Here is a 68828-nt window from a genome sequence, read left to right on the forward strand (position 1 = left end):
ATTCCAGCACCTGAAGCGAGGGCTCCTCCTTAGAGATTTTAGAAGCTCTGTTGTATTGCATTTGCTTGGGAGAAGGACTAATAAGTGACTTTCTTATATACGGTCGATAAAGAAAAGCCTTTCAAGCAACTAATTAAATATTTCTAAATTGGACAGTCCGGTCTATAAAAGCATTATCATCTTGAGATGAAACAGGGACCTACCCATCTATTCATGTATGGATGTATAGACATTAGGGGAGAAGGGGGTAAGTTGTGCCCGTGGGTAAGATGAGTCACACCTCGTACCTAGGCAACCATACACAAAAGTAATCATGTGATCACAGATTTATGAAAAATAATTCATTTCCTTGAATCTGTGATGGAGGAGAGCACATGGAAAAAGCTATTCAGATTTTTGCTATATCAAGTGATTTCATCATGCTAAAGATGTCATGATTATTGTATCTAAATGGAAGTAGATAGGTTTGAGGCTGGTACAGTATGAGGTCATAACTGTGTGCCTGATTAGCTATGTGACACAGTTTTGTCAAAGGGGCAGTTGTGGGGTAAAATGTGTCATTAGCCCTGGGGCAAGTGGAGCCAATGTCTCAGCTTATCCCGATGTAATTACATTTACATTCTAGTAAAATGTAGTTCATTTAAACATAACAGAGCAGATATCATTATGTCAGGAGACAACAAACACAAAACAAACGGGTTCAGCCACCTTGGAGGATCTAAAAAGAGCAGCAGAGGAAGTGTCAGCAGGAAAGTCGATTTGATCAGTGGCAAGAGAACAGAAGATTGACAGGATGAGACTGGAGAGATATATTGAGAAAATCGACAAAGGTGAAGTACCAAGAGCAAGTTACGTCAGACACACACACACGTCACACACACACATTGGGCTGAACTAAATTGTGCAGAGTTGTGCTGAAGTAAACATCAGTTATGTTGTTAGACTGTGACAGAAGACAAAGACAGAATGGGGAGACAGATTGTCTGCCCCTGCATGCTGGTAAGTTCTTAGGAAAAAAAATGTTTTAAGTTGTGTAATATTTTACATCCATAGGACTCAACTTGCCCTGTCCAAAAGACCATTTTTTAATGTGTCATATACTCTTAAAACTGTATTAGTTACAGAAATTATTTGAATTTCCATGGACTCCCAAACCATTTCAGCCCACAGGTGGCAACTGCACTTGCAAAGGTAGCGGTCATTTCTCATCAGTGAATATTTTTCTACATGCTTTAAATGTTCTTATTGTGATGACATAATGGAAAACAACCAAATAAATAATTGAAAGAAAACAAGTCATGTCTGCACTTACTTCCTGTGTCACATGATGATGTCATCTTCCTGTTGGAGCTTCTTGGAGGCATGGCAGAAGTAAATCTCCCAATAAAAAGTAATTTTCATATAACCATGATAGTTTAATTGTTAACATGTCTGGGTGGCAGCTTTATACAGGATGAATGAAACGAAATGAATGAAAACAATGATGATGATTTGCAAAAGAAGTAAAAGAAAAATATTAAATTTTTATGATATGCAATCATTGGGCTTTACCACGGTCAAATTTAGACAAGTGAGTAACCATTCAACTGATGATATTAAATCAACTTGAATAACTATAATAACTTTCCTTCAATGAGTTGTAATATTCTCAATTCTCTCTCAGGTACACATCAGGGTTTTAGATGTTCTCAGTGCTGGTGAGTCACCTGTAGTTGCCTTGAACATTACAGCGGTGCCTGTCTGAGCAGAACGCACATGACTGTGACAGTGATGGCTCTGATGCTCAAGTGGTGTGTGATTTTAAACGCTTTCCATCAAGACGGCTCCAAGGAGAGTTATTTCTCAGATGATGGTCCTCAACTATCTCTCAATACCAGTGAACCAGAGACCTCAGAGTGTTTCCCCCGAGCCACACGTCATCAGTTCTGTTGAGCCTTTTTGTCTTTCAGAGAAAAGCCTAAATGTGCCTTTGACTTTTGGTAAAGCTCTTTTGGGACATTTTAGTGTTGTGTTGTAATGTTGACACTTTTTGTGATGTGTCTTACAATTTCAAGACAAATGTTGGTTGTTCAAGACAGTAAAACTTCAGGACTAAAGGCATTTCGCAGATATTTTTCATTTATTCATGAAGAAAATAAGATACAGGATTCTTCTGATGTCAATGAATGTTCTTATACTTTTATACTCAATGCACTTTGCCTGAATAAACATTGATCTGTTAAAAGCAATGAAATTGAATGGCATTTTTTCCTATAATGCATTTTTACATTATAGAAGTACTTACAACGTGCGTATCCACTGGCAGCTATAGCTGCCGTGTTTAAACAAGATTTTCATGGAAAAAAGCAAACACTGGGTGAAAATAAATGTAGATGTTTATATTATACTGCCAACATGGCTATATACATGACATCTTTGTGAAAATTGGGGGGGCCACAAATAGGTTTAGTATATATAGCAAATATTGCTCGAAATAATATTAAATATTGTGCTGTACTTGCACAGAATGTACAAAAGTGGGTCATTTTATGCATCTGGACTTGACAATAAATTTTACATCCAAACACAATTAAAAACAGACCTTATTGTTTAGCATGTTGACTAAAATATGTATAAGACAGCAACTCTTCAGAGTGTGCACCTTTTAAAGTACACAAGCAGACATGATACATGTCATGAACACACTTACACAGAGGTAGTACTCCTGACTGAGGTGCTGCAGCCCTCTGTGTGTGGTGGGTGTTCCCTGCATGGCAGGTTTAACACAGGCAGTCATTACACTACAGCGGCCCACTGCCCCTTAGAGGCTAAAACCAACGTCTACACCCAAACATAGGAAATGGTCAAAGAAAACTCAAATAAGGAAAAAAGCACAGAAAACTTTATTATTTACAACTCATTTATAATGCTGGATCTGATCCATCAACAACTTAGATTCGTACATTCTTACAGTACTTACATTCTCTTGATGTTTTAATACATCAGCCACTAAAATCTGCTTCTCTTTTTTAAGTATAAAAAAAAATATCATACATCTCCATATCAGACTTTTTTAACATTTGTCATTTGATGTGAAACCTCAATCTGGACTTCCTGTCAGCATCCTGTTGAAGTACAGGACTGCAGGCTCTTCAGTGAGGTTTTGGATGCTGTAGGCGTGTCCTGTGTAACAGAACAACACAGTAAGGAACAACAGAATAACATAACATGAAGACGCTGTATAACAGAGAGCATTATTACTTTTCATGGAGATACACTACCAGTCAAAAGTTTGGACACACCTGATTGAATGTATGTTTTTCATTATCTTAAAGCCATTTTGATCTAAAGGCTTATGCTTAAATGCTTGAAATTTGTTTCTTAGTCAATAATAGTTTTGATGTCTTAACTATTAGTTTAAAATGTGAAAAATAGTAAAAAAAATAAAGAAAAATGTGTGTGACCAAACTTCTGACTGGTACTGTGTATCCGAGGCTATACAAGTATGACTAAAATGACTGTCCAGGTGACTCTTATTTTGCCGAATATTGTGATCACAACTGATTAAGTACTACTGATCATCTGGAGAATAAAATTATTTTATTACACCATTCTTACTGGAACAACATATTGACTATTTTCAACTTTCACTTTGTCTACTTTTTAGTGCAGTAACCCTCTCACAGCAGCAGCTAACATCTCAAAATCAGCAAGGTTACTTCCAATTTTGCAGCGGTCCTTATTCACACATTCACATCAACCTACACTTAATCTTTGGGTTGTTTCGGTCTAATTTATGGGGAAAACAGAGCATTGCCTTTTTGCACTCATGCTTGATTTTGTGATGATTTTGAGGTGATTTAATACATTGGTCATTTTACTTCGAAGAGCACCAACAACCCCAAACACTGACTGTTTTGTACTTTACGCCATCAAAACCATAACTTGTAACTAGATTAATTCTAAAGCATAGATGATTATTTTTTTGCTATTTAACATCATCATCATGGCATCAACATCATCCATGGCAGGGCTCTAAAACACAACAATTATGGCTGCAACTGCGACCTAAATTTGAACTGTGCAAGCTTGAAATCAAATTTGGGAGCACTGGTGTGAGTGCAGGTAACTGTCTTGGTGAGTCTTTAGTGCCATTAATGAAAACCCCTCTGTCTACATCAGTAAAATTCTTCTGATGCCCTTACCAATTCACAGAGAGAGAGGCTACTCGCCATGGAAACAGTCATAAACATTAATGTCATAATAAATGTGTGGGGCCAGTGATGAATTCAAGAAGTCACAGGTTTCCAGAACTCAGAAAAAAAAGTTAGTGTGTAATTTTTGCTGGGTGCTCCTAAATTTTGGTGGGGAGCATCAACGAAATTACTTCAATGCTGCCTTATTATACAGTTATTGATCGTGGAAACTAAAATAGAGATATACAATTTAATGCTGTGCTAAATATATCATATGCTTACCATATGGCACCATGAAGGATTGTCCTGGGTTGAAATGGGACTCCTTGCCATTGATGGTCATACTCACACAGCTTGTGAGGACGTTAAAAACCTTCAAAACAGAACAAGCAAAAAAAAAAAAAAAGGTCAGCATAATGGAGCATATATGAGTAGACAGTGAGTACAAAAGAGGAAAACAGTTTACTCACTGTTGTGGCATTGTGATCCACCCAAAGAGGCTTCTTCATGTAGGAGCCCAGCAGGATCTTGCCATTACAGAAGGAACCACAGTGCAGATCCATGTGGAAGCCCATCGCTCTGCCCTGGTAGAAGTACCAGTTAAAACGGTCTGGAGTCATCTCACTTCCATCTAATAGAAGTCAAGGAAAAGTCAAAATTACTTCATGGTAGGCCTGGGGCAATAATTTAATATTATTTATCTTTCAGTAGAGTTATATGGCGATGAAATAATATGGAGTTATAGTGATAAACAATTCTGTTGACTAAATTAATGATAAAAAGCGAATAGTAATTAAAAAATCTCATGAAATGAGATCTGGTTCAATATATTATTTGAAAATGACAGTTGTATAGTACTTTAGATTACCATTTTCATTATTAGTCAGTTTAGTGATTTAACATGTCATTTTGCATGTTATCACATATCATTACTGTATATATCGATATTGAAATACTTTATGATTATCATGATGCTAATTTTGTACATATCGCCCAACCCTACGTGATGGTTCATGTCAGATGTCACATTCAATGGCCGCCTAAGTCACCTGTTCTCACTCTCTCACACAGTTTAACAAGGGAACAAAGACCGTTTTCCAGCCCAAAAAAAATATTAACAATGATAACCTTTATCATACCAATTGGCCAAATGGGGTGTGGCAGTGGGTTTGGCCTCTAACTAAAAGGCATAGACTATAGCTTCTGAACTGATTCACATACCATCAAACTTTGTGTGACTATCAGCGGACATAAGAACGTGGCCCAATCAAACAAAATGGGGGCGCTGGAAAGCTCACATGGTGCTGATTGGCCATGTGGTGTTGAGATAATTGACTAAAATACTTAAAGGTGACATGAATTTGAACAGGCATATCTCATGTCCCATTTCAAGTATAGTCATGAAAATGTGTGCATCTCCTGAAGTGAAGTGTTAACGGGGCATGGGAGACGTTATTAACTTTTGGTGAAAATCCGACATGTGGAACTGGCATATCTTGAATTGCATAGCGTAGACAGAGGTATGCACTCTACTGAGTGGCATCTAGTCTCTTTTGTTTTGGTAGTTACCTCTATCTGTAAAGTTACCTGAATCTATAAATTATTTAAAAGAGGCTAAATGAAGTGTGCTTAGACTCTATATTTTAGCAGATATATTTTCTTACTGTCGATCATGACAGGCCACAAACTCTTGAACCACTCCGTTAGGTTGGCCTTATCCTTAACCTGCAAGACCAGCGGTCTGAGAGGAGGACCACACAGTTCTGATTCAGACAGCACAGGATGGACGTCTCTGGAGGACGGGAGAGCTGAACAGACAAATAGTAAAGATAGTAAGGAAGAGTTAAATTACACATGAGAAACGTATTAGGATGTCTCAGAGAATAAACCATGTATACAAATTGAACAAACTTTACTCAAAGCAAATCTTTATATATATATATATATATATATTTTTTTTTTTTTTTTAGGCTAGGGCATGGTTCATGAATATACAGAATGTTTAAAACATACTCAAGTCCTCATTTTCCTCATAATGGTCCGGCTTAATCATGGAGGATGGCCCACTTCTGAGGCTTTTTAACCTGCCAAAAAGCAAAAAAAAAGAAAATATCAAAACACAATTCATTTTGAAAAGGAAAAAGGTTAAAAGGCCAATTTGCATCTAGAACGATAACTATAAAGATAACAACAAACAGTAATGATACTTTCTTGCTCAAGCATTCACACGACAACAATAGTTTTATTTTGCCGCACGACTTTTCAGACCAAAATAAAGGATAATTCCTGACTTGCTTTTACTTTACTCACTCTCTAAAGTAACTAAATGACTTATTGTTGTAAGATTTGAATTCATGAATTGCTGCAAAGGAGAAAGGAGCCGGGAGAATCAAGTGTTCGGTTACGGGAGTTGTCTTGCTTTGAAGTGTTTTCAAGTATTTGCATGGCAATTTGATGGTCGCCTTTCTCTCCTGCAAGACGGTCTATCTAAGCAAAGATAAGTTCCTCAGCAAACAAAGCCGTCACTGCAGTGAGCTACCGAATTCTCCGTCTCCCCCCCCTTCTTTCTTAGAACTTGGCTTTGGCTGAAAATGTTTTATCGTTGTCTCAGCAGTCCAAATAAAAAAACGCTCTGAGATCGATCAAAAAATATAGTTATCGTTTTGGATGTTTTTATAGTTACCGTTGTAGTGGGAACACAGACATTTCATCTACTTAGAAAGATTTAAATCTTTTTATAGTTACATTTATAGTTTTGTTCTAGATGTGATTGGGCCTTGAGAGTGGCAACATTCAGCCTGTTTCTTACGTGCTATCTGAGTGACTGTCCTGTAGGATCTCATGGTTCGAAGGCCAGCTCCGCCTCTTCCTAGATTCTGCACCATACATCGCGACCGTGGCAGTGTCAGTCTTGTTGAGTTTGATGCGCTCAGTGGCAGGAACTTGTACAGGCTCCTCAGCAGGACACCCAGTGACATTGCTGCTCTGAGTAGTCTGCTCCTCCTGGACAGAGAACAACATTTTACGGCTGCTCTTCTGACGTGTGTCTCTGCTGTTGGCCACAGCGGGGGTCTCTGCGCCTGAGGTGAAAATGTCCTTAAACATGGCCAAAGAGCGCTTGACCGTCTTTGGAGCTGAAAGTGGTTTCTGTTTCGGTAGGGGCTCAGGAGCTCCCCCCTGTGGCTTTGGCGAGACCGCCACATTGCCGTTTTTGGGGGTTCCGAGTGCGGGGGATTTCCGTCGTTTAGGCTGCATTGCCCTTCCCTTGTGACTTTTGGGGCTCTTGGGATTGGGGTTTTGAGGTTGTGAGGAGATGCTCTCCACATCCTCAGAGATTTCATTAACCTTCCACCAGCTACTGGTAGGTTTCCTCCTCCGTCTCTCTGGTACTGGCGTCTTGACATGCTCTTTGGGGAGAGTTCTTTGGGGAGAGATAGGGGCTGGTGTGCTGGGCATTTTTTCATTTGGGGTATGATGGTATATTCTGTCAAAAATCCTTTCCCCTGTAAAATATCACACATGGAGCATCTTAATATGTTGTAAACATTACTGTTGCATCTTTATAAATTTATCTGTAGACGTTTACAACACAGTGAGACTATTTGTACCTAGCTAAAAAGATAAAACAGATTACAACTATAACTTGAAAATGAATTAAATTATTTTATAAAAGATTAACTCTGAGCCCATCTGTGGAAACAAACCCCTGACCTTACCTGCAGCGAGGCTGTGCTCTCTGTGCGGGAGGGCCACAGAGCTGAGCAGTCCAGGGTCCAGGTCCTGATCTGGAAGCTGGTGCTGCTCCTCCTGATCATCATTAAATTCTTTGTCTGTCGGTGCAGACTCGTGCGGTGTTTCTCTCTTCTTAGTTCTCTTTTTGGTCAGTCTGGCCTTCTTTTTCTCGGTCTTTTGCAGTGCAATCTCACTGGGTGACGGCGCAGACTGCTTCTGATTTCTCTCCTCTAAATCTCCTTCCTTTATGGGCAAAGGTTCTGTTGCTTTGGGCTTTTTGTGGTTCTGTTTTGACTTCTTGACCACAGGTGGGTCAGTAACCTTTGTTTCCTCTGTGCAGTTCAGCCACCACTCTCCAGGCTTGTTCCTTTTCCTTCTCCCAAGCACCTGGTTGTCTTCACATGAGCTTCCCTCACCAGCACTTGAGGGTTTGGTCTGCTTAGCCTCTCCATTTGCTGGATCCTTTGATATCACTTTTCTTTTCGCTTCTGGTTTTATGATTTCTTTGGCTAGGGGAAAACAGGCAAAAAAAAGACCCTTTTATCATTTGAGATGCTTAAGGAGAATACCACTGAAATCTGCTTTGAGACTTTGAACATTCATTACCTTCCCTGATAGCCAAATTTCCAATGTGAATGAACAGAATTTTTGGTGGATATAAGCACTTTATTTGGCCCAAAGTTGTTACAATAAAATAAAGCTCATTTGACTTTAAAAACTCAAATAATCTATGATTACATAAAGTCACTCTCCAATTCACTGTCAGTGGAGCTCATCAAGGCTGTGAATCTTCTGGTTTCTACCTTCTACCTTATATAGTTGTTTACGTTCACAAATATTGATCTAGCAGTCCTAGGCCACAGAAACAGTATATGTTAATGTTCACAAATATTGATCTAGCAGTTCTAGGCCACAGAAACAGTATATGTTAATGTTCACAAATATTGATCTATCAGTCCTAGGCCACAGAAACTGTACATGAATATTCCTTTTAATGACCAATGTTTATAAATAGCCAAAAGATTCAGTGTTAACACATAGGAAGAGATTTAAATGGTAGCAGGACCTTACCTAGACCAAAATTCTGCTCTGCTTGTTGTCCTGGAGAATGTGGGTCTACAGCACCTCCATGCTCTTCACTGCTCTGCTCCTGGTTTTGCTCCTTTAGAGTCTCCACAGACAGAGTCTCTTTTACTGCATCAGACACCTGAATCCTTTCTCTGGTCCCCTTTAACGACTTAACTCTGCTCTTCTTAGCATTTTCTTTACCGTTTTTTATAGACTCTGATCTCCTCATCTCAGAAGACTTTGGAGCTTTCTTTTCCTTTTTCAGAGTGGATTTTCCTTTAACAGATTCACTGGTGGCACTGTCTTTAGGTTGGTCCTCTGCCTTGTCGGCAGCTTTGCTTTCTTTAGATGGCATCTTGCTACGCCCTGCCTTCTCTGGTTGGCTGTCCTTTGTCCCCTTGTCGACTGATCTTTCTTCATCAGTGCTGGAAGTTTTGCTCTGCTTCTGTCTGGATATACTCTTGCTGTGGCCTTTTTTACTTGGGATGGAAAACCAAAGAGGAGCGTCATCCTCCAGAATCAGGAAGTCATCTTCTGGCTCAGGAGGAGTGGGTTCTTTTACCAGAGACAGTGACTTCATGGGGCTTAAAAGAAGAGCGATGAATGGATTATTCACTGTTCTATGTTGAGTGCTAAAGTAATTCAGAAATGCACCAAGGGTAAGAAGCCTGTATTATGTAAAGCTGTTACAATTATGGCCATTTTTCATCAGGAAGACAAGGCAGCATCAAATTAATAAGTGGTACTGTTATTTCAACTCACCATGCACGTTTGGGCTGCCCAACATCTCTAAGCTTCTGTAGAAACGCAGTCATGTTTTTTCCCACACTGGTGCACATCTCCACCGGCAGCTGCCTGTTCGTACTTTCTGACTTTTTCTCATGAGCTGAGTGTTGAGGCTCCTGTGTAACTGCTGGCACTGGTGCGTCTGTACTCCCCTGCCTGGTAATAAGCAATACGCAAAAACAACACAAATGACTGAATAAAGTTCCGCTATAGCACAGGAAAATTAAACAATATATCGTTGCATTAAATGTACATCAAAGCGTGAAAAAGTGTTTGCAATATTATATTTTCATTATAATTAACTTCTTTGTCTAGCTTTATTACATGGAACAGAAATGTGTCTTTCATATCTTTCATGTCACCTCAATGAAAGCACAAAATAAATACAATAACTATGTATATAAAACATGGATCAATTCTTACTTTGGTGTTTTTTGGGGGGCCACCAGGGCAGGTGTTTGACATTTGTTGGGTGTTTTCTCTGTGACTGGGTCAGTCTTTTTGCTGCAGAGGATAGTCAATGTAGAGCAAATGAATACACTTGGAGCATAAACATTATCCACTCCTGAAAATGAACGAACTATTGTGTTGATTAAGTTTTAAAAAGCCTCACCATGACAATGCCTCCTTCTTTGTGTGAGTAGAAGTCTTGGATTTGCCTAAAGCAAACTTGTTCGGTGGAGACTCCAACTCAGCATCACCACTCCTAGAGAAAAGGAGAAATATTAAAGAAACATGTGCTGTAGGTTAACTAGTGAAAACACACTGACTTGCAATCTCAATGTCGACTTTTACATACACTTTCCTAACCCAAACAGCACTACAGACAAAAAGTATACACAAAAGTTATTTCAGAATACTTATTTTCTACTTGAAAGGCATAATTATATAATGCTCCTTACTCCTGTGTGATTTGCCCATTACACTGGGGTTTCTGGATAGGAAGAGGCACCATCTTCAGCTCTTCCTGTACATCATCATCACAGGCAAAAAGAATTGGGGACACAGTTCTGTCTTTTTCATAGTCTTGCTCCTCCACATCCATATTCCCCTCAATGGGGCTGGATGTCTTCATTGGTCGATGCTCTTTAAACGGGCTGTCCATATCTACCGTGAGGAAAAGCGGCATTCATCAACAGGCAAAATACAACTGTACTCAAGACAGGGCAAGGTAACAAGTACTTTAATTTAATATGGATTTATAAATTAATCCTTCATAATGCAATTAGAGCCCAAGTAGATTCTCAGTATCATGCATGTGCGAGTTTCTTACCAATGTCAAGTTTTGGACTCGCTGACTTCATTGCTGGTTGTATGGTATCTTCTGTAGGAACCTAAAGGGTAAAAAAAACACCTCATGTATGGCTCAGGACAGCTTAAAAGTAGAAAATCAAACAAAAATTCACAGCAGTAAAAAGCAAGGTGTAGAACTACTGTCTAGCATTGAACAGCAGAGAATCAACAACAAACCTACGCAAATCTAATTTACAAGACATTAACACTTCTGGCTCAAACTGACTGAAGTGAAAGTTAAAGGAAACTCGCAAAATTTAAGGGACGTGTGAATACAGTGCAAATTTCTCAGCATCATTCACATTTTTGCCTCATACAGCAGGTTTGTTTTACTGGCCCTACAACCCTGATGATTGGCTGGCTCTGCCTAAAGTTCAACCAACATAATTTCTGCATGTTAAATCAGCCATCAGGGACTTGTGGCCACTACTTCAAACTGCTTCTAACATTTTTTATTTGTGACACTCTGATAAGTTTGTTTTGGCCTTTATGTCAAGGGAGGAGCATCACCATATATTTTCTACAATTTACTCATAATATCAGCAACAGTCACAGTACTGATTGTACATTACCATTTGACATCTTGGTTGTTTTTCACTCTGATGATCTTCCTGTGTGACTGGTGAAGCCTCACTCTCCATCTCTTTTTTCTCTGTATTAGAGAAGGTTTTGTGCAGTGGAGACATGGGGAGTAAGTCACCATCCGAGGCTGAATCTGCAAAGAATGCCAACGTATAGGTTAACAGATAATGACATCAGGGCAGAATATATGCACTAGAAATTGTCTAAATCATAGGAACTCAACTTAATCACATACTTACCCAAGTCATCAAACATCCTATCAACGTCTTGCAGAGTCACCTTTCCTGTCCATTCTTTAGATGAACTGAAACACAAGTGTCAGGTCAAAATGTTGGTTGACAAACTTCATCATTCCCAGACAAAAGTTGTGAGGCTCAAAGCCAACTTGGGGAACAAGGGGAACACCGCTCCATTTAAGCCATTGTTGTGGTCTACCACATTAACAAATGAATTGTAAGAAATGGTGGAAGGGACTGGGAGAGCAACACCCATGCAAATGAATTGGGGAGAAGGATACATGTAAGCACTAGAACAGACTGAAGCTCATTTAGGTAGAAAAATAAAACATTCTGTGCATTCACAAAATCAGTCCGTAATTCATTATCTATGCAGTTACAAAGACTTCACACCTGCTGACATCCCTATAAAATATATATCCCTATATAATAATTTCTTAAATTGCATGGCATTCCCCTAGAAATCATTTTGAAATATTTGGCAAGTATACCTTTGCTTGTTTTGGACGTAGTGGAGCTTCCTCTGCGGTCTCCTCTGTGAACAGGCAAGAGGTATAGTAGTGTTAGTCCTGTGTCTTTGTGGAAAGCATCTATTTAGCAAAGTTACTTTGCTGAGGAAAGAACACTAGATTAAGCTTTCTGTTTTAGGCTAGATATTCCCTCAGCCCTCCCTGATCAGGAACACATATGAAAGACCAAACAAAAAGCAGGAAATCGGTAATTAATATAGGCCTAAGTAGTTTGTCCAAAATCTGAAATCCTGATAAAAAAAAATTAAAAAAAATAATAAAACCACACGCCTGTGCCATGTGTTCCGTCCAATTTTACACTGTATTAAACGTTTAACAGGAGGCTGAGTTGCACACTGAGAGGAAAATCCCCATCAGATGCCTAGGTTACAATAGCTAAACACAAGTTTGGGTGGGCGTCGAAAGTGAGGCTGAACACGACTGCTGACTCCCAGCTTTGTTGTCATTCTTATCTCCCCTCTCTTCTGTTTACCTTCGCCATGCTGTCTGAAGAACTAACGTTAGCTAATGGAAAATGAGTGGACTGCCCGTTCTTCTTTATTGTTATTAGGTAATTAATTCACCATTTCTAAATGGTGCTGTAGATGTTGGTTCAAGGACTGAAGGGACACGGTGGGCTAGAAGAGAATGGATAATAAACTGCGTTGAGGCCGACAACATTCATAACAGACACGGTGGTGATCCCTCTGGCTTACAACTGCGTACAGCACGGCGTGGGCGACCTAGGTAACGATACGGTTGCGAGACGTATTTTACTACCAACTTAAATTAAAAGACATTCACTTACCAGACTAGGGTATTTGGTTTCCATTCCCTTTTAAACTTTTTGTTTTCTAAATAGCCCGCGCACACCCGCGACCGCAACTTTCTTCTTCTTCTTCTACGTCGTCTTGGTTTGGCACAGACTGAACAGGCTGGCGCGGTGCTGCCCCCTGCAGGTTAAATGTAACGTAAGGCCGCGGTTTGGAAACATTTCCATTTCAATGAGCCCCCATTTGATTGTTTCCCTAGGAACCTCAAGTATATGGAAGACCAGATTAGTCATAATTAAATAAATAAATATGTGTCAGTAAAATAAATACTGACATAAATAAATACAGAAACATACGGAAGCCGAGAACGGCCGTGCTTACAATTATTTTTTTAATGCCGTTATCTCGAGATAACGAGATAATCAACCCGTTATCACGAGAAAACAAAATGTCGTTTCCTTCTATTACTTATAGAGATCAGGAGTGCCATGCCAGCATGCATAGGGCGTTTTGACAACTGAAGCAACCGATTTTTAAGCTGGAAATGTAACTACAGCAAACAAAACTACACATTTATGCTTCCTGTTCAGTTATGAATCCTCCCCGACAGTCATGACAGTGATCTTGATCACACTGTTTATTGCCTATTTTGGTCTTGGCCTTGACTTGGTCTCAATGCCCTTTGGACCTGGTCTTGACTTGAACTCAACTGGACCTGGTCTTGGAATTGACTCGGACTTGATTAAGGTGGTCTTGACTACAGCGCTAAATTTGAATGCCCTGTTCTTTTCCACAGCTGTAGGTCCCATCGCTGACATCCTGCAGCAGGCCCTCCTGCCTGTGGTCAGCCTCTCCAACTGCACCAAGCCTGACTGGTGGGGAAGCCTGGTCACCAAGAACAGGATCTGTGCTGGAGGACATGGACAGCTGGCTAGCTGCAACGTGACATGTAATATAGAAATGGAGAGATTTCAGTTCTAAAACTCGAACCGGGAGTTAATTTACGGTGGTACTATCACTCTATCACTAGTGTATGCTAAAGTGCCAACCTACCAGGAACACATGCATGATTTGAGTGTCTATATGTATATCTAGAGGCACTAGTTTCAGTCATATTCCCTGACCAGCAGTTCTCAGGTGAGTTGGTGCCCTTGCAACATGCAAATGACGAGAGTAGCCTATTAGCACCAAAATCATCTCTGTGCCTCCGGTAGATAGCTCTGTCTGGTGCACATGCTAATGCTTTAACATACAGTATGTTAAGTAATTAGGTGACCGCATTATCCTAAAAGTGAGGAAATGAGAACCTGTGTCAGCTCTAACGCTGGCAAATTTTAATGGCACACATATAAACCTGCCAGGCTTGTTTAGGGGATTGGTGAAATAGGCCTAAAATTCTATTAATAGAATGCACTTTCAATGGCAGAAGATCTTGATTTGTCTACATACTGAAGTTAGCAGAGTTAGCTAAATTGATGAAGATTGAGATTTTGTTTTTCTAAGTTACAAACCTACAGGCCATACCATAACAAGACTAAGCGTGTAACAGCCCCGTGACGCTGAATTTTGTGGAAGCGTCTGCTGAGATTTTACTAAAGCAGAGGGAAAATCACTGGTGTAAACACCTACTCAATTAAAAAGAAAAGTAGCTCATTTAAAATATACTGAAAGTAAAAGTTACTTTTTAATAATATATGGGAAGTGTTGTAGGGCAATGTAAAGTATGTGAGTATTTTTTCATTATTCTCCTATAGCCAGTGTGGTTACATTGATTTTGGTCCTGCTTGCCAATCCCATCCCTGTTGTAAGTAATACTTCCCTTCTCCACAGCTTCAAAATGTTGCTTGTGCATCTTGGACCTAAAGTTTGTGATACAACAAGCAACATTTTGGAGAAGATGACAAGGCAACATGTCAGTCAACAGGAATTGAAGTCAGACTTGCAGCATAATGCCATAGCATTAGAAGCTGCCATGTAGACAATGTGAGAGTGTTTATCCATCTACTTGGGCTGTGTAATCCTGCAATGTTGACCAAAATGTTACACAGTGTGCGTATCACGGATATAAAAGTGCTGATACACCTGGCAGTTTTTTAGGGCAATGCAGGCTACACTCCCAATACCAACTAACCAAGTCAAAACACAGGATTAACATCTATTCAAGTGTTGCCTTGCACAAAGACTTTCCTGTGTGATTAAAAAAAAAATGTAAAGGCAACTTATTGATCAATCTTGATCATCATATTCGCCCAGACATTTATTTCTCCTGGTGTGAGAAGATAACGACTGAATTTTAATTTTTGGGTGAACTATTCCTTTAAGCTAGTCTGTCACGGTTGAGAAGAAAATAGAGCAACAGTTAAGATGAACCTTCTGTTTTCTTTCCATTTGAAGATTGTGGAGGTTTGATCTGGAGAGTTTTGATAAAAGTGTCCAGCCTCTCCTCAAGCTGGTAAGACCAATACAAGGAAAAGAACCGGATGCCCACGGTGAAATATGGTGGAGGATCTTTGATGCTTTGGGCTGTTTTACTGCTAGTGGTCCAGATCTTGTTAAGATCGATCTCATAATGAATTCCACTAAGTATCAGGATATTTTAGCCCAAAACCTGGTTGCCTCTGCCAGGAGGTTGAGACTTGGCCGTGGAAGGACCTTTCAACCAGACAACGACCCCAGACATACATCAAACTCATCACAGAAATGGTTGCAGGAACACAAAATCAATCTTGTCTCCAGAACCCTATTGAAAGAGGGCAGTCCACAAGCACAAACCTAAGAATATCAAGGATCTTGAAATGTTCTGCATGGAGGCGCAGTCCCTCCCAAAGTGTTCTCCAACCTTGTCAGACATTACAGTAAGCGGCTATTGTACTAAACCATAAAACATTTTGTGTTTGAAGAACGTATTGTGTTAAAATAAAAGTGTACAACTCTCCCACATGTTTGAGCCCAAAATATGACCCATTGCATGTGTTGCATGCATGCTAACGTCTAGTGAGTGAAATAGGTAAATTAAACTATTAATTTTGCTGTGAACCCCTTGTAATTCCCTTAAGGACCCGTGAAGGTCCTCAGACCCAACTTTGACCCACACTGCGTTAAAATCTCCAACTGTTACTTCTGTGATTCATAGAGAGTTCTTGCTTGTTCTTACTGCACAGCTTCTACTTCCCACACTTCCTATCAAGATATTTCCCATCTAAGACTTTTGAAGTATCAAACTAATCTGAATATACATATACCCCTACCAAGTGGAATTTTAAAGTACTCACTCTCCAGCTGGTCACATTGTGAACAACTCATGTTGCTGAACTTTCAAAACATTTGATATCATGCATGATGTATACTTTATTTCAGAGAAAATATGTCAGAGGACTACCATCAGCATTGGAATATAAGTTGGCATTTGAGACAAAACAAACTTGAAACCCAGGGAATTGTAAACAAAAATAATAATAATACCGATAAGGTGGATTATGACGGTGTGTCTTGATTCTTCAAAATACACACCTTGCTGTGTTGTAACTGTCTCCTTATCTGTGCCTTGAGAGGGCTCTTAGCAATCAATATGTTAGAAAAGAGCCATAAAAAGTTCATAGATCAGAGTCAGCCAAAGGTGAAATGCATATTCCTGATGAAATGATGTATTGACTGTCACACAAGGAGTGCATTTGATTCACATTTGATGTGTCAAAACATACAAAATCAAACACTTTCAACTCAAAGTTATCAACAAAGAAACTGCATCAAAAACTAGAAGGGCACTCGAAGAGCGCAGACCTCCGCCAAGGTACGTGCTGTTATTGCTTGTTCGTGAGTCGGATCCGGATCCGCTCCAAAATTTAATAGGTTCTTCCTTGGCCCATGCTACACCCTTCCACGAAGTTTCATGAAAATCGGGCCAGTAGTTTTTCCCTAATCCTGCTAACGGACAAACAAACAGACAAACAAACAAATGGCACCGAAAACATAACCTCCTTGGCGGAGGTAATAACAATAACACAATTTCCCAATATATATTAGGATTTTGAACATGAGGTATCACTTGTCTTGAGCAAAACGTTTAGCGAAATATCTTTTTCTGCTTCTCAGCAATCTCCGTCGGTGACATGGCCTCAGGGCCGGCGTCTTCATAAAGTGGCTGTTTGATGTGCCTCCAAACCACCAAAACAATCCGCATGACAAACAGCGCACAGGCCAAAGCCAACAGCACAGCTAAGGGATGAAAGAACAGTAAGTACAACTTTTAAACAGATGGCTGTGCTCATCAAGTGTTTCTAAATGCAGTTTTACATACAGACTATAGCATTATAACATTTCCTCATCCAGCAGAGGTGGAAAGGTGATGAAACATTTTGCTCAAGTGGAAACACTGTTACCTCTGTTAACTTTACGTGTCTTGGAAATTACTGAAGTAAAAGTAAGAATCACGAAAACGTCACCAAAAAGTAGTACAAGCGCTTCCTGATTTACATTAAGATTTTGTTCATGTTACAATCTTCTTTTACTTTCCACCTCTGTAATCCTTCAGTGCATCAGTGAAATGAAGAAGTGGCATTTGTGAAATTATCATGAAATTCATGTATTTTTGTTGTCAGTGTCTTACCAATGAAGATGCCATTCCGGCTGGGTGCTGCAGCATCATAGTTTTTGTCCAGGTTTCCAGTCAGAGCCCAGATCACAACGGGGTAGATGGTGAGGATGTACCGCACATGCTTTTCAAGGACAAAGTTTTCCAGGATAAACCTGCGAAAGACCAAAAACACACACATTGCTTTGGAAATTCCCCCGATGGATGCCTGAGTTATGGCATGTTGCTTTTTTCACAAATGTTTTCCAGTGTGAGGAGCATTCTCCTTCGATGCACTTACCACACAAGCAACACAGCAGTCAAGATAGAGAGCGAGATGGTGGCAGCGTCCGTTGGAGAGATGTTTGCATCATAAGTCAGTACAATGGTCAGGTTAATTAGAGTTGCAATCGTTGTCCATGTTGCGTATATGGACACACCATTCTGAACCTGCAAATATATTAAAGAGTATGTGAGTATAATACACTCACACAAATACAGAAGTCTTCTTTGGCTGAACAGTGGATTTTTGTTGTTGTTCCTGAGTTAAAATCTTATCTGTCACAAAATTAGTAAAACAGATTAATGTAAGATGGTACCTGGAAGTGTATAAACCTTTACTAATGTTAATATGGGTGTCATACTAACCAACACACGGAGGAGCCACAAGTCCACTTTGTGGTATTTCTTGAGCCAGGCACCATAAATATGGAGTCCATGGCAGGTGTAGCATATCATGGTATAGTTTGTACAGATGACCAGAAGAAGAAAAACCAGTGCAGCAATCATCAACCTTTAGTAGGTGGGGGGGCAGCAGAAAAAACACATATTTCATCATGTTGTTGTAAATACTTTCTATGGTATGACCTTATGTGCCATATATTATGTTACAGCTTACATTATGTTGTAAATACATGTAGTGGCAGAAACCTTTGCTCCAAGTTTAACTTACAAAGCATCAACTTGTATCAGAAGTGAGCCATTTAAAGGCTTCCTTTAAAAACACTTACCCTCTGTCCCAAAGAATCAGCCAGCCAATATTGAAACACATATTGATGCACCAACTAATAAAGAATCCATAAGGCAGCACTGAGGGGCTGCAGTAAACAAAGCCATAGCCGTTCCTAGAAGCAAAACAAGAACACTGAATTATATGTTTATTCAGTGTAACAAATATACTGGGCAGACCTGGGTCAATTTAGGCAACCACAGGAAAGTATTTGACAGTTTATTTACTATACTATTTTGGTGAACTATGAACTGCTGACCCTCAATTTTGATTTGATTGCAGTGATTTGATAGCTGACAGTTTTCCTCATGCATCAAAGCCCACACATCTGGTATTCCAAGCAGGTTTAAAAAAAAAATAAAAAATACTAATTAAGTATTTGCATATCCTATTTGACCCAGGTCTGGTCTTTGGAAAAAGTTAAGATTTGTATTAATGTTTTAATAGAGAGAATATAAAAAGTAGGCCCTAACTTTCTGCAAAGACTAGTGAGGATGTAGATAATCATTGAAATCAGCCAGGTGTAAATGACGGCCCAGATGTTGAAGGTCCATCCTGAAGGTGTGACCTGGGTGTCAAACACAGCGGACACGTTGGCTGTGGTGGTCAAATAGGGACCTGGGCAGGGAAATTAAAACAATGAATGAAGACATGAACAGAACTGTAGTGAGAGGGATGTGACCTGTTAAACTACCATTCGTGATTTCTCAGTAATCCTACAGTACTCGTTCAAAATGCTGCATATTGAAAGAGAGACAATTAAAAAAAAAAACTTACCAATTCCAACAACAGCCAGCCCATTGAACACCAAGCTTATTGCAAAGAGGAGAATAGACACTACTATCGCAGCAAGACGTCCAGAATCGTGTTCTCCCATTGTGGTCAACTATGAGAAAAGAAACCTTCAGCTTATTCAAAAATAGAGTACTTGTTAATATTTATGCAGAGAACGTTGAGATACTTTGTCAAAGCACTGACACTAAAGAATTGATAGATATGGCACATCTTCATTATCAGATACTGTTTTGTTAGATTTGGTACATCTAAAATAGCACCAGTGGCTTATCGTGAGTGAGCAGGTTAGGGTTAGTGTCTTGCTCAAGGAAATGTTGAAGTCACACAGATATTAAGGATAAGGATAAGGATGTTTTATTGTCATTCCAGAACATGTTGTACATGAAAGCGAATGAAATGAGGTACTCAGGTCCCAGTTCAGGTAATAGCAATAATAAAATCAAGAAGAAAGCACACAATAAAAACACCATTATAAAAATAAATAAATAAATATATAAATATAGGTATAAATGTAAAGTGAGCAAAGTGTGAGGATAGGAATAAGACTGTAAAAATCTGAAAAATAAACAAGGTGCCAAGTGGGCCCAAATTGCAACATGCCCTGATATGAAACAGCAGAAAATTGTTTAGTGAGAAGCAGCAATTGTTCAGTGTGATTTGCAGGATTTTCAGTCTTAAAGTGCAGAATTTCTCAGTCTCAAATTGCAGCAATGCCCTGATATGGAGTAATAGTAATAATAGCAGCAACTATTCAGATCAGTGTGATGCAGAAATAGTAATAATAAAAGTAATTGATGGAAACACAGAGACTCTTGCAGGGAATTAACCTAAGACAGCAGGTTATGGGACGGTCTCTGTAACCACTAAGCCACTCTGCCATCCCAAGTTTGATTTAAAAGAAATTAATTGTGAATGTTGTCATGGAAGTGACTCAGAAAGTTGGGATCAACAGCAGGGTGGCGTAGCTGACCCTGACCTCTGACCTCTGACCTCCCTGTGGAAGGGGGCCAGAGATAATAAAGTATCACATTATCATTATACGTCTGCCACAAGGAATATTGATCCAAATTATGCCTTTTTCTTGATAAATCAGCATCTTTCTCATAACCTTTACTGATGTGTTTTACCATAAAAACATGATCAGAAGTTAGTTATCTTTTGTGTATCAGATAAACCACTGCAGAGTGTTGATGTGAACGAGGAAGTCCTTTCTGTTATTCTAATACTGTGATTGAAATGCTTCAGATATATGATGTGAAAAGTAAACTATTTTCAGAATTTTAATAAAATTCTAGGCTGAAATAGACAAATGACAAGATTTATCAAGCTTTTAAGCAATGTGTAATTTCAGAGAGGCACATGTGCCATCACTGCATGTTGTGTTTTCTTGTGCATAATTAAGCTGACTGGCTGCATGACTTAGATAACAACAAGTGCCACATGATCAAGACTGGTAACACGATGAAGACAAATAAGACATACCTTTCCTTGCCCCTCCCTATGTAAGCCGAGTCAGTATGGAGAACAAGAGAGACTGTGCAGGGGATGGGTGACTGCTTAACTTATAGAACAGCTGGTTGTGCAAGAGGAAGGTTTATGACCACCTAACCCATCACGTGCATCTCTTATCTGGCATACACTTCTGCCTCAGTGCAATATATCATAAAAGGATAACATGTTTTCCCCCCCACACCTAATTATGAAAGGCATTCTTTGCTTGAGAATCAATGACATTGTACTGTACATATTTTGAATATTTATATATATTTATATGTATTTTGAAAAATACACCGCTCACCCAGTATCAGACTTGGCTGAGGTGCTGGAGCTACAGGATATCAAACTGAATGTATGTTTGTATTAAAACCTATAAATACGTTAAACATAACCAATACCATGACTGCTGGTGTTGTCAAGCACATCACATAATGTCAACAGATAGTGTTAAATAAAGTTACATTTATATTAAAATATAGAGTGACATGAGTAGATTAATATGGGACTACAGGTGTAATCTGATAGTCTAGGTATAGCTGTGCTATAACATTTCTCTGCTTGTTTCCTAATCTGAAAGTGAGAAACAACAGAAGGAAGGTGGAATAGACACAAGGTCTAGAAAAAGTAGATTTTATCCCAACCTGGCAATTTGAATCGTATCAGTTGAAAGTGGAATAATTAGTTGTAGCTGAACTTAGTATGTAGGCTGCTTACTTTTTTACCACCATTATGATCCTTTCTTGTCATTGTGCGGTTATTACTGTGCACACTGGATCCTAAGTGGGATACCAAGGTGATGACCATAAAGAGCAGGGCCTCCATTCCTATTACTCTGTCACTCTTGACCTCAGAGGACAGCTCATTTTATGTTAATGCCCTTTTGTACCTGGTCTATCTGTTCTCATAACTAGTATCTATTCTCTAATATAGAAGACAAAAAAAAACAGAAAATACATACAATTTAAGAACAAAATATTTATTTTTAACAGTAAGGGGAACACATGGACATGAGTCAAATTACATAACCAACAACAAATTAAATTTACATTTTCTGCATGTGTGTGCTGGTTGGCATGGGATGTCAGTGAACTCAGCATTGAGTTCATATAGAGAGAAAACATCACCCAACAGCATTTGAATAGTGCACATTATTAACTCATTTATCAGTGTTGTCAGTGTATATACAATGCATTGACTGCTAAGTATATAATATATATATTTGGGAAGTTTCATCATGTGTGAGCATTGTCTCCAAGGCCATAGTCATCAACTGCAACAAAATAAAAAGCATTTATAAATACCTCTCATACAGAATAAATCGCTGATTATAACACCATGCTGTATCAATAAGGAGAACTTTGGAGTGAAATAGAGTAAAAATACAGAAACAATATCCTCAGCGAAATATCTTTTTCTGCCTCTCAGCAATCTCCATGGGTGACATGGCCTCTGGGCTGACGTCCTTGTATAGTGGCTGTTTGATGTGCTTCCAAACCACCAAAACAGGCCTTGGGACAAACAAGGCACAGGCTAAAGCCAACAGTGCAACTGTTGCAGAAGGGAAGTAGCAGAGCAAAGCATTAGTATACATACTGTATTTGTAGACAAGCAGACAAATATGCAAATATGATGTTAAAAGAGCCAAAAAGTTGATAAAGCCAGGTATAATGTCAGGAACACATAATATTTAATGTCCAAGTGATTTAATTCAATATGCTTAATAAGTCTTTTTTTTCAGTTCCTCACCAGTGAAGATGTCATTGCGGCTGGGTGCTGCAGCATTATAGTTTTTTGTCAGGATCCCAGATAGAGCCCAGATCACAACGGGGTAGATGGTGAGGATGTACCGCACATGCTTGTCGAGGATCGTGTTTTCCAGGATAAACCTGTGAGAGATCCGACACATTTGCTTCAGAAATACCCAGAGGTTTTCTCACAAATTTGCTGAATATGTGAATACGTGTTTCTCCTCTGCCCTACGCTTACCACACAAGCAGCACAACAGTCAAAATAGAGAGTGAGATGGTGGCAGAGTCCGCTGGAGACATGTTTGCATCATTGGTCAGCACAACAGTCAGGTTAAGTAGAGTTGCAATCGTTGTCCATGTTGCGTATATGGCCACACCATTCTGAACCTGCAATAGAGACGATTTAAAACGCTCAAATGCGCAGCCGTGTTTATGAGAATAAAGTTGGCACAAAGGAGGGTGTTGGGAGGCACCAGTTAGTACATAATGCTGATACACCTGTCATACTAACCAACACACGGAGGAGCCACAGGTCTACTTTGTGGTATTTGTTGAGCCAGGGTCCATAATTATGTAATCCATGGCAAGAGAAGCATATCATGACATAGTTGGTGAAGGCAATCAGAAAAAGGAAAACCACAGCAGCAATCATCAACCTGTGATGGGGATACAAAATAGCATAAAGAACATTTTATTACAATAATCATGCACATAACTGCACATTTTGGTTTGTAAGATTGTGGTGAATAAAGTTAGGCCACTCTGTCTCAAAGAAAAGTCCAGCAATTGTGAAATATTTTATTGCAGCAACCAGGTTATTTTTTTATAGTATTAATATCTGCTTGTGTTATACACCTGATTGTTGTGTGAATTTCCTACCAACATGGTGTTTTGCCATGAACACAGCCCCATAAATGTGGCTGTTATTTGATTATAGCCTGTCATTTGCCTATCTCGATGACCAGAATACTTTGAACAGCTCACCTTCTGTCCCAGAGAAACAACCATCCAACATTGAAGCCCTGATTCAAGCACCATGCCACAAAAAATCCATGTGGCAAAACAGGAGGGCTGCAGTAAACATAGCCATAGGCGTTTCTAGAAAGAAAAAAATACCACAAGGAGGAAATACACTTCACTCAGCATACCAAACACAGTCTAGAAGACAAAAAGAATCTGTAACATCAATGCAGCAGTAGGTTACACTCCTGTTTTTCAGAGGGGAGAAACTCTTTTAGGCAGGTTCTTACTTTCTACAGAGACCGATGAGGATGTAGACAAACATTACAATCAGCCAGATGTAAATGACTGACCAAATGGAAAAGGCCCACTTTGATGGAGTGATCTGGGTGTCAAATGCATCTGAAACATTGCCGGTGCTCTCCAAAAATGGATCTGGGGGACAAAATCCAAAGACCAAAGAACTGTATTTCACAGAATGAATCCAGACATACTATGAAAAGCAATTTTCTAGGAATGGCATGGCCAGTGGCACAGAAACTATACCATGTATTATACCATGTGTATTACAAATTACTGCATATAAAAAGGGACAGAACTTGGACTTACATGTTCCAGGTCCCGCCAGAGCACCGAACACCAGAGTAATGACAAAGCAGAGCACTGACAACACTATGCCAATCAACTGGCTAATACAGTGTTCTCCCATTGTGGTTAAGTCAGCTTATCTAAAAACAGAAATGATGACTTAAAACACTTCATCATAATAAAAAAAAATGCAACAATTAACTAATTTGTGCATCAGTTTTGGAAATGTTTTTAAAAATGTATAATTTCATTAAGACACAGTCCACATGTGCCACTGTGCATTGATCCTACACCTTAACTATGAAGTGGTACCAAAAGTAACAGGATAAAATAAATGTTTGGCATACCTTTTGTTGTGCTTTCTTAGGTAGAGGCAGTGAGCAGTAAAGAGCAACAGAAGGAGGGTGGGCTTTTTACTTCATACAAACAGCTGGTTGTGTAAGAGCCATATGCTTTATGACCTTTCAGCACATGTACATCCTATAACAGGGTATCAAAGTTTAGAGTTTCTCTGCATATATAATTAAAGATATCTCTGCCCTTTGTCTTCAAATTATGAACTTGGTGAATAGAGAAGAAAAAAATACATTATAAATCTGCTATCAGTGACTACTGCTGCTGTAGGCTATAACATCATACATTTACAACGTAAACAATTAAGGTAGACTTTGTCCCAACTGGCCTGTTTGATAATAGGCCTTTTTCAGTTGAACAGTCAAAAGGGGGCAGCAGGGTTTACTCACTACTTATGTGCCTGAATGTTTGACTTTCAACAACTTTGTTCTTGAGCATGTTTGAGTTGTTGGCTTGGCACAATCCTTTCGCCACCATTTAAAAAAGTCATGACCAAATGAACATATTTTTTTACTTCTAATGTCAGAGTTCATTTTGTGTTTGTGTGGATAGATAGATAGATAGATAGATAGATAGATAGACTATATAAATAGATAGATAAAAACTTCAACTTCAATGAATTCAATCATTCCATACAAATTCAGAAAACAGAATTTAAATTCAGTTGTCTGGTGGAACAAATCTCATCACTTTCAATCTAAGTCATTTACAAAAACACAAGATCTTTTGTCAAGACTTTAGAAACCTTTTCAAGTCATCAAAGTACACGTCAAAGTCAAGTCCCAAGTCACCAGAGCCCAAGTCAAGTCTCAAGTATTCTCTTCATGCACCAAGTCTCAAGCAATTAAAATTGTGACTTGAGTCTGACTCAATTTTAAGTCATGTGACTCAAGTCCCCACCTCAGATAGATAGATAGATAGATAGATAGATCGATCGATAGATAGATAGATAGATAGATAGATAGATAGATAGACTGACTGAGATGAATGTATGAACTCTGCTGTAATATGTCACATGACCACTAGAGTGCAGCAGAGTAAAACTGAGCTACTTTTGGAAACGTAAAGGAGGGCCAGCTGAATACAGATCCAGCATCGTGGGCATTATTAGCCTACAGCTACCAGACTGGTAAGTTGTTTTTAATTTACCCGTAGGCATGTAGGTAGCACTGAGTATGCTTTCGCTGTAGTCAGTGGTCAAATGTTATAACAAGGTCGTTACCATTAGACAAAAACTGCCTCAAGGGCCCCACACAAGACAAGAATAGGCTACAACCAATATAAACTTATTTTCCATCTATTTAAAAGAAGTTTACTTATTGTATAAACACCTCTCTTTCTGTTACAATAAATTATTTCAACCTTTTTTAGTGAATAATATTTTTATTATAAAGGATGGAAATGTTTAACACAAACAGTCATGAAAGAACACTGAGCAAAATATTCAATAATGGGGCACCAACAGTAAGTAGAGATTACATAGGCCTATTAGGAATCAATAAGCAGAGATCACAAAGAAGGCGTAGGACAGGATGGGTTGAAATGGAAGGGGGAACAAGGCAACAATTGTCACGGTAATAACTATCAACAATAATAACCACAAAAAGTAGGCCTATTCATCATAATAACTGTTATTTCAACCTTGCTTGTCAGCTACAACCCTTGCCATGGAACAGCAGCGCTTGATGCAGTCTCCAACCCCAGAAACTCGAGTTAAAATCGGCTATGAACAGGAACACATGATCAATAACATAATTTGGCTTTTAGATAATTATATACAGTCTTTTTTTTTTTTAATGTCCATTGGCTGTTACCAAAATCGGGGCTCCGGCCGGTCCATCATCCCACCGTGGCGCTGTGCTTGCGGGCAGTACCGGCGTGTGTGAGCGCTGTCCCCGGTGGCTTCGCAGATGGGACAGGTGTAGCTCCAGAGGACGGGGCAGATCACCTTCCCGTCTTCTGACTTCAGCTTGTGTGACCGGTAGACCCCCACAGATTCCCCGTTCTGCTTGCAGAAGCGGCAGTAGTCCGAGGAAGTCCCACTGCAGCAGGCGGTGTCCGAAAGGCTGCTGGCGGAGCTCAGGTTGATGCTCTCTGTGGAGTTTTTACAGGCCTTCTCCTTCTGCGGGGTACAGGCTTGGTTTTGGCCCCGTGGCGCTTTCGGTCCGTTCTGGGGAGCACCGGTGGCCCTGGTCTCCATCTCACGCAGTTGCTCCAGCAGTTTGCCCAGGTTCATGTAGTCATGCCACATGTCAAAGTCGTCCCCGCCAGGGAGGAGGGGGGTCCGGCCCTGTCTCTGCATGGTCGTCATTCTTGGAGTTTTGTTGTGTAGTGATTTGTGCGGCCATGTGCTGCAGCCCATTTTTATAGATGTCTGAGAAATGGCCCTATGTTCCTCAAGTGCAACAATGTGTGGATCTTCAGGTCAGTAATCAACTTTCTGAGAAAAGGCCTCGATCCTCTATCCACCTGCAGATTGGATCTTCTTTCATCTCAGTCTCACAGGTTAAATCTATTAATGGGCCCAGTTGTAATTTTCAGGTTGCTGTTAGACATTGACATAATTTGATGGAGATAAAGATAATGTCATATATTTTTATTTGCTTTCATTGCATCAAATACAGACACTGAGACAAACACCATGTAAATTCATAGATGAGTGACAACACAGCACAACAAACAATGCATTGCAGTAGCCTACAGTTTGAACATGGACATGTCTGTTCCCCCTCAAGCAGCAGGTGTGCTCTTTTATTATCATCATGAGCAGTGTGTGTAGGAAATTTAAGTTATCACTAATATTATGACAAATAGTTTTAAATAGATATTGGCATAATAATACTAATATACAAACCAAAACACCTCACAACTGAATAGTAGAGGAGCAACTTTATCATTATCCATTATCTGGAAGCACAAAAATGATCAGGTTGCACACCTAAGTTCTTTTGAGATGTTTTGCTGTGTTTTTAGAAGAAGTGTGCAAACACCATTTTTATTATTTCCCATTTTTCCAGATGGAACTTCTAAGTTGTTAGTTTGTCTTATTAGTAATTTACACAAGACAGTGTAATGAATTAAAAGTGATGTCCAAAGTGTGTGTGTGTGTGTGTGTGTGTGTGTGTGTGTATTTGATTGCAATGTTGCAATGTCACAAAGCTCTGGTTACACATTTCTTTATTCTAGTAGATCTTTACTTATTGTACGTACATTTTTGTTTTTATTTCACACTTGCTTTGGCAGTGTTTCCCATGCAAATAAAGCCCCTTTGAATTTAATTGAGAGAGAGAGAGAGAGAGAGAGAGAGAGAGAGAGAGCGAGCGTGTGCGTGCGCATGTGTAGGCTATTTGGCTGAAACCATGGCTTAATGCGTGGTTGCATCTATGTCTGCTCGGTCTGTGTTGTGTGTATTGTATGTTTGTGAGGCTCCACCGCCCCAGACGTCCACCTAATGATCCCTGGCGCCAGGACGACCCTCCAGTTATCTTTAAACTGAGCCATTGTTTCATGTCCAAAGCCTGGACCTTTGGCATGAAGACGCACACCTGTGCAATTGATTCTGCTCATGTGTTGAACTGAAAGGCAGTCCGATGTAAACATTTAGAAAACCAACTCCTGCGGCACACGAACTCCTGAGATTTGTTTGAGCATATTTGCTTTAGCACTCCTTGAAGTTTTCGTCGCCGTAATGACCTTTTGATAGTGTGTTGTTCTGACTACGTTGTGCAGCTACCTTTCCCTTGTGCAAGCGTGCCATTTATGTAACTGCGTGGTGTGCGCATTTCCACTGCAGTTGAAATTACAGTAGTAATCACTGATTTGCGTTAAAACTGAACACTTGGTCTGTACTCACCATTACTGTACAATGCTGTTGTTAATCAAATATGCATTTGTTTGTTTGTTGTGCATGACATTAGTGTGTCGTGTGTTTACCAGTTTTGCAATGCAAAACCGTCGTCGTGGGTGGGGTGGAACGGGGTGGGTAGGGGGGGAGGGGGTAAGTAAGAGAGGGGCGCTTAGTCTCACGCATGCGCAATACTATACCGGCGGCAGCTGTAGAAGCGGTGGCCTAGCGAATAAGGGGATTATAGAGCCCAATTTGACAGGTCAGAGAATAATTAAATTCATTTCGTAGTCTCTGCGTAGTATTGCTATATATTCCTGAGCTCGTCAAATTCTCAATGTCAGCATCGCTTGCATAATATTCGTCAGGGTGTGGTGTTGTCGCTTGAGCTAACGTTAACGTTACATTTCAGAGCTAATGCAGCTAGCGTAAGATAGCCGCTATTAGCCAGATAGCGCTTTCGGCACTAAACAGGCTGTGCTAACAACGGCTCTGACATTAGCTGTGTAGCTCACTATAGCCTTGTTGCTATCGTAAACCAGCAGTTTATTCATCCAGTATTGTTTAGTGAATCGACGGGGGAAGCGACACTCCTGGTTGTTAGCTATTTATGGCATTGGTAGTTTAGGAATCTTGAAGTGTCAACTAGTTTAAGACAAGACAAACAAAGCTATCAAGCTAGTATCCTTAGATGCCCCCATTGCTCCCTACAAGCAATGGACTGTGATGAATGGTACCCCATTTAGCTACCCTGCAGTGTTTTCAAATGTGAAGTATAACGTTGGATAGTAACGTAGTGATTGTCTTGAAAAGAATCCCTATAATCTACACCTGCATAAAAGTGGTTAAGATATTCTACGTACAGCTAATTTAGTTCGTGTGAAGGTACATAATGTTATGCCTAATGTAAACAAAAGAATTTACCCATTACCCAGGCTTGACAAACGTATTACACTGTCGACACCTTGGTATAGCTGTGTCATACCATTGGTGTTTTCACACAACCCTTACCCAAATATTACTTAACTCATGTGATATATTTCTATATCTTTTCAGGCTACACAATGAGTCAGGGTAAGGACAATGCACGGCTCAAGAGCTACAAGAACAAGTCTCTCAACACAGATGAGATGAGGAGGAGGAGGGAAGAGGAAGGCCTACAGCTCCGCAAACAGAAGAAGGATGAACAGGTGAGCCAAGCATGGAGGGAGTGCTATGGGGCTTGTTTAGCAGTGGTTGATTGTTGATGATTTAGCTTTAATATATATTATTTGTACAGGGAGAAATCCCTGAAGGTAAAATGTAGGAATTGTGACCATTGGTGATGCCATAAGACAAATGACCAAATATGTTTTGTTTTGTTTTTTAAATAGACAATATTATTCTCTTCTGTTCCAGCTGTTTAAGAGGAGGAATGTTGCCACAGTGGAGGAGGATGGAGCCCTGGAGGATGATGGGATGGCTGACAGCGGCTATCTGGAGTCCCAAGCTAACAACATGGATCCACTCACGGTGAGAAAGATGGACATTAATCAACACATGGATAGAGATACTAAAATAAAGAATCCTACTCTCTGTATACACTCAGTGCCATTATACACAAGTCAGGTGTGAAGGTATTCATTGTATACTCAGGCTTTTCTTTCTTATGCATTCCCATCGCCCTCTTCATTTCAACAAATTTCTCAATTTTTGTCTCTCCCCTCACTGTTTATTTTTGTCTCTCGGTCTCCATCTCTGTCTGTCCTGTAGGGTGGGGTGATATCTGAGGACATGACTCAAATGATCTTCTCCAGTTCTCCTGAGCAGCAGCTGATTGGTACTCAGCGCTTCAGGAAACTTCTGTCTAAAGGTAAGCGTGCTGTAGCTGTATATCATACCTTGTATAGCCTACATATTTCACCCTTGGTTCTTTACAGTGGAACCTGCCTGTGCACTTAATTCAGCAAGGTATGCCTTGTCTCACACAGAACCCAACCCACCTATTGATGAAGTCATTGCCACTCAAGGGGTGGTGGAGCGCTTTGTTGAGTTCCTGAAGAGGAGGGAAAACTGCACATTGCAGGTACATTTCCTCAGTGATATTGTCAGTTATGTGCTGATATTGAAAAATACCACATGGTTTTTATACTGGTAATAAACACCAACATCCAGACTAGATGTTTCCAGAATATGAGGCCATTTATAAACCCCAGTAACAATTTGACCTAGACTTGCATCTTATGCTGTGTTCAGACAGCAGGCAGATCAGATTTGTTTTTCAAATCTGATCTTTAATGCTGACTGTCTACCTTGTAATTTACAAGTGACCAGACCAGATTTGTGTGCTTGGACAGTATAATCAGTTGCTGCCAGTACAACATTCATTGTCATTGTAACAATGCAGTTGTGCACACGCTGACCAAGGGTGCGTTTTCTGTCCAACAACTTTGGATGGTAACACAGAAGTCTCTTTGTTGCTTATTCTGACTGTTTTTATGATGGTATTTTCTTGTTGTGGTGCAGTGAGAGGAGGTTTGAAACCTCTTAATTTGTCCAGACACGAGTATTCTCTTCCTGGCCCTCCCTGTTTGTTGTTCTCTGCTCTTCATGTCGCAACGTTTAACGTCAAATACATGTTGCATAGGGAGTGAGGATGAAAGAACGCACTTCAAATCCAGCCTGAGTGGCCAAACTGAGTTGGATATTCAGAGATGCACATTTCAGACCACCTACAGATGTAGTTTAAATCTCATGTTATGTTTTGTTTTTGCTCTTCAGACTTTATTTTTCTAAAGGGTTTTCTAAAGGTTTTGACTGATATTGCAGCTTGTTAAATATCTTGTCATTGGGTTTCAGTTTCGCAAACGTGGTCAAATTTAGGTTGTGATGCAAAACATGAGAGCAGCTGGTGCAGAGAGAACATTTGTGCAGTAGCAGAGGATAAGCTGAAGTTCGAACCCAACAGTTCCAAGAGAATTATATTCTTTAAATATGCAAAATGTAAACATTTTGTTTGATAATTGTTGTTTTAGTTCGAGGCTGCATGGGTGCTGACCAACATCGCATCGGGTACATCCCACCAGACGCGTGTGGTAATCCAGGCGGGGGCTGTGCCCATTTTCATAGAGATGCTCAGCTCTGATTTCGAAGACGTACAGGAACAAGTAAGGAGGATGCTGACTGACCTGTGATTTTCTGCTCTGGCTGTGCTCACCCATTTGTCTTGTCATCAGAAGTGACTGAACACTTTTCTAATAATGTTCCTTGTTGTTACTCCCCCGGGCCGTTACTGTAAATAAGAACATATTCTAAGTTAACCTGCCTGATTTAATGAGGTTAAATAAAACAGAAGTGGTGATTTATAAACACTTTAGGAAGGTGCATACATTTAATTAGAATACATGCAAGTCTATTATCCTATACTAACTAATTTCATTAAACATTTTAATGTTTAATGTTTACTGTTGTATGACCTGGATTTGCTATCGCCCCTCAGGCAGTGTGGGCCTTGGGAAACATAGCAGGAGATAGCACAGAATGCAGAGACTACGTAGTGGACTGCAACATCCTGCCCTCGCTGGTGCAGTAAGTGGCAACTCCACACATCATTGTCATTACATTTTCTCTTTTACTGATGCTTGAAAATACCAAGAGCAGACCAGTGAATTTGCTTTATAGCTTGGAGATCCTGCATCCTTGGTAAAACGTGTGCTGCTCCTCTCGCAGGTTATTGGCCAAACAGAATCGTCTGACAATGATGAGGAATGCTGTGTGGGCACTCTCAAATCTGTGCAGAGGCAAGAACCCACCTCCAGACTTCACCAAGGTAATTGGCCAAGATAAATATATTGCTGTGGCAACAATGCAGCTATCACATTACCAAGGTACATCGTATCTCATATCTCAAGGTCACAGCAGGCTGTGTAATGTTGTTAATATAAAAACTGGGAAACGCAGTTGCTCCCACTAAACTTAATCAAGCAAATGGCATGCATGCTCCTTCTCTAACCCTCTCACCCGCTTTTATTGTCCCATTCCCTACAGGTGTCCCCATGTCTCAGTGTGCTCTCCTGGCTGCTGTTTGTCAATGACACCGACATCCTGGCTGATGCATGCTGGGCGCTTTCCTACCTGTCTGATGGCCCCAATGACAAAATCCAGGCTGTCATCGACTCTGGAGTCTGCCGCAGGCTGGTGGAATTACTGCTGTAAGGCCTTATACACAGACACCATCACTTGTATGATATGAGAGCTCATAGAACTCTATCATTAATTACTGGAGAGACATATAAACTTTGTTGTCAGTTGTGTATTGGGCTTTTTTTTCGAGAGAGATGAACTTCTGAGTGATCACACAATACGATTTTGTGTTGTCCTAGGCACTCTGATTATAAGGTGGTATCCCCTGCACTGCGGGCTGTTGGGAACATAGTCACTGGAGATGACCTACAGACACAGGTAACAGCAGCGTGTACACACAGAAAGTAATGCTATATTAAAATTCTTGGAGTGTAATGTTGCTTTATCTAATAAAGAGTGATGCACCAATATATCAGTAGACAGTTTGTATCAGCTGGCTTAATGGCTTACAGTACTCTGTAATTTGAACACCCTGCCTCACGTTCCCACTGTTTATACACACACATTCACAAGTGGGAGTTGACCGCTGCAAGAACAGTCCTTTACTGTTGGCCACTCCGCTGTGACACTGGAGGAGTTGGCAATTAAGTCTCTTGCTCAAGCGCACATTGACAGTCGTTGTTGAGAGAGGAGAGAGTGTTTCTCATGCACTTTGCACACCCAGTTTTTTCCAGCCAGTCCAGGGATTCAAACCAATGACCCTCCAGTCACCAACCTGCTCCCATAGCCTACAGACTACTGCTGGTGATGGCCTATTGAAAACCACTGGTTTCGATAATGGATGTTGACACGCCAGTTTTTAGCATATGTGAAAGAAAAGTAACTGTTTTCTAGATGATGTTACAAGTGCCTGGCAAAGAAAAATGCTGAAATAAAATTCCAAATGTCAAAGCATTCCATTCATGTCATTAATTGGTGGGTATGTGTGTGTCTCAACATTAAGTATTTCAATAAGAATGCATCAGCTACATGTCAGTGGGCTATTTCTGACTTTGGTTGTGCTTTGTTGTATTGTCCAGGTGATCCTGAACTGTTCAGCCCTGCAGTCCCTGCTCCACCTCCTCAGCAGCCCCAAGGAGTCCATCAAGAAGGAAGCCTGCTGGACCATCTCCAACATCACTGCAGGGAACCGTGCACAAATACAGGTGTGTGTGCAGGCATGCTACAACTTAGCGTGCAGATTGGTTACCCATAGATTTGGTAAAGGTGACATGAACATTGCATTTCCACACTCAGACTTTCTTCCTCTTGGTAGATGGTGATCGATGCAGAACTGCTGCCTCCTCTCATCACCATCCTGCAAGTAGCAGAGTTCCGCACACGGAAGGAGGCAGCCTGGGCCATTACCAACGCCACCTCAGGGGGCTCTGCAGAGCAGATCAGGTCAGACCGCTAATGCACTGTTCATTCCCAAGGCACAGCCTGAGTCCAGTTAGCATTACTATATCTGTGGTCTCTCTACTATTCCATTGTAGTTTGTTGCTGCCATATGGATGATGTTTTTGGGTATAACAGTCGTAAGAGCCAGTAGGCTCACTCCACCAATCAGATGTAATATAACACTGACATTCAGGCTGTAGTCAGCTCCTCCAATCAGAAGTAATGTATTAACACAAAAGTAAATTCCCGCTCATTTGTCTTGGGCGGACAGTAAAAGTTATATCCTGGATTGTGTGTGTGTGTGTGTGTGTGTGTGTGTGTGTGTGTGTGTACTGCCCCCTGCAGGCACCTGGTGGAGCTGGGCTGTATAAAGCCTCTGTGTGACCTGCTCACACTTATGGACTCCAAAATCGTGCAGGTGGCTCTGAACGGCCTGGAGAACATCCTGCGTCTGGGAGAACTGGAGGCCAAGAGGGGAGGAGGCATCAACCCCTACTGTGCACTCATCGAGGAGGCTTACGGTAGGCATACACACACATACACACACATTTTTAATTGGACAGCTAGCAGTACAACATCAATTGTTGGACACATCCCCATCTGACGTGCTTTTTTCCTTTATCCCACAAAATTTGGAAGACAATCCCCCACAAACAGTTTGTCCACAGTATTCAAATAGGTTTGCAAATGCATATGCCAATTTTTGCAACGGTACACTCCTTTCAAAGTCGATTTGATCTCCGCTTACCTGAATCAGGCAGATGCATCCACCTAAGCAAGTGCTTGATGAGCAGTTTGCAGTCACAGTTCTGTTTTCCCAGCTTCTAGGTTTTGCATCAGTGGGCGATACTATAGGCCAGATCCCCATCTTGTCATTAAATAGTTGTGGATGCCAAGCTTTCAGGGCTGTGAAAAGGCCAAAACAGTTACAGATATTAAGCACTGGTCCCAACTGGGTTCAGCTGCTTGTCTGATAATGGATGTAGAGGTTCAACTTGGGACTTGCACTGTATTGGTAATCATGCATCACACAAAATATGTAATGCAGGTTACATAAACAAACAAGAGATACATGGTTTTAAAACCGCTTTGACATTGTTGATCAGTGGTTTGTTTGCGGTTATACTGACAAAAATTGACGGGCTGATTGGAAATCCTGAAATTTCATCAGAGCAAAAGTGTATCCGATAATGGACCTTGTGATGTTAACTTGACCAGAAGCCACAGTTTGACAAAAGTAATGCTGCCTAATCATAGCTTTGCTCTGACTTGGTTGCCGTATTCATCCCTCTTTCCCAGGTCTGGACAAGCTGGAGTTCCTGCAGGGCCATGAGAACCAGGAAATCTACCAGAAAGCCTTTGACTTGATTGAGCGCTACTTCAGCCCTGAAGATGAGGACCCGTCCCTGGCTCCAGCTGTCGACCTGCAGCAGCAGCAGTTCCTCTTCCAGCAGTGTGAGGCCCCAATGGAGGGCTTCCAGCTATAATGCTAACCCCCCCTCCATGCTCCACCTTCATCCTCACCTCAGCCCCCCTCTGTCTCTCTCTCTCTCACTCTCTGCCCACTACCACGACCAAGGGCAACAACAACCCTAGGTTCCCTTCCCTCCCTTCCCATTATCAGAGAGATTGATTTAATCATTATCATGATTATTAAAAATGTAATATTACAGGAGCACATGTGTGTGCGTACGTCCAATGCGGGTCGAGTTCTGCAGTCTTGTCAGCCAGTTTGTGAAGGTTTCACTCTCATTATTCTGTCTTGCGCTGAGCTCACCTCTGCGCTTAATGCCTCAGCAGCACAATCCCCGATCCCCATCCTCACCCCACCCACCTGCTCAAGCCCCAGTATCTCCCACTGCTCCCCAGAAGGTACCCAGCAGAGTGCGCCCCTGTAACACCATCCCCGTGTTACCCCAGACAAGCCGTCTACTTTTTGGACTTCCTTCTTCAGCTCATCCCTTACTAAAGGCCCACCTTCCTCTCCACATTCCCATATGATTGACGACCGCATCTCTCCGAGTGAATGGGAGTTAGTAGGACTGCGCTGCTTGTCTGATTGAACTGCATTAATGACTCTTGAGACAGACAAACATGGACGTGATTTTACCCCCACATCCCTAGAGAAGAATGATTTAACCTAAACACTGGACTGACCGTGAGACTTTGACCACATGATTGACTGTGGTCATTGGACTGAACCGCCCACAGTGGCGCGATGTGGCCAGTCCCAACCCAAGGACTTAACTGACCTCTACTGAAGGCACTTAAACAACTCAAAAATGGAGGTGACTTCCCTTACCTCTTCTCTCCGGCCATTGGTTGGTTGCCGTGGTGAGGCGACCATAGATGGACAAATTAGGAACTTGACTGTGTTGGCGAGGGGTGGAGCTTGTTAATGACAAACTAGGCTGCTTGCGTACCCTCTTGGATCCCATATCATGCATTCCTGCCACCAGTAATGGGACTCTCCAACCACACAGGCTCCATCCCTAAGAGTTTGGGCTGCCTCCTGCCTCTGGTGTGATGTGCATAACCCCATGGAACCATGGGAATTGGAGTCTTCCCTCGCACTGAGACAATTGGACAGACTTAGACGACACAAAATGGACTATTTAACCCTGGAGTCTGTCCAGAAGCAGACCAGTGGGAATTTTTATTATCTTAGCATAATTCCATTTCATTCGCAGCACTTTAGTTCAGGAATGACACCTGCTCATTGAGAATATACAGTAGTTTTTACGCTCACTATTTGATTGGTTGATGATGTTGATGACACGGCTCTTCCCTCCTCAGGAAGTGAGGTGTAAAGAGGTGTGGTCTGTATCCTCAGTCCCCTTCCGGTATGACAAGGATTACAATGTACCTCACTGTTTACCCTTCCCGCAACGGGACTAGCATATTGTGGACTGAAACTGTTAACACACTAATTATAATCAGTAGATCATGCTGCCTCATCAAAGCTATGAGAACTTTATCCTGACTAAGTAAGTTCCACCAGTCAGACTCTGGAAAATTGGCTATTGGCAATGAGCAATCAAACATTGGCTTCCCAATGTATGTTCAGGTTATATTTTGTAGTTTGATCATGCCAAATCATTGACACATACAAACCAATTTTGGGGTCAGGAGTGTTGAAAACAATGTTCTTTTTTAAACCATTTTAAGTTTGTATTTGGGGGTAGAATCTGTCATTTTGCTGATGGTGCCATAATCCTTATTCAGAAATCCTGCCGGGTAATTTCAACAAAAAAAATCCAGATTAAACTTGAAAATACTGGTGATTACATTAGTTAACAAAACTGAATGTTTGTTTACCAAGTCCTCTTTACATTTCTTACTTTTGTCAAAATCTCTGCAAGAGATGACCAGCTCTTCATGTTCATTACTGCTATTGTATTGAGTTTGTGTAACTGTCCTCTGTTATGCCATTTGCATAAATGCTGTTTCATGAACTACTGTGTTAGTGAATCAGTTTCATTGTGGTCACTATGCATGATAGTATCAATGATCAACACAATGCTTATTTTTGGTAAATATTTTCTTTGATCAAAGTACTGCTATGTGATAGCAGAGTAGTAGTTTCACCTCCCGTGTGTCCAGTATTTAGTTTGCCATGTGGCATGCTTTGGCACACTGTATGTTTAGTGGAAAATGTGAGCAAGTTTAGCATTTCAAAAACACCACAATGCACTACACACCGAACACACAAGAGGGGAAAATGCTACAAATGTTCTCACTGCTCACTGTGAAAAAAAAAAAAGGATTCCTTTAAGATAGATTTTATTGAGTTTAGAGTTATGGTTTATGAGAAAATTGGTTATTGACAAATGGAAAGTTACAAGGAGCAGTTATTTTATTGGTGTATTTTTTTTTTTTTATTCTTATTGATTTTACAGCACCTAGCTGCACAGACATGGCGATTACATCAGCCATGAACAAACAAAACCTAATGATGTGAGGATGAGCTTGCAAGGACAGGACCAAGCACTGCACAACAGGATCATGTCCGATCCACTTCTTGACGTTCTCGCATGAAAACTGTATAGATTGGCTAAAAACTATTTAGGGCCCAACTGTCCTCACAAAACTGTGAGCACAACTGTCACATACACATAGTTTTAAAAACAACACAGAGAGACACTTAAGGCATTTATGTTGGAGAGCCTGAGAGAGAAAAAGATATGGATTGAAAGGTTACTGGTTACGGTACAAAACTAGGTGCTGTTGTAGGTCTGTGGGTCTGTCCAAGAGCACAAGTCTCAAAACGGTGCAGTTGAGTTCTCATCTAAAAATCATTACCATTTTTTTTTATTTGTACTGAATACCAAGAATTTCAGTTACAAAAAGCCATGATCACTTAAAACTTGAATTACACCAAAAGGCTGAAAAGTCATTCTGAAGTTTTCCTTTCCCCTCTGACCCTCTTAACTAAATGCCACTACATATGTACACAGACCTATCAAGAGTTTATTCAAAGCGGAGCACAGTTACTGCCTTATGGAGACACACAATTTGTCTGCGTTGCATCCTCAAAACAAGTGCCGGTTTTTGACCTTATTACATTCACTCAAAAGGACACAAAATCTTGAATTGTGTTGGAAATGATCAAAAAAATCCATGATAGGTGTGCCTTAACCTCAAGAATTATACTCAATGCCATTCTCGGTTGCAGGAGCTGCTGCTATGCTACTAGATATCCAGTGTAGTGATATCTTGTGATAGCTCTACCTGTCCACAGAGGGTGGGAGTGGAGGGTGGGGCTCTAACGTTGTGACACCAAGGACGGGGGACACTAATGTCCCCGTTTTTGGGGAACATGACATGGTTGTGTGGCGATTGGCCGTCCCCCATCACTGAGCCTTCTCAGACATGGCGGCAGCTGCTTCCCTCTCTCTCTGGAATTCCTCCTTCCATCTGGCTTTCTTCTCCATGTTCTGGCTGGTTAGAGACTCCTGCCTGCCTGCAGCCTGGAGCCAAAGTGGGAGAAATTACAGGTGAGATGTGCATCTGACAAAAATGTTCCAGAAAACACTGCTGAAACCATTAGCGATTTAATATATAATTCAAGAAACGTGATTGCTAATAATTCCGGTAGGTTCACTGTGCTGTGTTCAGACATTATCAGGCAATGCACATACATACATTTTAAAACAATAAGGATTTTACCTAATATTAACCCTGCAAATACTTACATTTACAACTTTAACATTTAGTTCTTGGCTCTGTAGACCAAAACGATGTATTCCCATGAGACAACTGCGATAACCACCCAAATTGAGATAATCACCCAAAATTTCCCCCCTTGTCAACCAACACTGGAGAATACTGATGTATGCACACAAAATGTTCACATTCACCGTCTACTGGGACTCACCCGTTTGCCCAGGAAGACCATCAACAGACAGGCTGCTATTGTTGTCACCATCATCCCATAGCAGGCTTTCACTCTGACTCTGTTTCTAGCAGCATCAAGCATTTCAAACCTGCAGCACAGACACGTGTACAAATGTTAGCAGACCAAATACATTGAAAACCAGTATTCTTATTAATACAGTTGGTAATAACAGTTGGTAATGCCAGTAGTGCTCCAATCTCTGTTGGCCTTTTCTATCTTCTGTCTCTTATGTCTAAATTTAAAATCATCAACAATACAATTAAGTCATCTGAGGCTCATTATTTTAAGTCATTTTGAGTATGGGAGGTAGAGGGTCTGTAGTCTGTATGCGTGACAATCAGGTCTTTTATCAAGACAGCAGATTAGTTCTGTGATCTCCTCCCTGATGCCAGGAACCAGACTAATTACCTCCAGCTACAAACACAGACCTTGTTTGAATTACGGCTGTCCTGAAAGACCAGCTACACCCAGTGACACCACTCAACCAATTAGCTGGCTCTGTGCTTATGATGTAACTGAACTAAATCATGCAGAGTGCCAATCAGACGCAAATGTGCAGGGAGAGTCTGCTATAAACAGGAAGTGTCTACTTACGACACAAGCTCTGGTATCTGGTCTGCCGTCTTGAAGCGTCCAGACCACAGCAAAATCCTCTTGTCCATCTCTGAAGGCCTGTAGCCTGGGACTTTGAACCCAAGACGAGGTGCTGCTGTACGGAAAACACACATGTAGGGGAAAACAAAACAAAGTCTAAATCCACTATTCCAATAAAAACAAAAAGTAAATCCACATCCCTAACAAAGAACGGAGACTGAAGAGACGTTCAATTTCACACGCTCTGGTCATTAGCTTGGTCACCCCACTGTGACCCCACTTCCCGTGTCCCTCCCTCCTTAGGGACATTTAGGTGAACTTTCACCCAGTTACTATGGCAACAACAAGCACCCCTTGATGTGCGAAATCCTCTGCAGAGAAAGGCAAAAACATGCTCTGACGATCAGTACTGAGGAGACGTGTTTTATTTCTCTGACCCGACTGAAAAAACACTTTCACCAGTTAAGTTGTTTATAGTCAAAACAAACATTTAGATGTGACAGTAATTTCACACCAGTGGGTATGGGCCATTCCCCATGTCAGTACAAATCTAATCAATAGCAAGAAAGTAATTTCTAAGTTTACATACAAATAATAGTGGCACTGTATTCCCAGACGTATAGGGAGCAGAGGTACCCTAGATTAGAAGTGAAAGCAGCAAAGAAGTTCTGTGATTGAACTGGATCAGTGTGATTAGGTCTCTCACCAGGGGACAACAGGACGTCCCAGGGTGAGGTGTGGTGTACGTGTGAGAGACAAAGATAGAGACAGAATCAGTCTGTCTGTGATCCAAACCCCTACCTTGTGCTGGGGCTGGAGGCTGAGGCTCGGCTTTTCCCTCCTGCAGTTTATTGCACATCGTCCTGCGACTCCCTGTCTCCATAACCTGCCTGCGCCACAGACCTGTGGAGAGAGCAAACACAAAAAAAACAAGGAAGTGTTGGATCAGTACATGCAACTTGAGCAGAATCTCAAATTTCATGATTCATGTCAAAATCTCACAACTACAACAACCATGTGCACTTTTATTGCCAATGAAACGTTAACATGCTGAAATATTTGGGTATTCTTCTTTACACAATTTATTTTTCACAAACTACCTTCATGACTTAGCAGCAATCAAAAAGATAATAACCATGAAGACACCATCATAAAAACAGATGGGCATGGCCAATGGGCTGCCAACTTTCAGGGTAAGACAAAGGTACACCAGGTTTACAGTGGTTATATTAACGTTGAATAAAAAGTTATCTTAGGTTAAAGTGCTTCAGTAAAGCATTCTAAAATGTGATTATCATACAATCAAAACTGAACATCAATTTCAAATTTCACAACACGGGAAGTGCCAATCAGTAATCACCTGGCATGACACACCCCTCCCTGGGCTTAACAACTTTATTACAGGTCAGTGAAGCGATCTGAATTACTGTAGAATCATTTAATCTAACTAGTTAACTTACAAACAGTCAAACAACACAAGAGGGTACAACAGCCAGATGTATTTGGTCGCCTGTAAATCACTCCACCTGACAAACTATTGTCCCACCTGGAAACGGTACAGTTAGCAAGTGGTGGTGGAGTACACATTGTGCCAGCTAGTTATAAATCCAAAAACAACACAGAAATTGCAAAGTTAACGCTACGAACCTATGAAGTTGCCAGTGGCAAAGCGAGATTTGATGAAATTCATGTTCGTGGTGATTTAAATAAGAATCAACCGGTGTATTACGCCATGAAATCGTGCCGAAAAGCTGTAATTTCCCTGTCAGCTGTTGAAAGTCAAGTAGCTACAAGCTACGCTGCACGTCTGTTGGTCTGGGCTGTTTCCAAATACCGAGCTGGAACCAGGACCCCGTCACATAAGTACAGGAGGCTGTGCCGTCTGCCTGATCAAAATGCATGCAGGCAACCCATGAGCCAGCCTCATCAGTTGGTACAACTTAAGTCTCTTTATCGCACATCAACAACAGAGACAGTAGCTAACATATAGCTATAGGAAACCGCCTGTACATATTTACTGGCCTGACAATTTACCTGTCACAGGTAGCTGCTCGGCCTTTAAGGGATAGTTTACTCAAATACAGACACCTTTTTTGCTGTAAATATTTCTGAGACAAACATATTAGATATAGCATTGAATGCGATAAATATAACGTTTAATTCTATAGAGGCCGCAATTATTATTTATCCAGACAGAGAAGCATTACATTCAGGCAGTCTCTCGAACAGTTATTTGTCGTTGAGAGGGTGGAGAGGACCTTGCTCTCCACTATGGCGGCGCCCGGTGGAACTTTAAACTGTGAGGACTTTTCAATGTTTCAGGTAATTGCACTGCGGTATTAATTCGTCTGAGTGACTGTGTCATGAAATGGCATGCATCCGAATCTAAACGTCTCGGGATTCAGCAGGTCGTGTCGTTTATTTGTCGTGTAATCAGCTGAATGAGTGACCCCCTTCTGTCTACAAATGCTCCCAGTCTGGACTAAGAGTTCAAGGTGCTATCGTTAGGTTGGATAACTAGTAGTCACAAGACAGGGAAGCTTGGTTGTTGTCACTTTCCATTGAACAGTTACAGCGTAATAGGTTTCCAGATAAAAAAAACAACTGACAATCTGATGCCTAATTCGTTGAAGTTGGTTTCATAAAATGGTTTTATAAACTACTTTGCCTTACACAATACAGTCTGCAGTGGTCTGAGCTCACTTCAGTGGGCTCAGGTTTACCTCTGCCCGAGGTTAATTAGCTTTAACAGTGTAACTAGTGGCACACGGTGTCATCACATGTGAAAACTAATATGATTTTAAATCGAGCAGAAAGCTAACTCTGGAAAAACTTGCATGTGCATCTTGTGTTCACAGAAAAACAGCTACACATTTGAATCAAGTTCAAGTGTGTTTATTTGTCAGCATACACAGGGTAAACAAGGGTGCAATGAAATGCTTGTATGCTGGGTCCTCTCAGTTAAAAAAAATAAAAATAGGAATATATATTTCACAAACATGGATAAAGAATTAAAAGAAAGAATCCAATTAAAATAGAGAAACAAAAGTTAAGAGCAAAATAAAAAAAACATAAGAACGTAATTATGTTTAAGTTCCTTAGTGGAAAAGGGAATAATGTAGTGCAAGTTATGGCGAGTGCAGTGACGTGACATAAAGTGTCATGGTGTTTGTAAAGTGTTTGAGTGTCCATAGTAAACAATTATTGCTGCCAAGAGTGAAGGTGTCAAATCCCTGCTCAGCGAAAACTGCATCTCTCTGGGCCTTCAAAACATCACTTTGATTTGATTCTGAAAGTTAATTCAGTTTGTTGATTTGTTTACTGGAGCTGCAGCTGCTGACTGTGTGTGTGTGTGTGTGTGTGTGTGTGTGTGTGTGTGTGTGTGTGTGTGTGTGTGTGTGTGTGTGTGTGTTCCTCAGGAGGTGCTGAAGGTGATGCGAACCATAGACGACCGCATCGTCCACGCCCTGAACACCACCGTGCCCACCGTCTCCTTCTCGGGGAAAGTGGACGCCACGCAGACATGCAAACAACTCTACGAATCGGTACGTTGTGATTATCACTGCAGAGATAATGTGCCTGTCTGGGTGTTTTCACCTGGATTGGATTGAACTGTACACGTTACAACTGGAAAACATAAGCAACTGAGGAAGTGGAATTTGAAAAACCCTACAGGAAACTGAATTGGAATTTCAGGAAGTTTTCTTACCACATAGCTGAGATTTCATGCAATGCTGAATATCATAAAATGTTAAAGGTTCCTTTCAGGTGGTATTCGATGCATAACATGTAATCATAATACATACATTATGATTGAATGTGTCTGATTTGTTTAACTGTCTTTTATTTGATTCGTAATGTTGGGTTTATAATGTTTAGCAAGTCATGTCAACTAGGGCTGCAACTAACGATTATTTTCATTGTCGATTATTTTCTCGATTAATCGATTAGTTGTTTGGTCTATAAAATGTCAGAAAATGGTGAAAAATGTGGATCAGTGTTTCCCAAAGCCCAAGATGAAGTCCTCAAATGTCTTGTTTTGTCCACAACCCAAAGATATTCAGTTTACTGTCATAGAGGAGTAAAGAAACCAGAAAATATTCACATTTAAGAAGCTGGAATTTTGACTTATTTTTCTTAAAAAATTACTCAAACCAATTAATTGATTATCAAAGTAGTTGCCGATTAATTTAATAGTTGACAACTAATCGATTAATCGTTTCAGCTCTGATGTCAACCTCTCTTAGAAGTGGAATTTCATGGAATTTAATGGTTCAATTCTGTTTCCCGTCATTGCAATTCAATTCCAATTCTGTTTCCTTAGAGACGGGTGACATTCCCATTCCAATTCCAACTCCAGGAATTGCATTTGGAATTTACCAAACGGCCCCAACTCTGCTTCCCAGTATTAAACTTAAACTGGTACTTGTGCTCGTAAACATTTCTTTCTCTCCGTGTATTGTGCAGATGATGGAGGCCCATCTGAGCAGAGACAAAGCTATCAAGGCATGTATAGCCCAAACATCCGATGTGGTGGGGCGGCTGCGTGAAGAACGAGCAAAAGACGGGGAGAACCTCGCACTCATCAAACAGCTCAGGAAGGAGCAGACCAAAGTAATTCCTCTTCTTAACACTAGAGGGCGACAAACACCAAAAAGCTGCGAGATGTGAGCCAGACGAGAAAAGGGGAGCAAGACATTGAGATGATTTTCTTTACATGACTCATCAGTGAATCAAGTTTTGTTATCAGAAACATGGTTGCAGCAGATAGAAATGGATCTTGGACTTAGATTTTAAAGTGTTTTATTGCTTTAAGAGTGATACATTGAGTAATGCACTGTGTTTTGTCTTCCTTGCTTCCAGCTAAAACTCATGCAGTCAGAGCTGAATGTTGAAGAAGTTGTCAATGACAGAAGTCTGAAGGTAAGACAGCAGTTATCAGTAGTAAATATACATAATTTGTGAGTGTCTCAGTCTTGAAAAGCATGGACCTTCTGACCCACAATCTCCTGTATATCCAATTTTAAATAATTACTAAAAATCCTGTAAAATCACCTATAATCCTGCATAAAGATAAAGGATTTTACACTAACTTTTTACACTGATCTTTCCTGTTTAGGTTTTCAGTGAAAGGTGCCGAATCCACTACAGGCCTCCTAAGGTGAAGTGATGGCTGTGTCTGGTGAGAAGAGCTGCTCCGCCCGAGGGCCGCGTCCAGGCTGGAGCTGAAACTGTGAGCTGCCGCTGCGTCCCGACTCCAGGCTGTTCACCGCCCGGCCCGCTCTGACCTCTCTTCCCCCTTAGCTGTCACCCCTTGTGACTATTGTATTGCGTTGCCACATTAACGCAAGACCACCTCTGTAAAACTGTCATCTCTGTGCTTCTTTTCGGACAAGCATTGTACAAAAACAAAGATTTTTTTAAAAAAAGATATTGAGATGTTTTCAAATGACCCCTGTTGTCTGTGATTTAAAGCCAAATCATTTATTTGTGAGGCTGTTGTGTAAATCAATATTTTTTGCATATAATACAATCTGAGTGGTACAGTTTCATCCACTGCATGTCCACAGGATGCCTTTTTCTGTCTGTTACCTTACAAAAAGTCACATGAGAAAACCCACATGTAAATTCAGGAGATGTTTTCTGGACTCTGATGGTTTTCACATGTGAACAATTTTTCTCGCATTGCATTCTGACGTTCCATGACACTTTTTACATAAGATGTAAAAACTTTTCAGCTTCTAATGTTTTTTTTCCCACGTGAACTTTTTTTTTCACATTTTCACCTGCCATTAGATGTCAATATTTGTTTCACACGTGAAAACGTCATTTCATATGCAAAGAGACAATTCACAGATGAAAATGTCAATGGGACATGTTCATGTAGGAAAACCCACACATGTCCATAAAGCATATGTGCTTTGAATTCATGTGGGTTTTCACATGTGACATTTTTGTAAGTGTTTGCACTTGGGGTCAGAGAACTTGGTACTGTCAGGAGGTTGGGGGAGCGGAGCTCAGCTTCGTGTGTCAGTACACTTCCTCCTTTTAGCTCATGTCTGCGCACTGCCCATCCCTGTCATCCCAGATGTATGCAAAAAAAACATGATCGTTTCCTCCTCCAAGAGACTAGTCAGAATCATCTGATGATGAGTCAAGGGAGTGTTTCCATGGTGATTACAGCTTGTGATTGCAACATTTCAAACTGCTTTGAAATGTTGACCCAAGCATTGATTAGACTTGTGTTGGCTTGAGTTTAGAGGATTGCTCAAGTTGTTTTTGCTTAAGATGTTTTATGCTACAGTCCTGTGTTGAATTAGGTCAAGGGGATTGAATTGATTTCATTTGACTGATCTATAGTGTCAAACTTTTCCATTGTACTTCCTGCAGATATTTGTGCAGAAAGACACAACAAAAAACACAAAATTGGTATTGTCCAATTAGAACAAAGAAGTAGAGGCAACCATGTTGTTTACAGTAATAATATTAATAATAATAGCAATAATAATGATAATATAGTAAAAGTGTGTGAAAGCAGCTGAGTGCAGGCTCTAACTGTAATCAGCTGTTTTTATCCATGCTCCCAGTATATGACGTGTGTATAGACAACATAGCTCAAACAGGACATCTTTACAATGGAAAGTTTATACGGTTTTAAGAATAAGGACTATCAACAGTGAAGCAGACGCCTTCTTAAATACATGAATGAATCACGTTTACCTCCCAATTTGTCATTGTGGTTTGGATAATACGCTGTATAAGCATACATTCTTCTTCTTGTCACACTGAACCACACCTATTGCACTTGTGTTGAACCTGTTTTTCTACTAAATCATAGTGACAGACTGATCAGAATGTAATGAGCCACAAAGATGTACAAAGGGGTCGTTTGAGTTTAACATAATGTAAAAGGATAGTTATGTTTTCATGCTATGAATCCACAAGAGCATTATCTTTATGGCTGAATTTTAATACGGGTATCTCTCTAAAATATATATTGTGAAGGCATTTATATAGAATAGTATGCAGGTATGTGTCAGAAATTATCACAAAAGAACTTGAAATGTCACAAAAGAAATGTCTTGTTTTTTCCAGCTTACATGGCAATACCTGGTTTAGTGAAAAGAGTAATGAAAATTCAAAGTTTTTGTGTGATAGCCTGAATTAACTGTAGGAGGAAGAGACAACAAAGAAATGTGTCCGAATAGGTGTGAACAAAAATGTTGAGTCGTCAGTTGGCAAAATAGCATAACTTGTTTCAGTTCACATGGCAGTAACTGTCTTGATTTTGTAAGAGTAACGTTGTGGAAACCCATTTTTTCAAGAGGTTTTTGTGGCTTCAAGTTCAGCAAGCAGGAGAGCCTGAACTTGATGAGTCATCTGTCAGGCATTCATGAGTGTGTAGCTTAGCAAAGGCCGGTGATTCCCAACCCCTTACTGGCAATTCAGTCTGATGTGTGGGAATGAGGAATTAACTGCATGTGACACACACACAAGGCAGACTGAAATGGCTTCACAAAGGGATTTTGTTATCTAAAGCTGCACACAAAAAAAAAAATCAATCATCTGCCGTGTGCAATATAAACAAACTGTCAGATGTAGTCGAGACTTCATCTGAGGACAATGAAAATGTTTTTGAATGGCAACACAGTGATGAATTGATGTCAGTCAGCACACTGTGTGAAAGATATTTTTGCAGTCAGACATAAACTAATAGTCAACTAAAACAGACATAAACTAAAGCGTATTCTAAGTCAGGTATCACAGAAGAAAAACAACTGTGAATCATAACAAATCTCATTTTGTGATACATTTTTTTTATTAATACCGTACAAAATAGTTAATTCAACTCACTTCCTCCCAATACTGAACATCCCCATCTATAGCCTATGTTATAAAGCACTGGCAATGGAAACATTACTGTAAAGGAACATTGTGTATTACAATCCAGGACACAGAAGCAGTGCATTTTGATAGGAGACCTGCAGGCACTGAGGGGTTGAAACAGGCCAGACTTTGTTGTGTGGTCATGTTAGAAATATTCAATGGGCTCCTCGTGGCTCTTGGACTCCTGCACATCGGTCAGCTCTAGGACTCCTCCATGACATGGGAGTTTCTGGTAGACACGCAGGTGGACATGATCGTCTCCTCCTACATGGACCTGCAGCAGAGAGACAGGAAAGTGACATCCAACTTCACTGAACAAAAATATTAACGCAACACGCAACGATTTTCAAGATTTTACTTGGTTACAGTTCATATAAGAAAATCATTTGAGAATAATTCTGGGCAAAAGAGAAATACTAACAGGGATGTAAACAAAGTTGTGCACAATATTTGAGAGAAATAAGCTTTTCATGGAAAGGTAATGGGATAATTTAACTCGTGAAGCATGGGACCAAAACTTACATGTTGCATTCATATTTTTGTTATAAACATATATTTGACTTGACCTTGACTGATATTTGACCTGTTTTACAGGTCAAATATCCCAAAAGTGATTCATAGCAGATCAGGGAACACGGTCAGTGTTCCCTGATCTGCTATGAATCACTTTTGGTGCCGAGTGATCATCAAGAGGATCAACGCCCAGTTTAATTGCCCCGAGAGGAGAGTGAACATAAATGGGCAAGTCTGAATGTCAGTAGTCTGGATGAAGTAAATCCAACGGGTGATATAGAAATGACATTTGAGGCGATCCAGCAGTTATTAAGCATCTCGCGGTGTTAATTACCTTGATGAAGTAGTTGGTTCCAGACACAAGCTGAGTCTTGTAGGACTTGGCTTTGAAAACCTCATAGGTTTTCTCTGATTTCGCCTCTGCTTGAGGCTTCATCTATATGTATGAGAGGGAAACAACACTGGGATTAAATGCAAGTGTAATATTTCACTTTCAGTAAATCATAACTGGTGCTAGCTGATTTGCAGTGTAGCCTCGCTAAACTACGCACATTAGCCTATGAGGGAATACTGTGTTATCCACCTACCTGCTCGCAGATCTTGTGAACCTCGTCGTTGGCATCCTTCAACTCACCGAGCCCTCCACACATAGACATGGTCACGGTTTGAAGTGAAGAAATAAAATCGACTTCTTCTTCTTCTTCTTCTTCTTCTTCCTGTTCTTATAGAAGCTGCGCTGCTCTTTCAGCAGAGGCGTTGAAGTTCAATGCGTGGATCATATGACTCTCTTGTGGAGCGAACCATCGGCTCAGGGGGGGTTTGCTCTGAACTGTGTCACAAACCAACAATACAGCACGTGAGGACCATATATTATAAACAGACACAAACTGAAATGTCTCATTTCTATTGTCATATATATATTTAGATCACAGAGGGAAATAATGGAAAATAATTGTGGGATATTTCACTTTATACCCTCCGTAGAGACAGGGTGGGTCAGTCTGAGGCGTGGCTGTGTTTTGGGTGACAGTCGCACCAGAGACGGCTGCACCTAAATGAAAGGAAACAATAGCGCAGGTTTATAAATTACCGTATAACATGGGCCACTGGATTAGGCAAAGAAGACTAGACAGCTTTTTCATACAAAATCGTGCACGGTTTGTCGTCCAGACCCATTCAGCAATACAGGCTGACAGTCAGTTATCTTTTAAATCACTGCTCCAAATGCATTTTACAGAGCAAGGTGTGCTTATAATAGTTTAGTTTTACGCGTTTATTCTTCTCAAACTAGGCTAATTCATGTCTAATGTTTTGTTAGTTATCTTATTTGCCTTTATTTATAATCGTTTTGTTGTCTGTAAACCTTTTTTTCAATCTCAGTTTAATAAAAATTGTAGCCAATACTATTCAGTACGGCAGGCACTGGCGGACCCCGGGGGGGGCTTCATGCAATACATTATGATGATGTGCCCCTGTAGTGGTGCCCTTACAATGGTCTAAACTTGACGTTCCCAATGGGTGTCCTTCCAATGGAAAAGGGTGCCCTCTATGCCACCCCTACATGAAGTGTCCCAAAGGGTGCCCTTTCCAGTAGAGAAAATGGGATGCAGTGCTGTATAGGGTACTCCTACAGGTGACGTGATGGAGTGCCCAATTAGGTGCTCCTCTAATGGAGAAGTGCCCCTCCAGTGGATAAAATGTGATGCAGTGCAGTAAAGGGTGTCATGTGGGGAAGTTTCCTAATGGATGCCCCTCTAGTGGAGAAAATGTGATGTGGTGACATTTGAGTATAAGCTTGGCCAGGTTATTCTAAACCAAGTTATGACATTTACATTTCTCAGTCCAAACCCAGGTTACTTTAATAACTGGGTAAAGAACTGAATTCTCTGTGCATGTAAACATAGCCACTGTCCTCAATAACAACATGGTGAGATGCCCAACATTTTTGAGGACAGCTGGCGTAGAATCAGTAGTTACTCAGTGACAGCCAGAGAGCAGGAATGTGGAGCCAAGATGGCTGCTGTCATGTGAAAGTTGTGCCTGAGGAAAAAGTGTCCCAGGTATGTCATAATTAGTTCTAAACAGCTGATGACACCTCTGTCTATCAACTCAGCTCTGCAGCAGATGTGTCAGATTATGTTTGTGTGTGTGTGTGTGTGTGTGTGTGTTTACTCTAGGCTGCTATGGTGTAGACCCAGCCAGTGTGACCAAGGAGTGGAAGTGTGCATGCTGCAAGGCTGACTGAGGTCAGTGGACACTCCTGACAGGGTGCATTTACTCAAGATGGCTTGTTATTGTTGTTTTTCAATGGGATAAATCTCAGTGTTTAAATACCAGGTTATATATTTAGTCATTCTGCATTTGTTCTTCAGTTATGCTAAAATGTTTTGTTCTATTTCATTCTTCCTGGACAATGATGAGATGAGATGGACAATGTTCAGTGTTCAGCCAAGAATTCACAGAACCACACTTACACTTAACTCTCATTTTCTCTCATAAATGTCTCTCTTAAATCACTAGGTGGCACTAATGAGCTTGTTTGCAGCTAGCTGTAGCCATTTGCTTGAATAAGGGATACCAATAAAGTTAACATGCCACAGCAGTGGAAGAGCCAATACTCAAACATTTTCACCCACAATGTGACAAGTGACTTAGAATTAAAGATCACAAAATACAATTCAAAATGTCATGGTATCTGTTTGATCGCCGTTTTGTTTTTGCAGAAAATTTAATGTCTGGACAGTTGATTGATCGTGTCTCCTCTTTGCAGAATTGCTGTTTGTGTTCGCTGAGAAAGCCAATAACAACAAGTAAGTTGTTGAAGAGTCTTCAGGACACTAGGTGAAAGGAACAGGAGAGGATATCTAGCTATTTTAGTACATCCTGCTTTTGGTAATGGTCCCTCACCCTTGAACTGGCATACATTCAGTTATTCAAATCAAATTGATTGTGTCCCAAGCGTCCCAAGCCGCAGCCTGCGTCCCAAGCAGATGAAAAAAGATCATTTCATCCTTTGGGAAAGAATACTTATATTAAAATAAAGTTTCGAAAAAATTCAAATTGCTAGTAGAGTCGCTGGAAAAATATTGGAAGCAAAGAAAGAGGGTCAAGTAATTATCATTACAAGACAAAAAATAGCCAATAAGCATCGTTTAGCACAGTACTGCGTAGCAAAAACATTATCACCACTACTAGAGAAATCTAAAATAAAAAAAGATTGGTAACGCTTTATTTTCCAGGTCTGCAATTTCCTAATATTTCCTAGAAAGGAACTGTTCATTTCTGAAGAGGTTTCCTGGAAAGAACCATGAAATTATGTTCTAATTATAGGGAAAATAGAGAAAGAGGTAGTTGGAAATGGTAGTTGGAAAGTTCCTCCAATTTCTCCTGTTGTTTCCAAGACAGAACCATTACATTATGTAGTAGTTATATAGTTATATAGTTTAGTGCCTATTGAGGCACTAAACAAACTGCAACGCTGAATGTTATGTGTATTATATGTATATGTGTATTTATGTATCTATGTATTTATGTGTGGCAAGGCTGTGAAAACAAATTTCTCTTTGAGGGACAATAAAGTATTGTATTATTGTATTGTACTGTATTATTATTATTATTATTTGAAGAAGCTTTACTGATCCCTGAAGGGAAGCTGGGTCATCATAGCACCCGAGAGGATAGAGATAAGAATAGAACAAATAAACAACATACAGATACAACAGGATAACACTGAGAATACTACAACAGATAAAGACAGAGTATCTTTGTTTGATTTACAGGATTGAAGCAAATGTGCATTATAAGCTGTTCGCAGTATGAAAATTACATATGGAGGTAACAGACTGTATATGCAGACATAGTGTAAGTCCAGATGTGCAAATGTGTATTGTAAGCGATGCACATTATCGCATCATATTTACAGGCTGAAGTAGCGTACGTACCAAAATTTGTTCAGAAATATGCATCAGCTCCTATGCAGAGAAATGTACAGAACTGGGTAGAAGTCATGTTTACTGTGTTTGTCCAGAAAGACACTGACAGCAACTATTATATGGTTCAGGTGGAATTTGAGGATGGCTCGCAGCTAACAGCCAAGAGAGATGACGTCTACACTCTGGATGAGGAACTCCCCAAGAGAGTCAAGTCCAGACTGGTGAGTGACTGGAGGTTTCTTACATTATGGACATTTTCTATTGACGAAATCAGTTGAGTTTAGAAAACAAACTGGCACTTACAAATGTTGCACGGCATCATTAAGTGATTTAACTCAACAACAACAAAAACAGCAACTGTGATTTGGGGATCATATCACTACGAAACCAAACCCCTTAATTTTATCCCTGAAATGTCCTTAATTTCTTATTGCATAAACATTCATTATCCATTAAAAATAACAGCTTTAAAAAAGTAAGGTTGGTTCGTGAGTTAGTAATGGAAAGTTCCTGTCTCCCTGAATTTTACATTAAGTTAGAAAGTAAACAGTCAAACATTAAGGGGTGTTTAAAGTGGTTTTGATGTGGTCTCTTCCATTAATAACTTTGCATGATTTAAGGTATATTGGCAGGTAAATGTAAGGTTATTTTAAGGGATTACTGGTTCATAGAGTATAGTATGTTTTGTTTGCTGCGTCCAAACCAAACATCAATCCCCATTTTCCTAATCCACTCATTCTCACCCCACCTGCTCAGTCAATGAAGAGGGAGCTTGGACTTGTGAAACTGACTTATACAAGTCTTCTCCATGTCTTTCTCTCTCTCTCTCTCTCTCTCTCTCTCTCTCTCTCCAGTCCAAGGCGTCAGAGATGCGTTTCGACGGGATCTTCGAAGAGAATGAGATCATCCAGGATTCAAAGAGACAGAGGGTGATCAACTCGCGCTACAGAGGGGACTACACTGAACCTGTGATTTATAGAGCCATCATGGAGTAGTTGCTCAAAACGTGTCTACTCATCCACAGACCACCAGCACTGATAGACTGGAACTGTGCTCACTGTACCTTAACTTAGCAGCTAGCCACTGAGAGAGTGTAGCTCTAAATGACTTCCTTCAGGAACCCCACATTGGGCTGTATTATTTTTTTTGTTTGACTTTTGTTTTCCTTTTTTATTGCTCATTCACCCAGCTTCATTAACTGAAATAGGAGTGTATTTTCACTGTTTGACTGTGATCTAGGACAGTGATTCTCAACCTTTTTTCATATCAAGGACTCCTAATTTAGTCCACATTAGAGCCACAGACCCCCATTTGATGAGATTTTGTCTCTCTGACTCATATCTGACAATATTTTTATTGTTAGATATGATTTTGTCCAGAATTCCAGGACTATCTGTATTGTAGGTAGAGAGATAACAGTGAAACTATGATCAAAACAGTCATTCTTCCACATTCTCTAATTGTGTTAACTCATTGTAAATGAAATAATGGTGAAGTTTAAAAATGCATCAATTTGCTGGGGACCCCTTGGAACCCCCTCAAGGACCCCAGGTGGTCCCTGGACCCCACGCTGAGAACCACTGACCTAGGAAACAGCATTTTTCGTTCTCATCTTTACACCGGGAAGGAAACTCCAAGCCAAGTGCAGTAGCTGATATGCAGCCCCTGCAGTGCTGAATAGCGCTAACTTTTGTGTCTCCACATGAACGACAGTGTTACTGAAAGCAATACTAGACGATGGCATTCGCTCACTAAAGTAGCATTTTGACAATAATGCACCAATATAAAAACATAACCCCTGCACCGGGCAAGGCTGACATAAAGGTTACTGCTTTTCATCTGCAGTAACATAAGTGAACTGCTCTTTACTAAACATTTCAATCAACTTTGCCAGTTGCTTATTTTCAGAGTTTTGGGGTGCTGTGTGTACCGAAGTTTAATTAAAAGAGAGAGCAATGCCATTTAATTCACTGATATGCCTCCTCTATTGCTACAATATTAACTGCATTCCTTTACACTTAATTTTGTAGAAGCAATGAATATAGCTTTTCCATTTTTAGAGTTGTTTTTACCAGCCTATTTATTATGATGCTTTCAGAAAGTAACCTCTGCAATACAGACATGAGTCTGCAGTAATGCTGTGGAGGTTGAGGTTGATGATGTATGTTCTATTTTTTCTACAGTATATAGATGAATTTTAAAAGAATCCATTCAGATTTTTAATGCTCTTTGTCTATCCAGTTGGTTCCTTACTCTTATACTGAAAGTTGTGCATTGCACTTCTATTTAAGTCCAGTTTGAGAGGACATTTTGAATCGTTGTGTGCTGCCATTGCTAATTTGTCAAAAAGTATGTTTTTAGAATGTTAACTGTACATTTATAAGACGTCTTACGGATTGTAGTGTACCCCTTCTCCACTTGGCCAAGCTCATCCATCACAATGCACTTATTATAGGGACAAGGTGGCCTTCAGATATCCATCGTTTGCCTGTAATTTGCTCTCGTCACAGTGTGAGACTGCAGAGAGGAATGGTAGTTTTCTAGTTAGTTATCACCAGTTACAAGCCCGTCCAGCCCGTTTCATCAGTCCAGTGCAGAATGAATTTATATTATTCACAAAGTATGAACAGAGTTGTACATGGAAAGGGGGGGGTTCTATTCTATTTTATTGCGTTGTTTTGTAAAACATGTTCTATGTGTATTTTCACAGAAGTCTGTGAGAGCTATAAATGTCATGTAGTCTATTTTGAGATGTTAACTGTGCAGCCATGAGATGAGCTGTCTGTTCTGTTGTCTCCTCCCGGTTGGCAGTAGGCCTGTTCCCCATCTACGTGATACTGAAGATAAATACTGGACTTCCAGATCATTTGTAAAGATCATTTGTTTCAGTAAAGAAATCAGCTTCATGCCATTTGTCTGTTTCATAATTCCAGATTTACTCATTTATCATTTATATTTCTCTAACATAAATACTCTTACAGAAATCATCTAGCAATCTGAGCAGTCTTAATGATTTCTTTACATTAAGTCCACTGCAAAAGGTGATTTTATTATCTTCCTATACTGGCAGATATTTTTGTTGTGTTCTGGTGCTGTTTGACTGAAACGGTTAAATCCTAATTGATGTTGATTCGAGAACTTTTGTTCTTATTTCATGATTTTTTTTTTCCTCAAACTAGATTATCATGAAAAAGTCTCTTGAAAGCACTAAATCTATTAGCCATGTAATAAGGTTATTTGACCTAAAATATCTTGAAATTAACTTAATAGATCTAAATACAAGATAAGACACATGCTAGACATGGACATTTGTGCAGTTAGAGCAGCAAGCTGGACCTCTTGAGTCTGGATTAGACCAAAGTACAAACAGTTTTCAGATAACTGTTGCATGGGTAGCTTCTAAGTGTTTGTGACCAATACCAAATTCAGAGTTCAGCCAGATTTGCAAAAATTGTTAAATACAAAGACAGAAGCACAGAGGTCCAGACAACGTGGGGCGTGACGAGCTGATGTGAAAGTTTATGTGATGTGGGTCTTTCAGCCCATGTTGTTTCAAAGTTTTATAGGCCCAATCCCAATGTCCACACTCACAGCCTCACCGACTTTGAGGCGTGTTCCCGATGAGTCCACGAGCGTTTAGGGCAGTCCCAGTGAAAAACCAGCAAGGACTCTGATGTCCTGCCCCCCAAAACTAAAAAAAACATATACAGCTGATTTAGTTAACACAACATTTACTGTTTCCAGTAAGCTTGATATATACAGTTATACTGTAAAGTAGCCAAATCAGCTGTGAATGGACTGGAAATTGTGTGGGATCACTTAACATATTGAGGTCTAACGACATGATGTCCTTTCTACTTGTTTTATGTCAACACATAAAACCCACACTTGCTAACACTGAAGTGCTTGACTCATAGTGGCATCCTAAAATAGATTGGGTTGGAAAAGCTGGAAAAAGTTGGAAAAGTGTTAATAATCACTAATTCTTTATCAAAGAGATGCAATCGTATGTTCTAATTATACCTTGTTTCATTTCACCGTCTACATAGGAGCAATGAAAGAAGTGTGTGTGTGTCTGTGTGTGTGTGTGTGTGTGTGTGTGTGTGTGTGATTCCATATATGCACACTCTCCTCACTGTGCATCTTGTTGCTCTCGATGAAATCCTTGTCATCCTTCAGGCCATTGGCAAGGTTGGTGATGTGTGTCCTTGCAGGACATAAATGACCTTGCAATTTTTCAGTTAAAATCCTACAAAATTAGAAACTTGTCATCAGTAATTACAGGAGAACTTGACAGTGCTTTGAGATTTTGACAAAAGTGAAGCCCGGAGCAATGAATCAAACTGTTCTCAGATGGTGAAAATGCTCCTCAGTCTGCTGGAACTTGACTGCTGTGTGTGTGTGTGTGTGTGTGTGTGTGTGTGTGTGTGTGTGTGTGTGTGTGTGTGTGTGTGTGTGATTTATTTACGTTATGAAAGAGACACAGATAGAGAGAAAGAGTTGGACTGAGAGAGAGATGGAGTGGATGCTGATGATGATGCTGTGTGCTAGGTGCTGATGTGTGTGTGTGTGTGTGTGCGTTTGTGTGCGTGTGTGTGTGTGTGTGTGTGTGTGTGTGTGTGTGTGTGTGTGTGTCTCCAACAGGAAAGAGGAGAGTCTTTGGCTGAACAGTAGAGAGGAATAGATCAATGTCTGGAAAGAAGGAAAAAACACATACATGTAAACAAATTCAAAATATTGGCTCCAAACAGTCATTTTGTATGGAAATGTGTATTTTTATAATTGTCTGACAGCTTTGATGAGACAAAAGGTGTGTGAAACACAGTGAAGAACTATGTCATGTAAAACAGCTTATTCACTGGAAATAAAACCAGATGCTGCTGTGTTGCATGAATGAGATTTGAGATTTGAGCCAAGAGGTCTGGCTTAACACACATTGCTTCTTGATTTTTTTTCTCTACCTGTCTGCTGAAGCCGACACTTCAATGATCTGTGTGTGTTTTTTGAGTGTATGTAAGAGAGGAAGAGGGAGGGAGACAGGAACAAAGTAACAAAGATCAAGGTATTTCCCTATCATGATCATCTGAGCATGAAAATAAATGATTTTGAGCATGTAAAATGACTTGATTTTGCAAAGAGCCATTTTCAAAAATACAATGAATGAATGATTTGTGACCAAGTGTAGAAAATGTGAGCAAGAAAATGCTGTCTCATCATCAGCATGTAAAATAGATATAGATGGAGGTAAGCGGTGATGGAGGCCTAGTGGTTTGGTCAAAAATAAACTAAATAAATAAAAATAAATATCAATAAACAAAAAATCACCAGTCTTTATAGAAAATCCCCCTCCCCCTTTTATACAAGTTTCATACAACTTACTACAGGCCAACTATGAATTTATATCATGAAGATTTTTGTCACCTTAAAAAATGGGTAAACTCTTCCACAAATGTAAAGTTGGTCAAACTGGCTTTAGGTGGTTTACTCTCCTATAGAAATGAGTCCAGACCGCCAACGGCGCATTATGAGTATATTTACAGATGAAAGATGTCAGAAGAAGAGACATTGTTGTAAAAAAGGTGCAGTAGTTATTTTATGGTTCTGTGTTGCTAGTTCTCGGAGTCAGAGAACAGCTGAGTCACGCGTGATGCCACAGAGCAACGTTCCCTGTTTAAATGCCGTTTGGAACGAGACGCGTCACTCGTCCCCACAGACTTGACCCGAGAGCACGCTCCGACTCAACAGACATCTTCACATCGCTCGACTACATTCACTTCTTCATATATTTAGTCACTTATTAATTCATTTATTCTTTCATTTATTCATTTTTTGTTAATTCATTCGTTTATTCGTTGATTTGTTTCTTTTTTGGTAGACTTTTTGTTTGTTTTTTGTCCGGTTTTTTGTCCGGTTTTTTCGTTTTTTGTTTTTTGTTGTTGTAATTTGTTGTAATTTTTACCGCAAAAGCCGGACCTGGGACTTGGCACCATGGGTAACCTCTCCAAACTGGTAAGATTGACTCATTTTCATCTTTGTTTGTCTTTCTTGTGCGTTTTCACGGTGTAACTTGAGCTACAAGTAAGAAACTTTGTGAAGGATGTGAAATGCAGCTCAGAAAAAAGTCGTGTGTCAACTGAGATGTGACGGTTCCGAGTAAAACACAGTCATTGTTTCATTAATTATGAATTATTGTGGATTTTTATGAGGCCGTGGGGTCAAAGTGTTGCTAGTTCACGGAGCTTTGCTCTAAGCGTCTCTACAGCGCGCGGACACTGGACTTGTTATTGTTTGAATGAAGCACGCGCTTTAGATGGAGCCACTGTTCTGACTTTAGAATGCTTTTGACCTCAGTGCGAACACACACACACACACACACACGTGATGTTTCAATATTCAGAAGAAAAAATGGTTTCTGCTGCAGGAGCCGCGACCAGCGATATTATCTGTTTAGATAATAAATAAATAAAAACTTTATTTAGACAAAGTTCTTTGCAAAGTAAATAAGATATTAAATAGATAGCATAGGCTACAGTAAACGTAGATAAAAAGGAAACAAAAACAAATGAAAATAGAAAAAATGAGACACATAAAATTACAACAGGGATAAAACAGGACATACAATTGGACATTATTATTAAACAGGGGCCATTCCTAAACGAAAATGTATCTTTATTATGAAATATATTATTATGACTATTAATTTTGTCCTGAGTACTCTTACTCCAATTTAGTAAATACTAGGTGTTTAAAAAGTGACTATACGATTTTTAATTAACAATTAAATTAAAAATTAATAACAACTTAATGCTTCTGCATCCATTTCCTCCATTCACTCGTCCAATTAAATCTACCTGAAGGAAAAATATCTAATAATACAGTGAAATATTATATATAAAACTGTGTATTCATACATTATGCCCTGATGAAGACATAGTGTCGAAACCATGGTCGAAGTAAATTATTATAGGCCTATGTATCCCATTATATAAGTGTGCTGCAACTGTCACTCTCAGCTATCTGGTGGAAGAGTCGTGCTGCTCTTTTGCTCCTAAGTTACTTTCGATTGTTCCAGTCGTAAATACAACCTCTCGTGTATTCAAGTTCACTTTTTCAGTCAGAAATAACTAAATTGACCCTGCAACAAAAGTAGCTTTTTAGGTGACTATTTTAGAAACCAAATGCTACAGAGCTACTTTGTGCTACAACAGCAGAATGAAGAGGAGGATATTCACAACAGTTTTGTAATTGATTTTTTTAATACGTGTATTAGCTATAGTTGTTATGCATAGTACCAGAAGTTAAACAAAAAGCGAGAATGTCACATCTTGGCTTCTTGGTTATCATGTAAAATTTGACTTGCCCACTGGTATTATTGGGTCGTTCAGGCGCGCTCTTCCCGTAATTAAACATTTTCTGACGGTATTTGAAGGCAACATCTGCTCGCTGCTGTTGTGACGGTTGGCCCGGTGCAGAAGAAGTGCGGAAAATCTGGGAGAGAAGGTAAACTAAGCCTGAATATTGGACTTTTGGACCACAGTGCAATGGTTTGGCTTCAAAACATTTCTATTATGCTGTTTGGATTAATTTATGGTAATTTTTTACCTTTTTGGAACTAAATAAACTATCTCTATTCACTCCAGTTGTTTTGGAAAAAGTTGCTATGGAGCTGCGCTAGCTAGCTTGACGTGTTATAAATACAAACTTCACCAGTGTTTCAGCTGACAGGAGGGTCATTAGATAATTACAAAATTAAAAAAAATGGGTGATCTGTTCGTTTAAGAGAGCTAAAATCTTCCAAATAACATTACAAAGCACTTTGTTTAAATCCTTGATAATATTCATTGGGCCAATGAGACATAAACAGATCTACATATTCCGTCTGCTTTGGATAATGATACCAGACCAAACAAATAAGTCTCTCATTAGCCTACGAGGCCCTTTTCACAAACATGGCTTCCATACTTCCGCAAGGTATAACTTGGTTCTCACCATTGGCAGCAATGTTAAAAAGCAAACTTTCTGCCGCCTGTAACTCTGTCTGTGATTACTTATTTTGTGTTTCAACACAATGTATAATACAATACAGGTGTTGTCACTGACATATGTTTCTGTTGTTGTTGTTGCGCAACTACAAAAAACTGAGGGTCACAAAATGCTAACAGCACAGAAATTAGCGTTAGCATTTTGTCAGCCTCGATCGCAGTAACTTGCACAGTCGTCTGACAACAGAAACAGAAACATATCAGTGACAACACCTGTATTGTGTTATACATTATGTTGAAACACAAAATAAGTGATCAAAGACGGCATTACAGGTGACAGAAAGTTGACTTTTTAACATTGCTGCCAATGGTGAGAACCAAGTTATATCCTGCAGAAGTATAGCAGACGTGTTTGTGAAAAGGGCCAATTAGCCATGGAATGAATTTTTTCTTCAATTGAACAAAAATAAGATTAAAATTCAAATTACTTCTCTGTTCATCTTTACATATAATTCTACCCAGGTACGTTACAGTATGTTGAAATTCACCTTGTTCTTTCTGACAGGCTGTTGATGATGGCACGTGGCCTACTCCTAGCCGTGCCTCATCCACCGTGGGAAAGAGACGCCGCCTTTCTCCCCTCTCCTCTCCTTCCTCTTCCCCCTCCTCCACTTTTTCTCCCTCCTCCTCTCCCCCGAGGAAGAGACGCCGCCTTTCTCCCCTCTCCTGTCCTTCCTCTTACCCCTCCTCCACTTTTTCTCTCTCCTCCTCTCCCCCGAGGAAGAGACGTCACCTTTCTCCCCTCTCCTCTCTTTCCTCTTCCCCCTCCTCCACTTTTTCTCCCTCCTCCTCTCCCCCAAGGAAGAGACGCCGCCTTTCTCCCCTCTCCTCCCCTTCCTCTTCCCCCTCCTCCACTTTTTTTCCCTCCTCCTCTCCCCTCTCCATCACCATCTCTTCCCTCTTTGCCTCCATCTTTTCCCACTCTGCCTCCATCTCTTCCCTCGAAACTGCCATCTTTCCCCTCTCCACCATTGCTTCTCCCTCCTCCTCTTCCCCTTCCTCCTCCACCCTTGTTTCCTCCTCTTCCCCCTCCTCCTCCACCCTCATTTCCTCCTCTTCCCCCTCCTCCTCCACCCTCGTTTCCTCCTTTTCCCCCTCCACCTCCACCCCTGTTTCTCCCTCCTCTTCCTCTCCCCCCTCCACCCCTGTTTCTCCCTCCTTCTCTCCCCCCTCCCCCACTGTTTCTCCCTCCTCCTCTCCCCCCTCCACCTCTGTTTCTCCCTCCTCCTCCTCTCCCCCCTCCACCACTCAGAGTGTGGAGAACAACACCATCGACAGGTAGAATATGACACAGGCTAATTATGGCTAATGATATATTTTTACTGTGGCTGTCCAGCAGGAATCCAACCATCACTGAGAGCTCCATTCCCTTCCATTATTCAATTTGTCTGGTCAAACCAACTTAAAGGGACACTGTGATGTTTTGAATTCTATATTTGTTCCCACTAAATACTGCTTGTTGGCATTGCTTTCATTCATTCATTATGGAATCGGTTGCCATGGGTAGCCAATGAGGTAGCTGTCGACACATCAGTATCCATGACTTTCCATGAATGATGCTGCCAATACTAGCATGCCATTGTTTAGTTGACTGAAGCGTTTAGTTGATTCCCTGTTTTGTGTCCATTGGCTGAAGAAGAAAAATAACCCTTCAATTCAAAAAGTCAAGGTTTAGCCCTTTAAGTGGCTTGTTTTAAGTGAATGGAAGTGATTCCTGCAATGCTGAGAAATGTTGTGTGGTGATATTAACATTTTGAGATGAAACTGTAAGCATCATATGTGCCTCAGGGTCATGGTCAGTGTGCCTGTGTAGCTGTTTTGTCCTAAATGAAGGTACACTGTGTTGTAGGATTCCAGCAGTGCCTGAGGTGCTTGGCCAGGAAGCACCAACTGAGTCTCCTGGCATCGCTGCCACAGCAGGTACATTTAATAACAGATATGTTATGATATGTATGTATGTATCATATATATATATAGATGTATTGTCCATGTGCCACTCCAAAACTGCTCTCTCATTAGTTCATGTTTTTCTCCTCATAAGTCTCCTTGGAGCTGCATTGCTCTGGATCTCTGGAGAGGTATTACTGTTTTTCTTCATGAAACAGGTTTCTCATACAGCAGTGGAAACCTAGGACAGTTTAGATATCAGATATGTTGCTTAGAGATACATTTCCAGTGAATATTCCTGTTTTCCTGCCTTTGGCTCCATTCTTTTTTGTGTTGCTCAGATCACATCCCTGCTAGTCTGCCTCTCTCTTACCCAGCCCCTCTCTTTCTCCTTCTCTCTCTCTCTCTCTCTCCCTCTCTCTCTCTCCATCTTTCAGGCCAGTGCAGGCAGAGGGCAGCAAATCCTCCTTCAGGTCCAGCAGGACCCAGAGAGGCCAGTGGCAGAAGCTGGGGTATGAAACAAAAAATAAATTGATCTACCTTAACTCTTCATTCAATTCCTGTTTAATTAGTACAAGGCAAGCGAAATCCAAGCAGGAAAATTGTAATTATTGTAATTGCACTTGACAGTATTAGCATATTGGAAAAGCAAAACGTTTTAGACTGAGGTCATCTTTAAGACTTGGCAGAGTTCATTTTCTCATCACTGCCTATTTAGTTCATTATACCCATTTGGTAGACTGGACCATTTGGATATCTGAGTTTCAGATAAGTCAGTCATATCACTGCCATTACAAACCATGAATTTTCATGGTTTCAAGGTTCATTAAAAGCACCTTAGGCAACAGAACACATTAGAAAGTTATTCTATTTTTATTGTTGTGATTTTCCTACCAGGTTGCCAAACATTGGGAACACCTGCTTCCTGAATGCCACTCTCCAGGCCCTGTACAGCATCCCAAGCTTCTGTGCTGACATCATGGGGCAGGAGGTGCTGTGGAGCCCCACAAATACCAGCCTGAAGCTGCAGAGGTACAGTACAGCAAGATCACTGATTCACTGCTGATTCATTGCTTTACTGATTGTTCCCTTGATATTAAAGGTAAATCATAAATACTTATGCTCTCAATCTCCTGTTCTCCAGGTGCTTTGGAGAGCTGTACAAGGCGAGGCAGGGTCACAGCTCCTACCACAGCAAGAGCACCCTCCTGAGGTCGGTCAAGAGCAGCGTGGCCGTGTTTAACGAGGAGTACGAGGGTGACTTTCAGCAGGTACAAAAATGAGTCTAGCGTTCATTATTTATTTTTTACTGCAGTATTTGTGTGAAAAACATATTTTAATGGCTTGCTGATCTCTTACAGGATGCCCATGAGTTCCTGATGCTATTCCTCATGGGCATGAAAATGCAGGGCGAGATGCAGCAGGGGACGTCCACACCGGACTACATTTGTCCCACTCAGAACTTTGAGTTCAAGCTGCAGTCTGTCCGCACCTGCTCCAGGTAACTCAACAGCAAACTGCATCTACTATATTCATGATGTTTTATCTGAACAATCACAGAATTAAACATTAAACAACAAAGTACATCACTTATCACTGAGGTTCACAGAACTGTCTGGTGATCTGAGTTAAAGTATTTTTCTCCTCCGTTTGTTTTTAAAGCTGTGGTGACAAAGTCTTCCAGGAGGAGGGGCACAACAACCTCTCTCTGGACCTCTCCTCCTGCCTGGCCGACAGCCTCGCACTCTACTTCAAAGTCAGTATACAGCGGATCAGTTCAGTTCTCCATACACACACACACACACACAAACACACACACAAACACACACACCTAATGTAGTGACTCTGTGTCACTTTCCTTAGGCATCAGAACTGGAGTGCACCTGCCGGCAGTGCCTCGGCCCCCAGGCGACAGTGGCCAGGGCTTTCCTCACTCTACCCAGGTAAGTCCCATACAGGCACCTGCCCATGATGTTGTAAACTACACTGTCTTTCTATAGTATGTGTTAATGGTACTCTCTCTTTTAATAGAGTGCTAGTGCTTCACATAATGCGCTTCTGCCACAATGGGGGACAGCTGAGGAGAGTGGGTGATGCTGTCTGCATCCCTCCAGTCCTGTCTCTGGCCTCCCTGTTGGAAGAGCAGCAGGATGTACTGAGGTAAACTTACACTCATTACACTCCATATTGGAACAACTGCATAATGACCTCAAACATACTATATACATATATTTACTGAGTAATTTCACCTACCAGAAATACCACCATGAAATGATTTTAGAAAATATAGTCTACTAGCATGAATGAGCACCTGCCTATTACTGTACACTTATGTCATGTCTGAAAACAGCTTCCTATATATACTTGTCTTGAATATCACATTGATCAAAATGGATGCTCTTTCATTCAAAGCTCCCCAGGAGGCAGGGAGGTGTCACCCCAGGCAAACCCCTTCCCAAGCACAGGTAAGAGAAAATGTGCAATTTTAAACCTGTTCAGTGCTAATCTAACTAGAACCACCCAGCTTCAGTTTGTAAGTTTCCAAGTAAAACAAGATTCTGTGGTGTGTTTCTCAGCATCAGTCGATCAGCAGGAGAGCTCAGGAGACAGAGACAGATCCCAGCAGGGAGCTCCTGTGGTGAGAGAGAAATAGGGAGAGACAGCAGAGATGGAGAAAGAAAATACATGTATAAGAGAGAGAAAACAGTCATTTTTCAATGAACTGTTGAGAGAAAATGTACTGAATAGTTACTCATGGATAGAGTAGTTTAAGAGCCTTATTAAAAAGGAAATGAACCTCTCATCACTCACCATGTTTCTTTACAGCAGGATCGCAGTGTCCAGAGCTGCTACCGCCTCTCTGCAGTCGTCTCTCACCTCGGGAGGAGCATCGACTGCGGTAATTAATGTCACATACATCAGACATAAATATTGATCTGGGACACACACACACACACACACACACACACACACACACACACACATACATATAAACAAACACACCAAATAAAGTTTAATCTGCACTGTGTTTCTTGTGTCCCACACAGGTCACTACGTCAGTGACGTCATCGAGGGACACAACGGGGAATGGGTGACCCTTGATGACTCCCGTGTGACGAGGACAGACGAGGCCGCGGTCCTGAAGCGCAGAGAGGACACCGCGTACCTCCTGTTCTATGTCCTCAGGTAAGGCTTTGCCCTCATTGCTTACAAGAGGAATCAGTGAACTGGCCTGTTTGAGCCTTCAAGCAAACTTGTAAATAAGAGAGTATTGAGTGAATGCCCCGTCTTCTTTGTCCTCTTTTCCTCTAGTGGTGCAGGTGAGGGGGACCCTGCACCTCTGTAGCAGGAACAGGAGTCATCAGGAGCTGTTGCACCACCACCAGCTGTTTGCTCCTTGTGGCCATTTTAGGACATCCTCAGTCGCCTTTGTCATTCGTAGATCTACTTTGTGAGATTTAGATGGAATTGTGTCAGGTTTAGCTGTCTTTTGTCAGACTTAGATGGAGTTGTATCAGGTTTAGATGTACTTTTTCAAACTTAGATGGCGCTCCTCTGCAATGGAGAGCGATCCCGGCATTACAACCAAGCGCTTCCAATCCTTCATCAAGGAAGGATTGGAAGCGCTTGATTATAATGCCGGGAGTAGTACATGTAAACCTGATACAAGTCCATCTAAGTCTGATAAAACACAGCTAAACCCGACCCGTCCATCTAAATTTGACAATTAGATCTACGAATGACAAAGGCAGCTGAGGATGTCCTAAAATGGCCACCGTACTTTAGTTCTTTTGTACATAGTTCTTTTTTCACTTGCACCTTTAAATTAGGCACTTAAAGGATAACACTGGTGTTTTTTAATGTATTTTTTACCGTCAACAAATCTTATGAAAATAACAAAATCAACAATGCGTTTGCTCTACTCCCGTTACTTTCCAACTTCCCACGTTCCCTTTTTAGCCGTCAACACGGAAGTCATTGGCTCCAATTGTAAGCTAAAAACGTTTAAATACAGCTCACAAAGACATAGTATAAGAATTGTCAGTAACACTTCCTGACTGTATCCAAGGGTGGGAGAGCAGGTATCCATTCAGGGGAAATTATATGTTTGAAAAAAAGAGGGTAAGGACAAATGTAAAAAAAATAGATGTGTGACAGTTAAAGGGGTCAAATTATGGAATAGTTGTTATAATGAACTAAAAGAATGTAGTAATATGTGTAAGTTTAAGAAGATGTTCAAAAACATTACATTTGAAAGATACAAAAGCTGTGACCAACACTGAGAAATGAATGACAATTACGAACTGTCTTTGTTTTGTTTATCTGTTTTTGTTTTATGATGTTGTGTTTCTTTAGTAAATTGATTTATTTATATATTTATTTTTATAATTAATTTTTTTGTTTGTTTTGTTTCACAGCTATTTTGGGTAGAGCAAGGATAATGTTTTGTTAAGTATTAAGGGTAGGCACAATAAGCTTAGGCTTCAGCCTACACCTTTTTTTCCCCGGTCAGACAATATAATGTTAATATAATAATATAATGTTTATTTTGTTTTATTCTTGATGATTTAGTATTATTTAAATCACTTTCATAACTGTATTAGTTGATATTGTGTATAATTGACCAGAAAAAAATAAACTAACTAACTAACTAACTAACTAATAGTTTCTTTTTTAAAAATCGATAACTGTTACCACAAAAACTCAGGCTATTGTAGTTATTACCAAATCCAATTCTAATGGGAACAAATTCGGGGACTATTTTTGGTGCTACGGAACTACTTTCCTGAGATCGCAAACGTGTTTACAGCGGGCTTATTAAACTGTTTGAGGAAAAAGTTGGCTGGCCCGGTGCATCGCGATGATGAAATATGCTGCCAGAGCAACTGCATGGCTCTGTGACGTGTTTTTAATAGTTTTTTTAATAGAATAGAGTTCTATGGCTACTGAGACATGGCTGTATTGGGCATTATGGTGTTTAAGCAATAAATGTGTTTTTCTGAACTAAAAAAGCTTTTTTGTCCTAGTCTTTTATTTGTGTGCAGAATTATTTTCCCATTTTTCTAGCTTGTAATACTTTGATTCAAGATTTTTACATTACAAGATTTGACAGTATTGTTGTTTTGATAGACAAGACTGAAACAAGTCAATGTTACTCTCCTAATTGCTACTCTATAATCTCTACAGTATAGTGCATGGATTTAACTATAGAATTCAAAGAAATAAAAAGTCAAAGTTGTGTTGTAAAACAGAATCAGTACAACCTTATCAATATTTTCTTACACTCCTAGAAGATACTGCCAGCCAAACTGATACTGCCATTAGAGTTTCTCACTTCACCAAGAATGAAAGTGAAAACTTAATGTGCAACTTGATTGCAAAATTTAAAGTTCAACTTAAATGTTCCACTAAGACTTTGGTTCTCAATCTGGGTTCAACACAAAACTGTTGTCCTTGAAATACACACCAACCTGAAAGCATTTGTATATTAGCTGTTCTTCTCCCGTCTCTGATATGAGCTGAGTATCTAAACACTTGTCAAGAATGTGTTTGACTTAAATGCTGCTGCAAAACTTTAACAGCATCCAAGATCAATCCTGTTGGCTCCACAACTGTGAAATGCTCTTATTAGTAGTTTTTACCCTTTATAGCAGTGACATGATGACAGCCTTCCCAATGTCCTTGTACACAGGATTAAGATGCACAATGCAGATACGAGTTCTTCAGTGATTCTCTGGTCAACTTGTAGGTTCAATGTGTCACATATTTTTTATACCAGACAAAGATGCTGTGCTTTGTTCAAGACGTGTCAAGAGGGTTGCAAATGTCTAAATTATACACAAATGTCAGTCGATGTTTATATTGAGCCTTATTGAGTGGTTTAGTCCGCTAAATGTGATATGGCTAAACTTAAAGACCAGCAGTGATTTTGTTCTTCAGTCCAAGAACTACGTAAAGCCTACGTAAACCTAGGTGTGTATTTTGTTTGAAACTCGACTGTTGGTAGGATAAACTGTGCGGTATGACAGGTATGCCCTCTCCTGGCACGCAATGTCTCCACCTAGTGGTGGCTGTATTTTTAAACCCATTGGTTATTTTGAGTTTGAGTTTTGACACTTTGACATTGCTGTAGCTGGTCAGTGTGGAGTGTTGAAGCCGCAGCCGATTGTGTTAGCAATGTGAACTCAGCAGCTATTAGTTGGTTTCCACAGAGCAAAAGAAATATAGGCCTGTAAGTATGAGCACACATGTCGTTTATGTTAAGCATGTGAAGTAAAATGGATCGTTAAGATAATATTATGCGATTTTTTTATGCTATTTTCCGTTAGCGCATAACTAAAACACCGGATCTTTAGACTTAAAATTACTTGATGACATATTCTAATGTCAGCTAGCCGATAGCACAAGTTTGAGTTTCAGCCGCCTCAACTCCAGTCCAGGCTCCCAGAGCTGTCAAAGGCACAATCGAGTCCTGGACGCGATATAAGATTGCCGCCTTGAGACACTTTCTAAACTGAAAGACATAGAAAAGTATGACACTTGAATATTACAAT

General features: G+C 40.3%; 9 protein-coding genes across 10 annotated transcripts; 3 read left to right on the forward strand and 6 right to left on the reverse strand.

The window, feature by feature from the left end:
- Positions 1-2632: 2632 nt before the first annotated feature.
- Positions 2633-13237, reverse strand: LOC139663394 (muscle M-line assembly protein unc-89). The gene is made up of 17 exons (XM_071542047.1): positions 13190-13237; positions 12364-12407; positions 11876-11940; positions 11627-11769; positions 11035-11095; positions 10664-10868; positions 10375-10467; positions 10185-10265; positions 9738-9917; positions 8979-9559; positions 7892-8416; positions 6985-7678; positions 6189-6259; positions 5840-5983; positions 4646-4806; positions 4458-4548; positions 2633-3162 (listed from the first exon to the last, which is right to left on the reverse strand). The coding sequence occupies exons 1-17, from the start codon at positions 13211-13213 to the stop codon at positions 3080-3082; spliced, it is 3246 nt and encodes a 1081-aa protein (XP_071398148.1). The 5' UTR covers positions 13214-13237; the 3' UTR covers positions 2633-3079.
- A 3980-nt stretch (positions 13238-17217) lies between these two features.
- Positions 17218-19610, reverse strand: LOC139663357 (uncharacterized). Its single transcript, XM_071542007.1, has 7 exons — positions 19511-19610; positions 19207-19351; positions 18735-18848; positions 18373-18517; positions 18026-18174; positions 17761-17900; positions 17218-17369 (listed from the first exon to the last, which is right to left on the reverse strand). Exons 1-7 carry the CDS (start codon positions 19608-19610, stop codon positions 17218-17220), a joined length of 945 nt encoding a protein of 314 aa, XP_071398108.1.
- A 2811-nt stretch (positions 19611-22421) lies between these two features.
- On the reverse strand, positions 22422-25834 carry LOC139663236 (uncharacterized). The gene is made up of 8 exons (XM_071541859.1): positions 25825-25834; positions 24343-24456; positions 24024-24168; positions 23758-23871; positions 23285-23429; positions 23012-23160; positions 22772-22911; positions 22422-22573 (listed from the first exon to the last, which is right to left on the reverse strand). The coding sequence occupies exons 1-8, from the start codon at positions 25832-25834 to the stop codon at positions 22422-22424; spliced, it is 969 nt and encodes a 322-aa protein (XP_071397960.1).
- A 651-nt stretch (positions 25835-26485) lies between these two features.
- nanos2 (nanos homolog 2) lies at positions 26486-26986 on the reverse strand. Its single transcript, XM_071541871.1, has one exon. It carries the CDS (start codon positions 26984-26986, stop codon positions 26486-26488), a length of 501 nt encoding a protein of 166 aa, XP_071397972.1.
- A 1747-nt stretch (positions 26987-28733) lies between these two features.
- Positions 28734-36489, forward strand: kpna1 (karyopherin alpha 1 (importin alpha 5)). The gene is made up of 14 exons (XM_071541826.1): positions 28734-28781; positions 29576-29709; positions 29918-30031; positions 30272-30371; positions 30490-30584; positions 31534-31665; positions 31998-32086; positions 32228-32327; positions 32546-32709; positions 32881-32959; positions 33661-33786; positions 33897-34024; positions 34367-34542; positions 35321-36489. Exons 2-14 carry the CDS (start codon positions 29584-29586, stop codon positions 35506-35508), a joined length of 1617 nt encoding a protein of 538 aa, XP_071397927.1. The 5' UTR covers positions 28734-28781; positions 29576-29583; the 3' UTR covers positions 35509-36489.
- A 141-nt stretch (positions 36490-36630) lies between these two features.
- Positions 36631-41828, reverse strand: fam162a (family with sequence similarity 162 member A). Of its 2 annotated transcripts, none has more exons than XM_071541848.1 (5): positions 41661-41828; positions 40815-40916; positions 40014-40125; positions 39399-39507; positions 36631-38991 (listed from the first exon to the last, which is right to left on the reverse strand). In XM_071541848.1, the coding sequence occupies exons 1-5, from the start codon at positions 41701-41703 to the stop codon at positions 38875-38877; spliced, it is 483 nt and encodes a 160-aa protein (XP_071397949.1). In that variant the 5' UTR covers positions 41704-41828; the 3' UTR covers positions 36631-38874. The 2 variants fall into 2 exon arrangements, with proteins under 2 accessions (XP_071397949.1, XP_071397940.1); XM_071541839.1 differs by having other exon boundaries at positions 40014-40128.
- Positions 41829-42264: 436 nt separating this feature from the next.
- Positions 42265-45456, forward strand: mix23 (mitochondrial matrix import factor 23). The gene is made up of 5 exons (XM_071541894.1): positions 42265-42335; positions 43433-43558; positions 44481-44627; positions 44877-44936; positions 45133-45456. The coding sequence occupies exons 1-5, from the start codon at positions 42285-42287 to the stop codon at positions 45181-45183; spliced, it is 435 nt and encodes a 144-aa protein (XP_071397995.1). The 5' UTR covers positions 42265-42284; the 3' UTR covers positions 45184-45456.
- A 2357-nt stretch (positions 45457-47813) lies between these two features.
- cst14a.2 (cystatin 14a, tandem duplicate 2) lies at positions 47814-49163 on the reverse strand. Its single transcript, XM_071541907.1, has 3 exons — positions 49001-49163; positions 48748-48849; positions 47814-48174 (listed from the first exon to the last, which is right to left on the reverse strand). The coding sequence occupies exons 1-3, from the start codon at positions 49067-49069 to the stop codon at positions 48046-48048; spliced, it is 300 nt and encodes a 99-aa protein (XP_071398008.1). The 5' UTR covers positions 49070-49163; the 3' UTR covers positions 47814-48045.
- A 9170-nt stretch (positions 49164-58333) lies between these two features.
- On the forward strand, positions 58334-65620 carry LOC139663255 (ubiquitin carboxyl-terminal hydrolase 37-like). The gene is made up of 15 exons (XM_071541883.1): positions 58334-58354; positions 61640-61665; positions 62237-62307; positions 62429-62465; positions 63172-63306; positions 63419-63545; positions 63636-63775; positions 63937-64030; positions 64138-64217; positions 64306-64434; positions 64687-64739; positions 64851-64912; positions 65104-65173; positions 65322-65460; positions 65587-65620. The coding sequence occupies exons 1-15, from the start codon at positions 58334-58336 to the stop codon at positions 65618-65620; spliced, it is 1218 nt and encodes a 405-aa protein (XP_071397984.1).
- The last annotated feature ends 3208 nt before the right edge of the window (positions 65621-68828 follow it).

This window comes from Centroberyx affinis, unplaced genomic scaffold (genome assembly GCF_046629955.1).
Source record: "Centroberyx affinis isolate AG114_WGS23_722 - 3 ecotype Tasmania unplaced genomic scaffold, CSIRO-AGI_Caff_v1 ptg000224l_1, whole genome shotgun sequence".
Classification (NCBI taxonomy): Eukaryota; Metazoa; Chordata; class Actinopteri; order Beryciformes; family Berycidae; genus Centroberyx; species Centroberyx affinis.

Coding starts and splice junctions, on each gene's coding strand:
- LOC139663394 (XM_071542047.1), bottom strand. CDS start 13,213: ATGGAAACCAAATACCCTAGTCTG. Junction 11,770..11,875: donor TAGGATGTTTGATGACTTGG/GTAAGTATGTGA, acceptor CATTCTTTGCAG/ATTCAGCCTCGGATGGTGAC. Junction 9,918..10,184: donor GCCCCCCAAAAAACACCAAA/GTAAGAATTGAT, acceptor GCTTATTACCAG/GCAGGGGAGTACAGACGCAC.
- LOC139663357 (XM_071542007.1), bottom strand. CDS start 19,610: ATGGGAGAACACGATTCTGGACGTCTTGCTGCGATAGTAGTGTCTATT. Junction 17,901..18,025: donor ACTGCTGTGTTGCTTGTGTG/GTAAGTGCATCG, acceptor GGTCTTTCGCAG/GTTTATCCTGGAAAACTTTG. Junction 17,370..17,760: donor CCGGAATGGCATCTTCATTG/GTAAGACACTGA, acceptor TTCATCCCTTAG/CTGTGCTGTTGGCTTTGGCC.
- LOC139663236 (XM_071541859.1), bottom strand. Junction 23,872..24,023: donor CTCATCGGTCTCTGTAGAAA/GTAAGAACCTGC, acceptor TTTTCTTTCTAG/AAACGCCTATGGCTATGTTT. Junction 23,430..23,757: donor TTGTTTCTCTGGGACAGAAG/GTGAGCTGTTCA, acceptor TCCCCATCACAG/GTTGATGATTGCTGCTGTGG.
- nanos2 (XM_071541871.1), bottom strand. CDS start 26,986: ATGACGACCATGCAGAGACAGGGCCGGACCCCCCTCCTCCCTGGCGGG.
- kpna1 (XM_071541826.1), top strand. CDS start 29,584: ATGAGTCAGGGTAAGGACAATGCACGGCTCAAGAGCTACAAGAACAAG. Junction 29,710..29,917: donor AACAGAAGAAGGATGAACAG/GTGAGCCAAGCA, acceptor CTTCTGTTCCAG/CTGTTTAAGAGGAGGAATGT. Junction 32,960..33,660: donor GAGATGACCTACAGACACAG/GTAACAGCAGCG, acceptor TGTATTGTCCAG/GTGATCCTGAACTGTTCAGC.
- fam162a (XM_071541839.1), bottom strand. CDS start 41,703: ATGAATTTCATCAAATCTCGCTTTGCCACTGGCAACTTCATAG. Junction 40,129..40,814: donor GCCTCCAGCCCCAGCACAAG/GTAGGGGTTTGG, acceptor TTTTCCGTACAG/CAGCACCTCGTCTTGGGTTC. Junction 39,508..40,013: donor CAGATACCAGAGCTTGTGTC/GTAAGTAGACAC, acceptor TCTGTGCTGCAG/GTTTGAAATGCTTGATGCTG.
- mix23 (XM_071541894.1), top strand. CDS start 42,285: ATGGCGGCGCCCGGTGGAACTTTAAACTGTGAGGACTTTTCAATGTTT. Junction 42,336..43,432: donor AGGACTTTTCAATGTTTCAG/GTAATTGCACTG, acceptor TGTGTTCCTCAG/GAGGTGCTGAAGGTGATGCG. Junction 43,559..44,480: donor GCAAACAACTCTACGAATCG/GTACGTTGTGAT, acceptor TGTATTGTGCAG/ATGATGGAGGCCCATCTGAG.
- cst14a.2 (XM_071541907.1), bottom strand. CDS start 49,069: ATGTCTATGTGTGGAGGGCTCGGTGAGTTGAAGGATGCCAACGACGAG. Junction 48,850..49,000: donor TTCACAAGATCTGCGAGCAG/GTAGGTGGATAA, acceptor TCATACATATAG/ATGAAGCCTCAAGCAGAGGC. Junction 48,175..48,747: donor GAACCAACTACTTCATCAAG/GTAATTAACACC, acceptor TCTCTGCTGCAG/GTCCATGTAGGAGGAGACGA.
- LOC139663255 (XM_071541883.1), top strand. CDS start 58,334: ATGGGTAACCTCTCCAAACTG. Junction 58,355..61,639: donor TGGGTAACCTCTCCAAACTG/GTAAGATTGACT, acceptor TCCACCACTCAG/AGTGTGGAGAACAACACCAT. Junction 61,666..62,236: donor GAGAACAACACCATCGACAG/GTAGAATATGAC, acceptor ACTGTGTTGTAG/GATTCCAGCAGTGCCTGAGG.